The sequence below is a fragment of the Pseudoliparis swirei genome, chromosome 18 (assembly GCF_029220125.1).
Source record: "Pseudoliparis swirei isolate HS2019 ecotype Mariana Trench chromosome 18, NWPU_hadal_v1, whole genome shotgun sequence".
Classification (NCBI taxonomy): domain Eukaryota; kingdom Metazoa; phylum Chordata; class Actinopteri; order Perciformes; family Liparidae; genus Pseudoliparis; species Pseudoliparis swirei.
Window position 1 is genome coordinate 11,096,159 of NC_079405.1, and position 72,089 is coordinate 11,168,247.

Sequence of the window (72,089 nt, forward strand, 5' to 3'; positions counted from 1 at the left end):
GAGGCTGCCGGTGACCACCAGGACTGTGAGGAGGTGGTCTATGGAGGCTAACGACGCTCTACAGGACTGCTTCGAGTCAACGGACTGGGATGTGCTGTGTGGACCGCACGGGGAGGACATCAACAGTATGACCGACTGCATCACGGAATACATCAAGTTCTGTGAACACACCACCATCCCATCACGGACTGTGCGCTGCTTCCCAACAACAAGCCCTGGATCACCAGGGACCTGAAGGCGCTTCTTAACATGAAGAAAGCTGCTTTCAGGTCTGGAGACAGGGATGAGCTGAGGAAAGCCCAGCGCAACCTGAAGGTGAAGCTCAGGGAGGGCAAGGACTCCTACAGGAGGAAGCTGGAGGCCAAACTCCAGCTGAACAACACAAGGGAGGTGTGGTCTGGCATGAAGCAGATAACTGGCTTCAAGGTGGGAGGGAGACAGCCAGGGGGCTCCTTGGAGAGGGCCAACGAGCTGAACTGTTTTTTCAATAGGTTCAGTTCACAGCCCTCCCCCGTCTCCTCCACACATCACACCTCCCAAACACCTCCCCCTCTGTCCCCCCTGCTGAGCTGCACATCCACCGAGCCCTCAATAACAAAGGGCTCCTCCACCTCCCCTCTCTCTGTGACGACTGACCAGGTGAGAAGACAGCTGGAGAAACTACACCAGCGCAGAGCTGAAGGTCCTGATGGCATCAGCCCCAGGGTCCTAAAGACCTGCGCCACCCAGCTGTCTGGTGTCCTGCAGCGCCTCTTCAACCTCAGCCTGAGGCTGGGGAAGTCCCGTGCTGTGGAAGACGCGTGCCTGGTCCCTGTCCCAAAGAAGTCAGCACCATCTGGCCTCAACGACTATCGACCGTCGCCCTCACCTCCCATGTGATGAAGGTGCTGGAGAGGCTGGTCTTGGCCCACGTGCCGCCGCAGGTGAAATCATCGTTGGACCCTCTGCAATTTGCTTACCAGCCTCATGTGGGAGTGGACGACGCCATCATCTACCTGCTGCAACGAGCTCAGTCGCACCTGGATGGAACCGATGTCTCTGTGAGAGTCACTTTTTGACTTCTCCAGTGCATTTAACACCATCCAGCCACTGCTGCTGAGTGAGAAGCTGCGGTGGCGGTGTGGACGCGTCCACCATCTCCTGGATCACTGACTACCTCACAGGCAGACCACAGTTTGTCAGAATGGGCCGTGTGCTGTCTGGAACGGTGGTCAGTGATGTTGGAGCCCCACAGGAACTGTTCTGTCTCCTTCCTCTTCACCCTGTACACCAGTGACTTCCAGTACAACACGGAGTCATGCCATCTGCAGAAGTACTCTGATGATTCTGCAGTGGTCGGGTGTATTAGGGATGGACGGGAGGAGGAGTACAGGGCAGTGGTGAGTGACTTTGTAAAGTGGGCCGATGAGAACCACCTGCGGCTGAACGTGGCCAAGACCAGAGAGATGGTGGTGGACTTCAGGAGGAAGGCGACAGCTCCTACACCTCTGAGTGTCCTGGGAGTTGACGTGGACATGGTGGAGGAGTACAAGTACCTGGGCGTCTCCATCGACAGCCGACTGAACTGGAAGGCCAACATCAACGCTGTGTACAAGAAGGGGATGAGTCGTCTCTTTTTCCTGAGAAAGCTTCGATCCTTCAACGTGTGCAGCAAGATGCTGGAGTTATTCTACCAGTCGGTTGTGGCCAGTGTGCTGCACTTTGCCATTGTCTGCTGGGGGAGCAGCATCGGAGCCGGTGACACCAGCCGTCTTAACAAACTGGTTAGGAAGGCTGGCTCCATCATCGGCTGCCAGCTGGAGCACCTGGAACAGGTGGTGGAGAGGAGGTCGTTGAAGAAACTGGTGTCCATATTGGACAACCCGGACCACCCTCTCCACCACCTCCTACAGGGACAGAGGAGTACTTTCTCCAGACGTCTCCTCACGCTCCGCTGCCACAAGGAGAGATACAGGAGAACATTCCTGCCGACGGCTATGAGGCTCTACAACAGTTCACCTCTTGCCAGATCACCCTAACCCTTCTTATATTTTGTGTTTTTTTTTTTTTATTCTTGTGTGTTGCTGCTACTGACTCGACAAATTTCCCCTTGGGGATTAATAAAGTATATATCTATCTATCTATCTATCTATCTTTAGCTTTCGGTTCCCTTCTCTCCACCAACTCCTGGGGTAAAAAGCTGTTCTTTAACTGCTCAATGTGTCTGTCTGCTGTTGCAGAGGGTTTATCAGAGTGTTGTCGCTTAAAACAGAGATTATCTGTGAGTTCATTTGTTTTGATACATTGTTAATTTGGATATATTGCTTCTAACTTTTTATATCAGAAATGTGTGTACATCTTCTGTCAACGTGGCCCATGTGAGGCATTCATGTTACTGTAACAGATATGCGACTACATAGGAAGAATGTCATGAAACAACTGGTTAATGTTTGTTAAACTTATAATAAAGAGTATTGGCCTTAAAAGAGCTGATTTGATTAATCACAAGACAGCAACTATTAAGCAGTATGATTTGCCCCCTTTATTTACCCTAAATCAAGGCTATGTGTGAAGAAGACTTTACTGTTAACAATCTCATTCAAATATAATAACCATTGGTTTCTGGGCTTGTACAACTTCAACTTCTAAATCAAAGCCAAGGAAAGAACACTGTGGCTCTTCAAGTATTTAATATCCCGTTTTTTTCTTATATTCATTTGCACTTGTCTATGCGACACATAATGGATCTCCCATAGTGTTTGGTGGTGCCTCCCACGTCCAGAGACATGATGAGCAGCCTCTTTCATGTGTCGAGGGGAAGCGAGTCCCCGAGGGATCGACTCAAAGACAAGATGTGCTCTCCCAGATGAAAGGGGAATGAAAGTGAGTGTGTGTGTGTGTGGGGGGGGGGGGGGGGGGCAGTGCAAAAGAGAGAGGGAGCCGAGGGAGTTCAGGGGTACAACGGAGGGGAAAGGGCAAAATGAAAAAAGAGAACAAGAGTTGGAGTACAGAAAAAGACAGAGGCACCGAGAGGAAAAGGGGATTATGTGAATGCAAGTGAAGGAGAGAAGACGTCATAACAATAGGTCAAAAGAGATATTAGCGTTGGGAAAAGAAATAATACCAAAATGTTACGGCATGCATTTATAATTATATAGCTGTATCTAATAAAGTGATCCTGGACGTATTAAAATATAACGCAATCTGGAAAGTAACCATGTAGCTGTGGCTGTAAAATAAACTGCCATTTTTCCCAATTAAAGTACATTTAGTAGAGCAGAAGGATAAAATAGGATTTGGTGGAATTGTTAAATATGGGTATTTGTGAAACAAATAATAGATACAGAAACATATTCCCAGAGAGCCCAGCAGCATGTGATGTCTTCCATTACCTTAAAGAGAATCGATAAAGAACAGAGCAGTGCTGGTGGTCCCCTATGGACTTCATTATAGCTGGAGTTAAATAGGTGGGAGTTAAATAGGTGGGAGTTAATGCACGGCATCTCTAAAGATGCTGCTCATCCTGCAGAAGCATCATTCTACTGTTCATGATGTGACGTTGTTTATTAATGTTAGATGAGATCATCTTCCTGACATTAGATCTTTCTTTACAGGCCTTTGAAGCGTTCGACTGTGAGAGAAAAAGAGAATTACAACAAATATCAAATGAGGATACAAAAGTCATTGAACTTTTCTATAATATGAAATGTACACGGAAATATTAGGTAAGCAATATCGTAAAATGTTTGATAAACACAAACAATACTAGATGTGCAGTGATTCTTTTTCATCTGATAGAAAATATGTGACAATCAGAATTCCAAAGATACAATTGATACAATGTATTTTGAATTAGTTTTGGTGGTTGGTCTGGAAGAACTAGAAGTGTGTTCATGACAATCAAAGATGAATTATAAATATCCAGGAGCAATGTTTTGATGGGAAGATTTATATACTCTCACATCTGTCTATCACAGCTGGTAGATTTGGAGATGTATTAGCAGAAATTGAATATAATATTCATATATGGTTTTTTTTGGAGTATAATCCCCTAAAAGTAAAAACCGTTGTGTTTTCATCATGTTAGAATGTTTGATTTTGAGTTATGATAATTGAGAGTTTCAGTGAACAAAGTGAGATTATCTCACTTCATTAATAAAGATTTCACAGAGACGATAACACTGAGAGAATATTCACAGCGATGTGTTCATTTTGTGGTATAATCTCACACTCCCACACCTCCAAAAGTGCCATGTGTGAAGAATGTCGCCACAGGAATCGGAAACCTCTCTTTATCATGATATCAGATCAAGGAGAAAGTATGAAATAAAACATGTAGCCAAATCTGTAATTAGATTAGCAGAGCCGAGCGCTGCAGAGTGGAGCCGAGAGGTTTGTATGATCAAACAGGGATCTAAATATAGGAGGCCGCTGCATAATTTGTTCTGCTTGAGCAGGGATTCACCCAACCTCAGCTGAGAAGGAGAGGAGAGGAGAAAGGAAAGGAAAGAAAAAGGAAGAGGAAATGTCCTGAAAATCACTTCTGTTCTGTGAGTTATATGATCAAGTATGTGTGTGTGGGTGGGGCTGCTCTCCAATCTCTCCATCCCGCCCATGTTGCTTGAAATGTTGTGACTGGCACTTCATTACATCTTTCACAGGTGCACTAAAAATAAATTTCACATCATCTCCACCAGACTTAATTCAGGTTTTTAGCGACCCGAAATCTTCTTTGACTGTGGTTTTTCGTCATACCGCGGTTATATTTTTAGGAGGATGCTAATAAAACCCAGGTGTACAATTTGCACCTGCTATTTACACCCTGGAATGTTATACCCCAATGACATACACACGGAAATAAACTCACGATAAATCCTAATTATGAGCCACTAAGGACATTACAATCATGAATTGCAACTTAAAATGTTTTCGTTTTTAAAAATCTAAATAGTAATAAAATAGGTTAACACCTAGAGTTTACAGCTATTACAGTGGTTGTGTGAGGCTTTGCTTAGGCAAAGTGAGGCTTGGAGCAGCCTGCTAACAGGCTCACAATGATGAGTTTTTGTTATAGTTTTATGGCAAATTAATTTTTGAGACATTTCACTCAAAACAACTATGTAAACATAATTGTGGAGCGAAGCAAAAACTAAATACATCAACAAAGTATTCAGGATACTTTATCTGGGAACCATTAATACAAACAGACCAACATTGCCATCAATAGAGCCTTGATGCTAATGTGAATAAATACAATGAGAAAGTCTAAATCATGATAATAACTTAAAGAAATATCATTCAGACTCACCATTTAGATTCTTATTCTAATCACCCCTGACTTTTTTTTAATCCATTTTTTTCTTTTTTCAGAGAAGATATTTTTCCGCATAGTGACATTATCATTATCAAATTTTTAGAAGCTATTAACATATAGAGATTCAGGTAGTAAGCGCTCAATGATGGCCGACCTGGATTTAAGTGCAAACATTAGATCTTTTTTCTTCTATATGACGTTTTGCAATAGGTTGAAGAGAAACTCAAGCTCTGTCTAAGGCCAAAATATATTCTTCACAAATCAACAAGCTGTATGATTTCCTAACCACATGCAGTCAACTGAAGTCAAAAGAGCATAATGTTACACATCTGGTGAGATATTAAGACAAGTAATTTATGTAAGGGAACAACATATTAAAGCCTTTTAGGCATATGTGTATTCAATTGGGAATAATTAGCAGGGGCTGCTGCTGATACAGACACGCTCAAATAGATCATGGTTTTCTAGCAGATTTTTGTGTTACTAGTCCTGCCCTTAAAATCCTAAAGTCAAAGTGCAGAAGTATCAGCGACGAATTAAGAACCGTAAATTGCTTCATCTTATTCAAAGCATAACGTAGTTTTATTTAGTTGAAGACACATGAGTTAACGTTAGTTCACATGAAAGTGTGTGTGTGTGTGTGTGTGTGTGTGTGTGTGTGTGTGTGTGTGTGTGTGTGTGTGTTGTGTGCAGTCACACATTTCATTTCTTGTGGCTATCATAAATACACAGTGTCATATGAACAGAGGGGGACATCTTGTGGCCAGCTGTGGGCTCTCATCTGTCGTACCAGAAACCACCAACAGGCGGCAGTGTCATTAAAACAGAGCAGCCTGCTCTTCTTCTTCTTTTCGACCGGGTTAGATTTTCTTTCTCTTCCGGTTGTCGTCTGTTCGTGTGGCAGGTATACAGCTTTCCCATATATGTAAACTTTTAAAATCTTAATCAATCTGACCGGATTTTACGTTCATACACTAAAATAACAACCGATTCTGATCAATCAGTCTATTGTTCACATTTTCACCCCAATATGTTTGAAATATGTTCCTTATTAATGGTTGAATTTTACATTGTAAAAGTGCTAACGCTGCCTGAAGCAAAGCAGCTAACGACTGATTACATTTAGTGCTCCGTGTTCATTTTGTTCTAATATGTATTTGAACATCCATATTCGACTGCTATTGTTTAATTCTGAAGTTGTCTTCTCACAAATGCTACTCTGTTTACATTGTTCAAAGCTTTCTTGACTGCCGGCTAGCGATTTAAACGTTAGCTAGCAAGGAAGTGGATGATAACAGTATTGCTTTAAAATAAGATCAACATGTGATCTTATGTTTACGTTTCCTTTCTTCAGATTAACCAGTGTCGAAATGGCGAAGTCCAAAAATCACACAACCCACAACCAGTGTAAGTATGCTTGCAGTCATTGTCCTCATCAATAACTTGTACATGTGTAAGCTACTGATATTTCAATGTCACCTTTTATTTTCACATGCATGACTTGTAACAGTATATTAAGGAGTGTTGCAAGTTTTGAAACGCATTCATCTGTTGTCCTGTTAACTTTTTCTTCCCTCCTCTAAACAGCTCGTAAAGCCCACAGAAATGGCATCAAGAAGCCCAGATCTCAGCGCTACGAGTCGCTGAAGGGTGTAAGTACAGCTACAGTTCTGTGTGATGGATAGATGTTGTTCATGTGCATTGAAATACCAGTCGTGTACGACGATGTGATGCCACGCATTGTCGTATGGTGCTAGCATAGTCTCTGTTTACATGCAGCATGCCAGTAGTCAGACTTTTATTTTTAATCAATGGTTCACTGGTTTTTAAATATTTATTTTCACTCTGAGCACAAATGCACTCAAAAAAGACCAACAACTCAGGAATCAGATCAGAATTAGTTTTTAGTTTGATTTTAATGAACATGAATTATGCATCCCCGCTAGTAATATTTCGAGACATCATGTTGCTTTTCTTTTTTGTACAGTCCATTTCTTCCTCCATTACAGGAGTAGGTATACATTTGTTTAAAAAAAGAATCGGACTACTTGCACAAAGCCGTTAGTAACCCAGCTTAACCCTTGTGATGCCTTCGGGTCAATTTGACCCGATTCAATGTTTCACCCTCCTGTTACCTTTATATTTACTAACATATTTGACCCTTGAGGTCAATATGACCCCAGCTATTAAAATCTCCAGAAAATTATTAGAATTAATATTGTTTTCCAAGTTTAAGTGTGAGGTACTTTATGTTTGTTTGTTGACTCCCGAAAGAACACCGACATTAAACATTGAATCGGGTCAAAATGACCCGAAGGCAACACAACGGTTAAGATGTGGGTTAATGTTCTGATTAAGAGGAATATATTTAGTTCCATGTGTTCCAATTGTTTAATAAAAACTTCGATACTGCCTTATTTGGAGAATAATGCAAGTTGCTTTTTCTTTTTAGCCTAGTGGTTCCTTTTTTAGAGGCAATTGAGTATTTGTACATTATTTCAAGAAAATGCTGCTCACACTGCTGTTTAATCCAAAATTATCATCTTATCTGATATAAAAAGTTCAAGGCAAGCTTTCAGACTGAACTTTAAAAAAAGTCATGCTACTCGGGCAGCTGTGAAATTAACAAGACAATTAAAGTTGCTGAGAGCATTGTTGGAAGTAGTCTTCCTGTTGATTGTATTGTAACGTCGACTCGTGGTGTGGTTTAACAGTAAATGGTTGTAATAACTTTATGAAATGCAATTTTGCTCGGCTGACACTGCAGCATTTTTCACGAGTGTAAAACTAAGCATATCCTGTCAAAATTCTTCACTCCATCTTAACCACGTGCCTGGAAAACGGCACATTTCATTGTCTAAAGTTTCTTTTGAGACCAGTTTATATGTGTGTGTATGTATATTTATTTATTTATATCAAGTGTTTAATTGTGTTGGAATTTGGTTGATTGTGCAGCACTTCCACACTGCTCACTTCCCCTTTTGCTTTCTTTCTTTGCTGCAGGTGGACCCTAAGTTCCTGAAGAACATGCGCTTTGCTAAGAAGCACAACAAGAAGGGCTTGAAGGTGGTGCGGAAGGCGGCGGCGGCGGCAGCAGCAGTTCAAGCGAAATAGGCTGTACCCCGGTCACCTCGATGTCTGTCAGCGTTCCATAGACTGTTTCTACCATGACAATAAAGCCATCATGCTTTGTCAACAAACAAACATCAGTTTTTTTCTCCTTTTTATAGTGACTGCCTCAGTTTGATGTTACGGAATGAATCGTTTTATTGGGTGCCGTAATTCTTCCAAAGCATTGTTTGTAGTCTTAATTTATCATTCATCAATATCAAATATTTGGAATGGGGATTCATACCTGCATACGCGTCTCAAAGCCACACATAGCAAATACACATCTGTAAAATTATGTAACACTACAAAAGGCCACCTAGTGTATAATCAATGGGGGGACATGTAGTTTTCATTCATATCTTGCTGTATACTAATATAACTGCCATTTGTTAAGTGTTCAAAACGCTGTTTAGGTAGAAGCTGGTAAACGAAAAAAAGTTGTATTTATTAATATTGTATATTAATATACCAGTATCGGATTTGTGGTATTTTATCGATTTGTGGTATCGTGGTATGCTATTTATGGCAGGTATCGTATCAAAGATCGTGACAACCAGGTAGAGGCTGAACAGATTCAAGGAACAGGCTCTGAGACTACTGTTCATTGATTATAGTTCAGCTTTCAACACCATAGTCCCCTCCAGACTGGCCGGCAAGCTGATTGAGCTGGGACTGAACACCCCCCTGTGTGCTTGGATCCTGGACTTCCTGACCGCCAGGCCACAGGTGGTCAGGGTGGGCAGACACACCTCCAAATCCCTCACCCTGAACACAGGATCCCCCCAGGGTTGCGTCCTCAGCCCCCTGCTGTACTCCCTGTCCACACATGACTGTGTGGCCAGGTCCAGCTCCAGCACCATCATCAAGTTTGCGGATGACACAGTGGTGGTGGGCCTGATCTCCGACAACGACGAGAAGGCCTACCTGGAGGAAGTTGCTGATCTGTCACTCTGGTGCCAGGACAACAGCCTCATCATGAATGTCACCAAAACTAAGGAGCTGATTGTGGACTTTAGGAAGGTACAACAACAGAGGACGTACTCACCACTGGGGATTAACGGGACTACTGTGGAGAGGGTGAGCGGTATAAATACCTGGGAGTCCACATCACCGAGGATCTGACATGGTCAACAAACACAGACACTCTGGTGAGAAAGGCAAGGCAGCGCCTACCACCTCAGGCAGCTGAGGAAATTTAAAGTTTCCCAGAGGATCCTTCAGTCCTTCTACTCTGGAGCTGTAGAGAGCGTCCTGACAGGAAGCATCACAGCCTGGTTTGGCAACTGCTCCGCTCAGGACAGGAAGGCTCTGCAGAGAGTAGTGCGTTCGGCTGAGCGCACTATTGGAACTACACTACCCACCCTGCAGGACTTGTACACCAGGAGGTGCAGAACCAGAGCCGGCAGGATCATGAAGGATCCTCACCACCCCAACAACAGACTGTTTCAGCTGCTGCGGTCAGGCAGGCGCCTCCGTAGTCACGCTGCAAGAACAGAGAGACTGAGACGGAGTTTCTTTCCTCAGGCCATCAGGATTGTGAACTCCGACCTCACCAGGACCCCCACATAGACCCACACAACTGCCCCTCTTAGGCACACACACACACACACACACACACACACTTACTGTAAATATTGTGTTGTTTTTTATTTGTAAATAGTGTGTACTTGTTGCCCTTGCACATTCCTGCTGAGCATTGCCACTTTCATTTCACTGCACACCCTGTGTGTGTATGTGACAAATAAAACATCTTGAATCTTGAATGGCCGAGTAGAGCACACGAGTCCTTGAAGACTTGTTCAGGCCAAGAAAATGGAAGTTGTTTCATGAATCACTTTAGCCATATTATATATAGTGATATATATTGGTTATTATTATTAGAGCCTGAGCACTGACTTAGTCAGAGTGGCGGACTGAGTTTTCTTAAGATGTTAATTTGTATTATCGTACGTGTTTTCGGTGCAAGCTTTGATCTTAATCAGATCAGCTTAGAATTGTGGTCAGAACATTCAAAAGACCGTAGTTATATAAGCTTATGGTTTCATCAAACAACGTGGAGTGGTGTGGCGACAAAAAAAAAAAGGTCCGCTCCACTGGTTCATAAACGTTGAAATCCATTGGTCAGCATGTGTATGAACCCTGTCAAAAAAGGGGAGGGGAGGGTGCGTGGCTTATCTCTGTTGCTTTGCTCAGTGGAAACATATTTTCTGCCATCCGCCACGGAATAATTAACCACTATTTCAAAGTTATACTTCTTGAAAAAGAAAATTCCACACGTCTTAACATCTAACGCTCTGGTTTTCTGGGTTCTCATAACATCACCCGGAGAGCGCCACGAGAGTAGCAGCAGCCAGTTAGATTCACCAACGGAGGAATTTATTATATATAAATATATATATATGTATATATATATACACACACACGTGAATATATTTACACACATCTATATTACTGGAAGATTTTCTGGCTGTATAACCTTAAATTAGTTCCTCCTTTTTTTTATACCTTGTTCTTTTGTAATTTGGGGCTTTTGAACTATTCAGCTAAAATAAGTATCATGCATATTGCGCAACAGTTCACCCCATTCCTCCTGCTGATGGCTCAGTTTATTAATTCCTCTTCAAGCTGATCAGCCATTGGTCCTCCTTAAACTGCTCAGCCATTGGTCCTCTTTAACCTGCTCAGCCATTGGTCCTCTTTAAGCTGCCCAGCCATTGGTCCTCTTTAAGCTGATCAGCCATTGGTCCTCTTCAAGCTGCACAGCCATTGGTCCTCCTAAAGCTGCTCGGCCATTGGTCCTTTTCAAGCTGATCATCCATTGGTCCTCTTCCTGTTTTAAAGTCTTTATTCAAGAGGCACCATTTTTAAAGATGATCATGTCGGACAGCGATGAAAAATATTAAGGAACAATTAAAACACAAATATGCAAAATAGACTGCATATATATATATACAGCCTATTTTGTACTTATAAATATTAATTATTATTTAATTATTATCATTTAATAATTATAAATGAATTCTAATTATAAATATAATAAAAACACAAACATGCAAAATAGGCTGTATATATACACACAGCCTATTTACAATATTTGTGTTTATATTTTATTTATAATTTTGCTGATTTCTCTCTGCTTTTTCTCTGCTGAGAGGGTGAATGGCTGCAATCTGCCTTCACTCCATGACTTGTTCTCATGCAGGACCCTGAAGTGTGCAAGAAAGATTGTAGCCGACCCCTCTCAACCTGACCTGGACATAAACTATTTAAGTCCCTTTCCTCTGGCAGGAGGCTGGGTCCACCAGGACAAAGACCTCACGCCACAACAACGGTTTATTCCAAGCTGCAGTCCGGGACCTAATTGACTCTTATAATTAAACATGAGGAAAACATCAACTGTCCATCAACATTGACTGTGTTTGGCACCATTATGTTTATAATACTGGTTTAAAAATAGTTTTGCATTAATGTGTACATGGCTTTTATTTAGCTGCTGTTATAAACCATAGTATGTCCGTAGGGCTGATTTCAGTTACTTTCCACACTGACATGTAGCGCAATAATTAAATAAAATAACATTATTTTTTTTAGTGTTAATTATCTGAAAGGAAAATTAAATGTTCCTTTCTATTATGTTTACGACTGCACGTTTAAATGTTCGCGTTTTATTCTGAGTAAAAATAGAAAATCTGACTTTACGCTACAACGTCACTTCCGCTCACGCTGACTCCTGCTTGCATCATTTCTTGTCTCTCTGGGCAGCCAGCATGTGAGTATATACATTCAATTTCAATATCCAGGAGGAAATGTTCGATTACAGTCACACTTCGCTGAACATCTGTTCGTGATTGTTCACACGCGGCCTTTGACTAACTTTACTGTCGGTTAAGCTGCAAGCGAACTAACTAGTTAACTAACGCCCCCTTGCTAGCGTAGCCTGCTAGCTAACAACAAGCAGGCGTCATTCTTGTGAACGACGCGAACGACTGTGAGAAAGTGACGTATTGTATCTGATAAACTAGTTTGGGCAGAGTTTCTGTGACAACGTATTTCGACTTTGAAATAATGTATTAGATTGTATGAGTTTCGCACGTCACATTCAAAAGGAGTGAATATTCTGTTGACAAACTATCGAGCTCTTTCAGGTTTTGACAGTCAACTATGAGACACTAAGGGATTCGAGGAGCCTTTTATGTAGGTTTAGTGTTCTCACTTGTCCCGAACGATACGTGGTGGAATTGTGGGTCAATTCACGTGTGCTGACTCTAATAATTGATATTGTAATAGCTGATTATTATCATCAACACAGATGGAGGGTGGAAAACAAACTGATTCGTTGTGTGATCTTCTTGACACATGCTGTGGGGTTTATTTCCATGTCTTCCTGCTCCACAAGTCTATTGAGTAACATCTTTGTTGTTTGTTTTTTGGGTAGACGCCATGGTGGAACGAGTCCCCGAGTCCATCAACTTCCCTTCAGAGGAGGAGAATGTCCTGCAGTTCTGGCAAACAAAGGACTGCTTCCAGGAATGCCTTAAACAGTCCAAGAACAGGCCCAAGTAAATCAAACTGTTTCTTATTCATAATTATTGATTTACTAAGTAACATTATCTCACGAAAAACTGTTTAAGTGTAAGGTGAGTTTATTATATCGAAGAAATCTAATATGCAACAATAATCACTACGCTTTACATAAGAAAAGGTTTTTTAATATTTGTTGGTAACAAATACTTAATAAGTGGTTCACACCAGGAATCTGGTAATCTCATGTCTTGCTGTCTCTTTAATGTTAGCAGTGTTTTTAGAACGGTTCAAGGGATGGCCAACACAGCTGCAAAACTTGCATTTCCTGGCTAACCAGTGATTGTTTCACTTAATTATACTCTTTCAGAATTTGATCTTTATGAGTATTGGTACTTGTCCACCATATGACAAGATGTAGTAAGAAGCATTGCAGTCAGTTTAATATGCTAATAGAAATGTTGTTGTGTGTTCTGCACAAATATCAAATGTGAAGTAACAAGATATTGTCTTAATTATTATATAGTTAATACAACACAATAAATTGGAAACGGCTGTAAAAGGAATGAATTGATAGTGAAGAAAGCATTACATTTTAACATCTCGGCTCATATTGAAACAGCACGGTTTGTGCATTAAATACCTGCAAAATGATCTTTTTTAGCCTCCAAAAGATTGAATGTCATGATGACATTTGCTGAACAAATGCAAATTGCACGGAAATTGCTGTTTTGTGAACGATTAAACACTTTTATAAATGGATCAGTGTTAATGTTTGTCAGTTATCGTGAGGTGTTTCCAGACATCTTACTCATCCTGTCTTATCATCTCATATCCAACTTCTTCTGTCATCACAGAGAAAATACTGTCGACCTTTTTACAAATATGTTACTGACCATTTCAACCAGGTTCACCTTCTACGATGGCCCTCCTTTTGCCACGGGTCTCCCCCATTATGGGCACATCCTGGCCGGCACCATAAAGGACATTGTTACTCGCTTTGCTCACCAGAGTGGCTTCCACGTGGACCGGCGCTTTGGCTGGGACTGTCACGGCCTGCCCGTGGTAAGAATCTGTTTGAATTGTGGAGGCCTTTTTATTTTTATCCTTGTGGTATTCATTTGTCTAATTTTCTGTCTGCTTTTGTAGGAATATGAGATTGATAAAACTTTGGGGATCAAAGGGCCTGCAGATGTGGCCAAGATGGGCATCGCTGAGTACAACAAGCAGTGCAGAAACATTGTCATGAGATACTCCAGCGAGTGGAAGGTGAGCATCGATGAAAGCACAATATACGAGACAACTTTGTAGCCACACCAGATGGCTTTTTTGCATTCCATGTTCCAGTCAAAAAACATAACTGATTTGGAACAGTGTATTGAAGCTGCTCCTAAACATAGTTTAAGCATGAAACTACCAAAGTTAGATTTTTTTTGTGGAGGGTTTTGTTTGCGGATTGACTTAAAAATACAACTTTTTTTATAGTAAATTTCCTTGCAGTATTTTGGTGTGCGCTCATGTTCTCTTGATTTGCTATGTTAATGTGTATTTTATTCCTAGATTTTAGTGAATCGAATGGGAAGGTGGATTGACTTCGAGAACGACTACAAGACTCTCTACCCGTGGTTCATGGAGAGTGTCTGGTATGAATGTCACATTTACCATCTTATTTGTACAACTTATGGCTTAAATATTTGAATGCAAGTTATTAAATGTAGGCCATATTTGATAAACTAATAACACAGATTTATTTTGATTTAAAGTGTCTACTTAATATTCATCGAGTCTGTCCCCTGATGTGCAGTTTGTCACTCCTTCCCCTTTACATTTTTTTCATATGTCTTCGATTCATTCAGGTGGGTGTTCAAACAGCTGTACGACAAGGGTATGGTTTACCGAGGAGTCAAAGTCATGCCTTTCTCCACCGCCTGCAACACCCCCTTGTCCAACTTTGAGTCCAACCAGAACTACAAGGTGGGCACAAATCACAACCACCAGCACACCTCGAGTGGTCTAATGCAGCACGAGTAACACATTTGACGGTCTGGGTGTTTAATATATTGACTTAATCTCTGTTTCTCTTTTGTCTTCAGGACGTTCAGGACCCATCAGTGATCGTCAACTTCCCATTGGTTGGGAGTGAAGATGTGGCGTTAATCGCCTGGACGACGACACCTTGGACACTGCCAAGCAACCTGGCCCTCTGTGTTAACCCAGATTTCTTATACGTCAAGGTCAAAGGTGAGTGACGAAGCTGGACATGATTGTTCCAGTTCTATACTACATACTTATTATATTCAGAAAACCTGTTGTTAGAAAATTTAGACACATATCTTTAGGGGAAGATAGCAGCTTAGAATTCTGCTGCGCCGGTTAAAATATAAGCGTCAATATTCAATAATGATCAATTATCAATCAGTTATAGGTCCAGGGTCCGGATACAAAGGTGTCTGAGTCCAGATCCGGACCGCGGTTCCCCTGTTGGTGAACCCTGACCTAGAGGAACCCCACAGAAAAACCCATGCTGTTTAATATCTAAAGCTTTTGACGTGTCTCAGAGGGTTAATTACCTAGACAGTCTAAGTAGGCCTGCCACAGTTTCATAATGAACTGAAAATATTGAATTTACATCTTGCTGGGCTCATGTTCTCCAAGGCTAGAGGGAAGGCCCGTGGTGGACGTTTTTCAGAAATATGATGTTTTGACGTTGAAGATGTAAATATATGACAAAGGACTCATTTGCTAATGTTTCTACTGTTATATAAGTTGTTTTTGGGGATGACTTCTTAATGTCAAGTTGGCAAATTGATGTTTGTAACGGCACAATCTGTGATCCAAATCTGACTAGAAACCTGCTACCTTACTCAAATTGTTAGGTCTTTTAATTTCCAAAAGCAAGATGCCTTTTAATAAGTATTTGATTCAGGACCACCCACACTGCTGTCAGATACATGAAATATATAGCTACCAATTTATTAGGTACACTGAGATGAAATCTAGTCTACGTAAACAAGAATCCATAATGAATATGCTAACTATGACTATTTCACACAAATGTCTTAATAAAGTAAAATAATTACGGGATGACATTTTGGACAGATGTGGATGTAAACTGCAACTTGATTTGTGGAGACAAACAACAGCGGGGCCCTTATTCTAGTTTGTAAATATCCTCATGATCATATATTTAGTTTTTTGTCATTTTGCATTGTCAAAGTAGGAATAACACAGGTGTTACTATTACCATTAACAATTACTTTGATTTATTTCAATGTCACAGTAAGCCAGGACCTTGAAACTAAAACAGCTGAATAAACCAAATTGTACACATCATTTTATTATTTACACTTGTGATTTTTCAGCTGTGACATGTCAGTGTCTTTAAAAAAAAAAAAGACCTATCATTTTAACTTAAACCAATAGTTTTGTTCATGTGTTGTATGACTTCTACATTTGTTTGTAGGCCAGAGTCGGACCTGAGAAATGTGGGTGAACCTCAAATCAGGTCACTTAAAAAAAAAAAAAAAGTGTCGTCCTTGTTCAAATATATCAAGAAATTCTCCAGAGAAGTGCCTTGTGTTTTTCCTGTTACCCTCCTGCAGTAGTTTTGGTTCCCTGTGAAAGAAATGAGTGTTTAAAAAAAGAAGAATGGTGACCTAGATTTATACCAGTTGGTCATAGCCTCGTTGATCCTGCAGGGGGCACTGTTGCAGCACAGTCTGCCATCCTGACTGCACCGCCTGTGCTGCATGGGAGACCGCCTTAGAATACCAATGAATGTTTTTTTGTTTTTTTTATCGGCGCAGTCTCTCTTTTTATCTCTCTCGCTCCCCGTCTTTATCCAATTTTTCCCTCCCCTCATTTTCTTATCGCTGTCTTTGCCTCCACATGCACCTGTTTTGTCCTTTCGTTGTTCTTATTTTCTGTCTCTTTTGGAGTCTCTTTCCCTCGCTGCCTTTGTTGTTTGAATTGAGGGGCTGTCGGCAGCAGCAGGTCTGAGCTGTGCAGTCATTTGTCACACCACTGAGGGGAAGAAACATCTTTTATTAATGCTGCCCCCTTTTCTCTCTCTTGTTGTTCTCCAGCTCCCTTTTATTGTTGCTAAAAATCCCCATTTGGCCCGGAGCTTTCAGTTTCCTAGAATGTCAGGCAGGTATCTTACGTGAGGTTGCAACTTTTCAGTAAACCCAGTTGCTGGTTGATTGGTTGTAACCACATTTGTGGGTTCTTACCTGACCTTGACTTCATGCGTCGCTGTATTACTATCAAGCAGGACTTGACATTGACATATTGGATGCTTTGTTTGATAAGTTGCTGGTTATTGTACATGGAATTCGCTTCAATAAACATAAATCACTCAACGGGGGCTATGGAGATGGCAGATTTGAAAAAGTGCCGCCCTCATCATTTCAATTCCCGCCTAATGTTATCCACTATTAGGTGTCTACAGAAAATGAAATATACGAACGTCCGCTGAGATTTTTGAGTTAATGTTGTCACCTTCTCGGAAACATTTTTGTTTTGTTTGTCAATAGTCATGTGATGAAGTCCCACTTCCTTTTACCCACTTGGACCGCCAAGTCAACCATGTTGCAGTTGGATTGGGCTTTTGGTTGTTGTTGCCTTTCTGGTTATTGCCAGAGACATAACATCACAGGTCTGGTAAACCTCTCTGGGTTCCACTGTAGCTTTCCTTTACGCTATTCAGTACATATTTTCATCTTTCTGTTTCTCTCTTTGGCCTCATTTTCTTATCTTTATCTTTTTAATTCTTTATGGAATAATGACTATACAAATGACAAGGCCGTTAAAACATTCAAGAAGTGGAACATGAATTAAGAAGTCAAATACATATATTGAAAATTACAATAAATATCAAAACATGAAACCAAATCATATGAGATAATATCAAACATAAAACATTAAGTGATCTCCTTAATGTCATGTCAGCGCTCTTTAACTCTTGATGTGTTGTTCTTACTGTTTGTGCCCTGAAATGAGATGTGTTCTGGTTTAAACTGTGCCTCCATGTAACAGCAATACAGGTTTTAATATTAGCAGCCTTGGGATGAGTTTATTCAACTCATGCGCCTGGCAGCAAAGTGTGAAAACTCAACAAATGCATTAACATGTGTCTTTCTGTTCATCTCTCAGATAACGCCACAGAGAAGACCTACATCATGATGGAGGCCAGACTGGGAGCTCTGTTTAGGTCGGAGAGCGAGTACACTCTCCTCGACAAGTAAGTGCACAAGACTATCGCCACCTAAGAAAAACACTTCAAGAGTGCAAACGACTAATACTAATAAATACTGACTACAATTCTGGATTGTTCCAATCAAATTTCCAGGTTTTGATTCAAATCATTTTTGAAACGAAACCCAGACCACATATTCTGTTTCACTTAGAAATGCGTCACCGTAAAGAAGCTTAAGACTCTCCAACTTCTGTTCCTTTTATATGTAGTTAATTCAGCTGGCAGGTTTCAATTACAATGCCCCTTTGCTGACCACTGAAGAAATTATTTCCCCAAAATGACAGGAAAGTATTGAACAGCACAGTTTCAGTCCTATTCCATTACTGTCAACCCCAATTGTAATGTCTACTGTAGTTTCAACTCCAGACTACTGTTCAATTTTATCTGTACATTCATTTTTGACCGCTGCACTTGCAGGAGGTTTGACTCTTGTCATTTTAGAACACATCAAAGCACTGGTTGTCTCTCTATTATAGCTGACAATCGCTGCTAAGTGGCATTGAAGCCAATATGGCTGACCCCTGTAATAGTGTTAAGTGTTGATGTACCGAGCTCAGAGTTTATGTTTTTCCATTAGGCGTTTGCATCAGTTGTTACTCCCCCACTATCTTCTTAACCTTTAATACTCTTCTCTTCATGTGGGACACTGAAACTAAGCCAAGAGAATTCAAACCTAGCTATGGTCTTTCATTAAGCGTCAAACTTGTGTTTCACAGTCACTGTGAAAGGTTTACTCTTGCTTTATAACGGAATTAAAGGTGCAGTGTGTAGGATTTGGCGTCCTCTAGCGGTGAGCTTGTAGATCTCAAGCAACTGAAACTTCCAACGAAAACAATGCAAATAACCTTATTAGAGCCAGTGTTGTGTCCTTTATGTAAAAACATTGCGGCCCGCTCCATATGTCTATATAAACTGCTACGGTCACAAAATCACAACAAATCTGGGGATCAAGGGATTGTACACAAAAGAAAATATACATATTATTATGATATTGCACAACACACTTTTCCTTTTATGAGACACGGATGAAATGACAAAAGAATTAGCAATGTGCGTTTCACCAACTGTGTGTTTTTTATGTGCAGCACAAAGCACACAAAGCTCTGAGGAATTCTGGAGCAAAGGGTGAATTGTAGAATAGAGCAGGAAAGAAAACTCTGCAAAGGGGAATATAGAAAACACCCGAGCGAATACAGAATACACTGAAATCTAATGAAGCACATTTCCAGGCACGATTTATACCCACTCATCCCATTTGTTGGACAAATGAACTGGCAATGAAGAAGGCATGTTGATGCCTCAGCTGGCGGGAGCCTCTTCTTCAAAGTCTCCATATGCAGAAGCAGAGATTTATCTGTATGATAATTGAACTGCCAACACAAACTTAAACCTAAAATTAAGATTTTAGTTTCTGTCCTTAAAAAAAATCTAGCAATGGGAATGCTGAAGTAAGAATCATAACATATATCCTAAAAACTTCCTTTTAAATGTGTTTATTTTTATTTTTTAGATTTCCCGGCAAGACTCTGAAGGGGAAAAAATACAAGCCTCTCTTCCAGTACTTTGCCAAGGTCAGTGGTCTTGTTCTTGTTCCACAGGTTTATGTATTATTTTCCACAAACTGAAGACTTATGTCTGACTTTAATTATCTGTCTGACCACAAATTGGCAATTCCGTTTATGTTCTCTACATCTGTCTCTTAATTGCTCTCTTTCTATCAACATTTCTATCTGTGGCTCTATTTCTTTTGCTTCCTCACCACTCGCCCTCTTTCATCTGATTCTCCTCATCCTTGTTTCACTTTAGTGTGAGGAGACGGGCGCGTTCCAGGTGGTGTTGGATAACTACGTCAAGGAGGAAGAGGGCACAGGAGTGGTCCACCAGGCACCTTACTTTGGAGCTGTGAGTTTGGTCTTTTACTCATTTCCTTCATAGTGCATTAAGAGATAAGTCTTTTGATTTATAAAAGGATAGAAAACACTAACTGGCCACCACTATTCTCCAAAAGATATTGAAATTAACATTATTTCAGCACATTTCAAGTACAGACTAGTAATTGTTCAGCATTTTGACACAATAAATGACTCTTTATTAGTTTATTTAACTAATTGTTTCAGCACCACTTCTGGAGTTTACTAAAAGTACACAAGTGTATAATAGCATGATAGGAAAATTGCAAATAGAAGTGGGGAATTAGCAACTACTAACTAAGTGTTTTAAAATATATCTTGATAGATATATTTAGATCAGTCGGATAATGTCTTAGGCATTTTAGTCAACGCTCATTGAAGACTCAAAACCAACCACGGCTTTTATTGGGAGTGTTGGATCGACACACACTTTTGTGTACAGTGTATTTATTTCCCGTTTACAAAAAAAAGGCTTTACCTTGTGGTTATTTCATATAACTATTTATTTATTGAATAACCCCAAAAAGCACAGTATAGATACCACATTTAGGAGTGTATTGTGTGCAGCTTTTGTTAATCATCTGTCACTGGACGGGCCTCCACCTGCCTCTTGTCAGGCTCACCTCCTCCTTTATAAATGTAATGTACTTCATCTCCTTAAATAAGAGACTTAGAGTACAGTCTTGAAATGTACTTCTGAAACATTGTTTCTAGTAAGATTGTTAATCCAGTCCTGAAGATGCTCACATGGGGCTAAACAAGGTCCTCTGTTGGGTCGGCTGGCGCTCATGGGGGAGAGTGGTCGTCCCGTAACCACAAGGTACTCTGTTCAACCCCCGCTCTCCCCATAGTTGCATGTCAAAATGTCCTTGAGCAAGACACTGAACCCCCAGTTTCTCCCCGGGCGCTTCACTGCCTTAATAACTAAGCATGGGTCAAATGCGGAGAAGAATTTCCCCACTGGGATCAATAAAAGTGCACCTTTATTTTCTGTTGTTTCGATAGCTGCACTGCTTTGAGTGCCTTTCTCCTGCTCATGTGCAGACGTTGGTTGATGCATCACTTTACAAGAGTACTAAATTTCGCCCCAAACAATAATTGTTCTTGACGTCAACAAATTAAACGATTGTTATATTATATTTATATAATTATTTTCCATCAAGAATATTCAACACCCGCTGTTTATTTTCCCAGTTTGGGAAATATTTTCATTAACAGTTTTTTCTTTGAATACCCTCAACTATGTTACATTTTAATATATATATATATTATATATATAATATATATACACTACCGTTCAAAAGTTTGGGGTCATCCAGACAATTTCGTGTCTTCCATGAAAACTCACTTTTATTTATCAAATGAATTGAAAATTGAATAGAAAATATAGTCAAGACATTGACAAGGTTAGAAATAATGATTAATATTTGAAGTATTAATTTTGTTCTTCAAACTTCAAGCTCAAAGGAAGGCCAGTTGTATAGCTTATATCACCAGCATAACTGTTTTCAGCTGTGCTAACATAATTGCAGAAGGGTTTTCTAATCAGATATTAGTCTTCTAAGGCGATTAGCAAACACAATGTACCATTAGAACACTGGAGTGATAGTTGATGGAAATGGGCCTCAATACACCTATGGAGATATTTCATTAGAAACCAGACGTTTCCACCTAGAATAGTCATTTACCACATTAACAATGTATAGTGTGTATTTTTGATTAATGTTATCTTTATTGAAAAAACAGTGCTTTTCTTTGAAAAATAAAGACATTTCTAAGTGACCCCAAACTTTTGAACTTTAGTGTATATATATATATATAATTCAATTCAATTCAATTCAGTTTATTTGTATAGCCCAATTTCACAAATTACTAATTTGTCTCGGAGTGCTTTACAATTTGTACACATAGACATCCCTGCCCCAAAACCTCACATCGGATCAGGAAAAACTCCCAAATAACCCTTCAGGGGGAAAAAAAAGGGAAGAAACCTTCAGGAGAGCAACAGAGGAGGATCCCTCTCCAGGATGGACAGGTGCAATAGATGTCATGTGTACAGAAGGACAGATTTAGAGTTAAAATACATTCAATGAATATGACAGAGTGTATAAATAGTTCATAGTTGGCATATTCCACGATGGAGACCTCCACGATCCATCAGGCAGATGGCAGTAGAGAGGAGGAGTGGGCGGAGTCTCAACAGTGGGCGGAGTCTCAACAGGACAGTGGCGCAGTCGGTAGCAGGAATTCCACGACCCAGACCTCGATGATCCATCAGCAGATAGGATCTATGCCGTCTCATAGGGTCCGATGACCCCATGAGACATGAAATATATACACACTGACAAGAATGTTTTCAGAAATATCTGGATTGGAAGCTCCAGTATCAGGACCTACAGTGTAGAAGCCGATGCTGCAGTGCCAGTAGAGGTATTAAGTTATTTCTGATGCCCTTGTCAGGGGCAGATGGATGCCCTCATGGCTGTAGCTGTGGATACAAACTCTGAGCCTTCTCTTCTGCACTCATTTGCTTATTTCACTGCAGTCAGTCGCTATGTAAACCCTTCACATTCCATTTACATTTGCATTTAAATGGTCTTATGTATTATTATTTGGTAACACTTCTGTTATTTATTGATCACATTCACTTTGATTGGTTGCTGAAGATCCAAAATCAAAATGCTTTTCCTCTGGAGATGTACAGGAAGAAATGCTTTGCCAAAGAACATTCTTCACATTTTATGTTGTTATGACTGGATGTGATCCTGTGAGCCATCCGTCTTGGATCTTGACAGGGTGCTTGAATACAAAATGCATTTACAGCTGGACACTGCTCCGATCTTTCATGCATAGCTGTCACATGCTTCTTTCAACACTGCAAAAAGTATCCAGCTCAACAAGGAATTTGATATGGAGTCATAACATATCTTTGAACTGGTGAAACTGGCTGCAATAGGGGTTAGATGGTTATTTATTTTGATAAAAGGTTGGTTCATTTCAGAGTATATAATTGAAACAAATTACATTAGCTTGAAATAAATGGGTCACTGTATCAAGATAATCTAACCAAATTACTTCCAGACAAATTTTGTGTTCAAAATGTTGCAAAAGGCTCCAGTAAATAACCTTGTTAAAATTAGGGCTTCTAACAACTGTGTACATACATCTACTGAATAATTTAATAATTTGTATTATTAATTGTTTTGACTTTTGGAATTCATTGTTGATCATTAATAAAAATGCCAGAAAATAGGGAAAAATGCCTTTTATAATTTCCCTCGAACAAAAGCTGACGTATTCGGCTGCTTGTTTTGTCCCAACTCAAAGGAGTTACTATCACAGACGACTGAGACATCCTGATTCTTTGGGGCATGTTTGTAAAATATATTACTATGGATTAACAGATTTTCAAAGGTGTTGCCAATTAATTCATTGATTAATCAACCAATTCTTTCTGATGTAGTTATTTTGCAATGAATTAAATTAATAATGAATATAGAATTGGATGATACAAATAGCAATACTCACTAAACCCTCTGAACTGTGTATTATTCTCTCTGTAGGATGATTACAGGGTGTGCACCGAATACAAGATCATCCAGAGGGACCAGGCTCCGATCTGCCCTGTGGACGCCTCGGGCTGCTTCACTTCAGAGGTCACTGACTTTGCGGGACAGTATGTCAAAGTGAGTGACACATCAGACATTTACATGTCGACTAGGTTAACAGACATTTCAGGCTTCCACCCTTGATGAGAGCCACTGGTTTGAGACGTGATAAAACCCTCAATGATACTGAAAGCTGGTTTAATTCGATATTTAATTTACCGCTAACTGGTCACCCACTTTTCTATTCCTCTCCATTTCCTCTCTTTATATACAGGACTGTCTCAGAAAATTAGAATATTGTGATAAAGTTCTTTATTTTCTGTAATGCAAAAAAAAAAAAAAAAAACATGCATTCTTTTTCATTCAAATCAACTAAATATTGTAAGCCTTTTTTTTTTTTATTGCTATTTTATTACTTACAGCTAAGAAAACAAATATCATCTTCTCTAATTAGAATATCATGAAAAAAGTAATATACTAGTAGTATATTAAACAAACTATAATTGGATAACTAACTTTAAAAACACCCTGCAAGGGTTTCCTGGCCTTGAAACACTCAGCTGTTATAAATCTTTTTTACTTGGTCTGAGGAAATATTCAAATTTTATGAGATAGGATTTTAGAGTTTTCTTAAACTGTAAGCCATAATCAGCAATATAAAAAAAAAAAAAAACTTCATATATTTCGAAATTTTGTAATGAATCCAGAATGCATGACATTTTTGTTTTTTTAATTGCATTATCACAATATTCTAATTTTCTGAGACAGTCCTGTACATAAATACATCTTTCTATTAGGATTTGTTCACTCTTCCATTCTAAACAGTTGCACTAAAATGTGACTTTCTTTTTGGTCATAGATGTAATGCCGTTTCTAATAATGTTCGGTGGGAATTGAGATGAGAATATGAAATATTCATCATGTTTTCCAAATGTAATTTAAAATGATTCTTGAGGCGCATGACTTGTTTGTTGATGTGGAGAGTGTTATGGGAATTAGCGTCAAAGCAGATACACACACAGTTGTGTTGGAAAACCTGCTACCAAAGCACATTGTCACTGGGTGCCTTCTCTGTCGCACCCAACTTCATTACCATCCTAAGTGGATAGTGAGTGAAAAATAGCAGTCTTACATGATCTCTTCACTATTTCACATCCTGGTGTCAAGGCCAGGGAGTGGACTTGACCCGCTTGGCCAGTAACAGTACAGCGTTGGCTAATAAAGAGCATGACGCCACAGTTCACTGAAAGTGTGTCGTGATCCACTTTTGAAATATGTTAAAACCAAGCGCTAGTTTCATGGCTGTCCGACACATTCTTTATTGCGGCATAAAAACTCAGAGGTGATCTGAGGGAGCGTCATTCGCGACGTGAGCTACACAAAGAGAAGGCGAGCCGTTCCACTCTGGAAGAAATAACAACCCAGTGTTTTAGCGATCATGAGGGCTGCGTCGTACACCCAGAAGAACCTGCAGGTCAGCGGCTCCAGCGGCAGAGTAAGGGTTCAGAGCCCGTCACCTTCCCGGTGCCGTGGATCCTCGCACGACAACCGCGGACGCGCCGGTAATAATCGCAGCGCTGCCATCGAGTTGGGCACAGAGATACATCACCAGCATGCCAACGAGAAAGAGGAGATGCAGGAACTCAACGTCAAGTTTGCAGGATACATCGAGAAGGTCCAGGCACTAGAGCAGAGAAACGCGTCTCTTCAAGCCGAGCTGGCCGCACTGCAGAGCCGCTACAAGGGAGGCCCCACTGGCATCGGAGAGGAATATGAGCTCAGGTTTCAAGAGGTGCGGGAGCTGATTGAGGCCCTCACCAATGAGAAGGGAGTCGCCGATATCGAGCGAGGCTACGTTGAAGAAGAGGCTGAAGTGTGGAGACTAAAGCTCGAGGAGGAACTGGCACTGAAGGAAGAGGCAGAGATAATCCTGACGGAGTTTCGCCAGGATGTTGACAATGCCACGCTGCAGAAGGCTGAGCTGGAGAAGCGCATAGAGCAACTGGTAGCCGAGATAGAGTTCCTCAAAAAGCTCCATGATGAAGAAGTGGCTGACCTCATTAAGCAGATCGAGGACTCAAAGATCACAGTGGAGCTGGATGGCGATCGGCCTGACCTCGCCGCTTATCTGCGCAACATGCGCGCAGAGATAGAATCTGCGGCTGCCCGCAACGTCCAGGAAGCTGAGAAATGGTACAAGAGCAAGTTTGACACCCTCAAGGAGCATGCTGGCAAAAATGAGGTGCAAATGACGACCATGAAAGACGAGATCACAACCTTCCACACTCAAGTGTCAGAGCTGCAGAACCAGATTGACAGTGTGAAGGCTCGCAACGCAGCTCTGGAGCATCAGCTGGAGGACATGGAGTTGTCCCACATGGATAAGGTGGAGAGCCTCGAGAGTATCATTGCTCAGTTGGAGGCCCAGCTCTGCGAAACCAAACTAGAGATGACAAAGTATTTCCAAGACTACCAGGACCTGCTGCACATTAAGCTCAAGCTGGATACAGAGATCGCCACCTACAGGAAGCTGCTGGAAGGGGAGGAGCATCGGCTTGGAATTGACAAAATCGTCTAAAGCGGCGACCAGCAGAGCATTGTGGAGTGGAGAGATCAGCTCGTACTCGTGAAAGAGATTATTCCCAATCTTCCCATTTCCCCTCTACTTTACCATCCTTACTCCAAGGGCTGGGTATTGTTTGAAATGTTTCCATACGATGCCAATTTGTGTTTCAGTCCGGATGCCAAAATGACACTTTTTTTAAAACCTTATTTGGGGAAATGTTTTTTGTACAAAACATTTCTTTGGACAAGGACACTTATATCAAATGTAAAATGCTGTCCAATCACATGTTCTTTGTGTTCTTTGACAATAATTATGCCCAATTAGAATATTCTAAAATTGGCAACATATTGATTCAACAAACGGAGGAAAAACGTATACCTACTCTCAGTAGGTGTCCACCCTCCTTTAAAAAAAGAACATTTTAAGCAGTCAGTCTTATACAAAAAATGAGCTAAACAAGAATTATGTTTCTATTGAATCCAGCTTTCCGTACTTGATCCTTTTTTGGTGACACATTGAGATTTGATACCCAGCCCTTCTTACCATTTTACTATCCTTGCCGTACCCTGACCCCATTACCCTTACATCTTTGCTCTTTGAACTTCTCAAAACAACCCTCATGTCTTCCCCTCTTACCAAGTCTACCCTGCATCCCGCTGGATCCGGTTTATTGACCCTCTGGTGTCCTTGGTTAGCCTCTTTTCCTTTTCTTTAATCCTGTACTATGTGTCCTACAACACCCTTGTTTATGTCACCTTCCCCTTTTCCTGCCAAATCAACCCCACCGTTGTACTGCTCTCACCACTTCTGCCACTTCCCGTTGCTCCATCTGCTCACCTTTTGCTGACACTGCTATCTTGATAAACATGTTGGATCTCCCCTCCTTTTACAAAAAAAAAAACACTTTTTTTCTTGCTGAGAAGTTTCACATCTCAACCCAAACAAAGCACAGCTGATGCTGTCAGTGTTTCGACTTGTCTTTACAGTTCTACACTGAATGTTTTGTCAGGACTCAACTATTGGCTATTTACACTAATGTTGACCAACTGTTACATAATAAAGATTGAAGTGAGTGCATTCAAAATCATATTTCTTCCTGTGTCTGGTTTCACTCCTCTATTATTTGTCTTTAGTGACTGGTCTACTTCGTCTTTCTGTGTTAACTTTATTTCTCTGTCTCTTTGTCGTCTCATAACTTAATTTTAACCTACGAATTACAGTTAACGTTTTGGAAAGTCGGACTCAGTAAATATATTGAAAGCTTTTGCTTTATCCTGTAAATAATTCCTAAAAATGGAATAACCACTAAAGAATAAATTGTCCTATCACAAAGGTCTTCTAAAAGAGTCACACATATTTGAGAAATGTAGTCAATATGTCTAGTAACTCTAGTGTGTACCAAATTGGCCAGGTGGGGAAATTCTCTCAATTGGTTGCAGGCGAAGTTCCAATGAATGTCCACCTCACAGGTGCTCTTTCATGTTTTAATGAGCCCGGGTCAGGCCATAACAAAATGTACTCCTGGCTGAGAAAATTTGAAACCATTCTCGCTACAAAGAGGTCACGACCAACAGTCTGCCAACACCTTGCTGAGAAGTCCTATTTATGAGCTTGCTGTGAATTGCACTGTGAGCTTGGTTAGAGGGAGATGAAATGGTGCACGGTGAGGCACAAGGCTGATTGCATATTAGATTGTTGGCCATAAACAATGAGCTGGATGACAAAACAGACCATTTCTTCCTCCCTCTTTGGTGGTATTCATCAAACCTGAACGAGCAGACCTTGGCTGTGACTTTACCTTGGTTTTACTCAAAGGTAAACTTAAAGCTGTGGTGCATTAAATAATACAGAGCTTTCCTACCTGAATGAGAAAATGTAATATTCCAAGTAAAATATGTTAACCTAGTGATACATGCTTGTCCTTAACTCTAGCCGTAGCCTCAAACAGCCGGTGGTGCACAGCCGTGTTGCCATGCTATGGTTTTACTGTGAACCTCTCTTGTGTGCACGAGTAATAAAGTAAACATGTTCCGATAGCTACAATACAAGATTTATGATATAATACATAATTGTAGTAGTGCAACTGCAGTTTATGATTACACAAGCATTTCTGAGCTTTGTGCAATATTATGTAAAGAACACACGTTTAAGACGATAATTATTTAAGAAGAGTGTTTTTATTATTATTCTGAGATTCATTAAATGGTGTGCTGGTTTTAAATACTGCTCGAGCGTTAATTATGTGAACAATATTTTTGAGCAATGCACATAAAAGAAAATAGACAAATTATAGATTTGCCTCATGAGAAACTGCAGGTTCCAGTAATTGTGCTTGACAGCGCCTTCATTAAGAGAAAAAGAGGAGAAAAATAGCGAGATGCTTCATTTAAAAAGCTTTGGTAGCAAATGTCATAACTTCCTAATATAGCTTTCACTTGGACTTTTATTATCATCCTTCAGTCATCACCTACTTTTTTCATGTTTAAACTAATTAACACCAGGTGAATATCTTGTTTTTCCTGACGTCCAGTTCCTTAACTTCTCACCTTTCAGCAATGATGCACAGGTGTACTCAAGTGTGTTTCAGTGCACTGATGTCACAGTTGGGGTGTAAGTCCAGGTGCAACGCTGCACCTTCTGACCACACCAAACCACATGGGCACCACAGGGAAACACTGCTTTTCCGCCTGGTATTGTGTTACTCTTTAACGTTGTACGTTTTACAATTGTTTTCTATTTTCTTTATTTTGATTTTTTAGGAAGCCGACAAAAATATCATCAAGTGGCTGAAGGAGAAGGGTCGCCTCGTCAATTCCAGCAGTGTCAAACATAGTTACCCCTTCTGCTGGAGGTGAGACTAACAGTCAGAGTGTAAAACTATTACCTCTGTGCCACGTTAGGGTGGCAGCTTCCAACTCACTTGAACTAGAAGCATCACTCGTCCACTGGCGACCATTAAAAACAACGGTTATAAAAATATCCCCACCTGCTGCAAATGTTAGGCCTCTACACGTTTTATTCTATTTTCTACTTTAATACACTCAGCCTTATTTAGTGTTAGACAACATAATGTACAGTTCAGCATTCAGTACAGTGTTAAAAAAGTTTGTGGTTCTTCTCCAATCATGACTCCCTCAGGACCATTAGAGGTTTTGTGGTCTGCACAGAATCAATTCACAAAGCCAATGTCAGCATGGTCACACACACACACACACACACACACAAGCACAAGCACAAGCACACAACCTCACATTATCGCATCGTAACAATTACATGCAGATCTACAAATACATATTCTATTGTTTTAAGCAAACTAAATCCCTGTCTCACTCGGAGCAGCTGCAGGCTGTGACCGGAGCAGGATTAATTAACCCAGTAAATGGCAGAGATGTGCTCTTTATGCCTCAAGGGGACACAGGCTCGTGGAGATGAAACAGTTATGTGAACCACTTGGCACCTGCAAGGTAGAACTCGGCAAAGTGAAGGGAGCTCTGCTTTTGACAACCTCAAAATAATATATCTGAAACCACAAATTGATTAGAGATGAAAAAGTAGAATGCTATCGAAACATATTGTAGTTGAATTAGAAGAAGTAGAACAATGAAATAGAATTATGATACTAAATAGTGTGATTTTGATTTTCCATTTATTTGTACTTATTTAAACTTAGTTTGACATATTTTCCACTGTTTCTGTAGTTGAGAGAGCAGCGTTTCTCAAGTTTTTCTTGAGATGGAGTCCACAGCCGTGCTCGTGGCTCTGTTAGGTTGACTGTGACTGTGAATGATGTTTTTTCTTGAGATATTTGGTGACAAAATCAAACTATAGAACCAATTTATATTTTGACCTGACCCCAGATAAAGAGAAGAGATCCCCAAAGTAATTCGGATTGGTTCTCTCTATTCCTCTGAATTACCAACAGTTGTTCATATATTTCAGTCTGACTCACCGACTGAGCAACAGTGCCACTCTTACAGCAATGCTGCGAGCGTGGCTAAAAAAACACAGCCACCTATTATTCACTGAACCAGGCCAGTTTCTATTCAGTGGTAAATACAGCGAATCAACAGCAGAACAACATATAACTTACTCTGCAAAACAACAAAAATCATCAAAATCCTTTCCCAACCTGAAAGAAAATGGCTTGCTTCATGAATTATGATTTGTCTTATGAGTGCATTTTATTTTGCAGACCCATGTTTTATGTAATGTGTTGATGCGCTTTCAGGTCTGACACTCCTCTGATCTACAAAGCCGTCCCCAGCTGGTTTGTTCGAGTGGAGCACATGGTGGACAAACTACTGGAGAACAACAGCAAATGTTACTGGTAAGCTGTTTTCGGAGACAGCCGATGGCTAGCTTGGTGCTAAGTGACAGGGAATTGGCAGCTATGAGCCTCAAGCGGACAGATGGCTGTTGCGACCCCAAAAGAATTACAGCCCTGATTCTGCATGACCACGTCAAGTTCTTTGCCTCTGCATGACAGCTACGCATTACTGTGCTTATATTTATCTTTATCTTTCACTAATTATGGATAACATCCTTCTCAAAGCATTTTATTATGATGCACACAGGACGGATGTTTTCACAGAAAACATTAGCATGATGCTAATTTTTAAAGGCAGAGCAAAGTAAGCGACGGCACGCTGGCTTTGCGAAGTGGTATTACCCCCGGTGCGCCCAGTGCTCCCAGTGCTCTTTTCTGAGCCACAGTAGCTGCCTCTGGTAATGGGACTGTCAAACTGAGATGAATGGGTAGCTGCTAGTAAGGTGAACACACGTTCACACAGACCGGCACAAACGCACACACTACTTTAGAGGCTATATTTCTTATATGAGGGGTACACGTGTCATATTGAATACAAGACAACTATGTCAAAGTAATTTACAGTATGTTATGGGGTATTTTCGCAGAAGAATCGGGCAACTCATTATCTATGGATCTGTCTTTTATCATTTCAATTCATCACATGGTTTAGAAAATGGCCGGTAAAGGTGCTAAAAACACTAACAGTGCGGAATAAGCAAACAGTGTTTACCTCGGGGGGAACCGGAAGGCGGAGTTATCAGCTATAACTGCTTATAACTGGTGTATGACAGCGGTGCAGAGCGGCCAGCACAGCGATGTGAACCAAACAAGCAGAACATCTGATTACAGCACACACACAGGGAGAGTGATTTATTTCTCTGCTCAGCTATAAATTACACCACTATATATCTTTACATAGCTAATAGACGTTTGCTGCTATAATAATAGTATCGAATAGAGGACCTTTTGAAAATTACTTAAAACAACCACTCGATTATCCACATTTTTGCTGATCACATTTCAGAATCGATTGGGTGTTTCAGCTCAAAAGTTAAATGCAAAGAAATGTAACATATTTGTCGACATAATGAAATGTTTACAATGAATGTGTTGAAAACATCTCTGTAAATTCATAATTATTTCAGGAGACATTATGGCCATCCACACATTTCCTCCTGTGGTTGCAGGGTGAAGCTCTTTTGCAGCTTTCTAATTAAGCTTATACTCAATCCTTAATTATTAGGGTCCGGGCCGCAGACGAAGTCTGTCCGAGAGGACACTTTTGAAATTGTTAGCGGTATTATTATTATTATTCCGCTTTTTATTTTTGAACATTGGGGGCATATTGGGGGTATGTATCATATCCCAAAACTCACCAAATTTGGCAAGCTTGTCAGGCTTGGTGAAAATAGACGGATGACATGGACCTCGAAATTCGTCTTTCAAAAATTGCTCTCGAGTGAGTATTATTTTTCCTGTTTTACACTCCAATTTATACTTGAGTTGTAACCTCAGGACGATTCTCTGTCTGTCTGTCGCTCTGTCTCGATGGATGTTTGTGAGGGTTGCCAACTCATCTGCATTTAGACATTTTTTTTAGAAAGTCCAATATTTCCTGTTCTCAGTTCCTCTACATTAAATTCATGTTAGCTGATGAAGACTTAAACGAATCCTTCAGACAGCAAAGTGTTATTACCATATTCTCTACAGGATTTCTTCAATGTATCTCTCCTTCCTCCAGTGTGCAGCGGTTCTAAGTATATTGAGAAAGTTCAGGCTGATTTCTCCAGATGTCTGTCTGTCTGAATAAATTAAGGACTAAATTAATGAGTGCTCGCAAGGAGAGCTGCTCTCTTTGCAGGAAGCGCGGTCACTGCCTGATTTCAGAACATAGTTTCTTGAAATGTGGTGTTGAGTGACTGGTGACAAAAGAATCACACATGATTGGACGTTCACCATTCAGGAGGAGTGGTTTAGCGTACAGTGTATTTCCTGATTAATTACAAATTGTCAGTCATCAGTTTCTATTTTTCTTCCCTCTGTTTTTTTCTTCATGTTTTCATGCACATGCCCAATGGGTCCTGACCACAACTTCTGTCCCTCTGCCTCGCTCTTGTATCCATCCCTAGCGTCTCTGACTGATAATAGAAGCCTGTACATGTTAAATGGCTCCTCCTGTGTGTCTTGAGCACAAGACAGCACATTTTAAATTCTACATTTAGAAGAGTGGGAGGACGAGGTGGTGGGTGAGTGTTCACGGGGGGCTGGTGAGCAGCAGCAGCAGCAAAGAAGAAAAATCATTAAATTGATATATTAGGGGCCTGAATAGAAATGCCTCCTCCAAATGAGAATTGATGAACTCGTTGCTTAGCACGTGGATCCTGACGACAATTTATCCCCCCCGTGCTCTGTTCTATGCCTAGCAAACAAGAGAGGGGGACAGAAGAAAATGAGAGGAAAAGGAAGAGATTGTGAGATAATGGATTAAAGCTTGAAATCGGTTGAGGCCAAATAGGAAAACAGGAGAGCAGGAAAGGGGTACGTAGGAGGAAGATGCCTTGGAGGGAACGTTAACCTTTCCGGTTGAGCTTCATAAATACAGCAACACAGTTTATCTTTAGGGCTAAAATGAGGAAGAAGGAATAATGGACATTTTGACCATGCTTGCTCTTGTTGGAAGTAAATGTATTGCACATTACAGAAGCAGGGTATTAATAGGTTTTAAAAATCAGAAAAGGCATAATTTTTTTTCCGAAAAGTCTTCAGTATTTTGTCTTTCATACAGTGGCAGTAACGTTAGTTCCTAAATGGTTTTGTATCCATCATCTCCCACTTTAAACTTGATGAATCCTACAGAAAACCTGATTAAATGGTTTCTCGAAGTGTTTGTAAACGGCTTTTAAATGATGTTTAAACACAAGTGTGACTGCAATATTCTTGGTGTGTGGCATTCAGAGTTGAATCTCATTGTGTTGAAAATAATCATCTTCATCATCTCTCTGTTTCGGTAGGGTTCCAGAGTTTGTGCGGGAGAAGCGTTTCGGGAACTGGCTGAGAGATGCACGAGACTGGGCGATTTCCAGGAGCCGTTACTGGGGCACTCCGATCCCTCTCTGGGTCAGCGACGACTTTGAGGAGGTCAGGAAAACACACGGATACACACTTGTTTTAATAGAGCACCCAATGCTTGTAATGTGTGTTTGTAATCTGCAGATATCACACAATTTGTCTGTGTCACGGCCAAATACCAAGACAGTTACTCTTTTCTAACGGTTGGCAACACTCATAAATCAATCTGGGCTTAGAACGAGAAGGCTTAATTGAAAAGTTGAACTCTCCATAAGTCAGACTTTTATTTATTTATTATTATTGTTAATATATATTTTTTAAATTAGTTTGGGGAACAAATGTCCTCATGTCTCTCTCCGAATAACAGACTGGTCTGCTGCGAGGGCTCAGAAATCTTCTCATAAATGTGCAGTGTGAAAATGTTTCTCACTGACCTCCTTTTGACACATAATTTAGAATATATGGACCGTGTGTGTGTGTCTGTGTGTGTGTGTGAGCCTTTCTGGCATGACAGAGTGAGGTGACCATGGTGTCAAACCAGGGAGTGTAGCGTGACTCCGTCCTGCAGTCTGAGTCAGCTCCCCTCAGGCACCATTACGAGTGCCTCCATAAACAACACATGAATGATTCATTTACGTAAACAGCAAATATACCAGAACCAAAGTGTTTGCTTTCTCTTCATGTCGTTAAGTCGCCTTAACCGGACCGCAAGGAGGAAAAACGGACGATCGAGGGGAGGAAAGGAAGGATGACACGGAAAATAAGGGGAGGAGTAAGAGGGGATGGAATACATTATCGTGTGAAGAAAATGAGGAAGTGAAATACATGCGAAAAGGGGGGGGGGGGGAGTACGGGTTAAAAAGAGGGGGAGGAAAATAAATGGATGGAAGAAAAAGAAACGGACAGCCGAACCGTATGAATGTTCGGCTGGTTATGGATGTTCATTGCCAAACCCGGCCAACTGTGTGAAGTAGACTGAACTGAAAAGAGACGTCACAATTGGGTTGTTTGAGCGTTTTAAAAATGGAAGTCTTACTCCCTCGGCTGAAAGAGGCACACGGCGACCTGCTTGCTGGAAATAGCATTGTGACTGTTTCCAGAACACTTGTGCTCCCTGGTGCCTCTTTCAAACGCCCCTCAGCGGCTACGCACTCACCCAAAACTAAAGCTGTAAGTGAGTCCAGTCCGTCACTCTGTCTGTGTGTGGCAGCGTCATTTCTATCTGTCTGGTTTGAGTTTTCTCTCTCTCTCTCTGTTTTTTCCAGATGCGTTTCTTTGATTCTTCTGTTGTATGTGAAGGTGGTTTTGTATCGGGCTGAATATGTGCCACATTACCTGGCATGAGGTAAAACTAGAGCAGAGCCTAACGGGTTAACTCTCTGAGGGGACCAGATAACACACTTTACCATACTTTATAATGTCAAATTACTCAGGAAGTGTGAAGTGTAGGCCTCCTTTTAATTTGTGTTGTATTTTGATAGATTCATTAGAATTATTTCTATGGTTTACAGTCCTTTGCCGGTTTTTAAACGGACCCTTAACCCTTGTGTTGCCTTAGGGTCATTTTGACCCGAATCAATATTACACCCTCCCCCCGCCTTTGGGTCATTTTGACCCGATTCAATGTTTCACCCTCCTGTTACCTTTATATTTACTAACATATTTTACCCTTTGGGTTCAATTTGACGCCAGCAATTAAAACCTCCAGAAAATTATTAGAATTAATATTGTTTTCCAAGTTTAAGTGTGAGGCACTTTATGTTTGTTTGTTGACTACCGAAAGAACACCGACATTAAACATTGAATGGGGTCAAATTAATCCTAAAGTGGGGGGAGGGTGTAATATTGATTCGGGTCAAAATGACCCGAAGGCAACACAAGGGTTAAACTCACATGTAGCACACACACTATCTCATTTGTCTCATCTGCACAGCAATGGTATACATTTTCTCATCATTACCGTAATACAATAAATAAATGGGAATATTTATGTTCAATATTGTACATGGTCCCTTACAAATTTATTTTGTTTTAAAAAATCTTACACAACAAGAAAGTGGAAAAGCACGTATCCCAAAATGTCAAACAATTCCTATCCGTAAAATGAACCGTGAGAAAGAAAGACAAATAACACAATATTGCATTTGACAACAACATTGTAAAGGTTGGTAATAATTCATTGTACAAACTAACTCATTTCATGTGCTTATTGTAAAGTGTGGCTCTACCAATAATAGATTTTTGGAGGCCAAATAATGATTTTTTAAAAATCAGATCATTACTTATTCATCGAAATATAATGTAAAGGCCTAATGTGATGTCTGACAATAAATGTTTTGCTTGATGATTTAAAGTTAATTGCTGAATTCAATTGTTGGTTAATTATCTTTGCATCAACTCATCGATTACCTTAATAATAATAATTATAACAATAATCGTTCATTTCCATCTTCAGGAAACTTGTTACTGACAGCTGTTCTGTGATATTGCTCACTCAACCGTTACTTTGCGCTTGTACTTCAGGTGGTGTGTGTCGGGTCCATAGCTGAACTGGAGGAACTGACCGGTGTCAAAGTTACTGATCTGCATCGGGAGAGGTGAGTCACCGATCAAACGCCGAGATTATCAGCTAACCACCTGAGCTGTACTCGGTGGTGTGTGTCTGCTGTGGTCGTGCGATAGCCTCAGATTCAAAGGCTGTATGTGTGTAGATGGGTGGGCATGAGATGATAAGTTTATAATATGTTGTGTGTGTGCTGGCCCACATTAAATCTGCTCTCTGTCTCTCTAATGTGACCTGTCTGCCTCAAGCACAAGTGTGCTTTGGAACACAGACCACACTAATCACCCTTGTCTTTCTTTAATTGATTGGAGAGGGGAAAGGGACCTTTGTGCGGCTCCTGGATTTTGGATTGTTTGTTTATAAGGTGCCTGTGGAAGATGTAGAAAGGTTGTGAAAATTATTTTAGTAATCCCTCAAGAATAAATGAAGATAAACTCCTCTAATTTAATGAAGTGTATCTTATGTTTGAAAGTTGTGTGGTGGTTTGAACTTTCGAAAGTACGAAAGATGTATGCATCTCTAACAACTAAATGGACAAACTGTTGCATCATATAATAAGATATGAAGTGGCCAAATCCTAGAGATAATGGCTCTGCCTGCATTGCGAACTTTTTACTAAATGCTTAGTAACACACAACAAAGATTACATAATAAACTCCTCTAAATGTACTCTGCAGTGCATTTCTTTTTGTAATATTCCTGCTTAACAGGCTCTCTTTCCGCAATAAGCTTTCAGAAGCAGCAGAGTACTGCAGCGGAGAGGGCTTTGTGATTACTAAAGGTGTAATCTGCAGTAAAAAGGCCTGAGTGCTAATAGTTCTAGTAATGTGTAGTAGGCTGTTGCTTAAGGGTAAAATAAAGTAAATGTGCATTTAATCAACTTATTTGTATATGCGATGTAAATGTTCTGTTTTTGGTGTTTTTTATATACCTACAACTGAGGAAACTTTACATACACACGCATTTGATCTAGATTTAGTTTGCACAGGCCGACACTTTGTGACTTCTACACCCAGGTTCATCTAACGTTACTGAAGAAAAACAATTATGTTTTTCATAGCCTGAATCTGAGTGAGTTGAATTGATATATGGAGTAAATTAATCCATATCCTTGTGTCTGAAGCTAGTGACCCAAAGCAAAAAGAAAGCCTATTCTAATGGTGCCAGCACATCGTTAGCAACATTGTTTTTTTCTTCTTAAACCATTTTCCAAGAGGTACCAGATTATAAAACCCTTGTTTTGGACTATAGCCAAAAGGCCTGTATAAAATTGCCCCATGGCAATAATAAAACCCTGAAATAAAACAGGACTTTTCATTTTGTTGTTGTTGTTGTTATTTGTCTTAACAATCGTTCCTCCTTTCTTTGTCTTTCCCTCCTCCTCGCACCACTTGCTCTGCCCAGCATTGACAGCCTGACAATCCCGTCGCGGTGTGGGAAGGGCGTGCTGCGGAGGATCACAGAGGTGTTCGACTGCTGGTTTGAGAGCGGCAGCATGCCTTACGCCCAGGCCCACTACCCCTTTGAAAACAAGAAGGAGTTTGAGGACTCTTTCCCAGCCGACTTCATCGCCGAAGGCATTGACCAGACGAGGGGATGGTAAGCTGTTGATGAATGGTAGATGGAAAGAGGTCGACAGATGAGGAATAGTGACACTGAGTCCCATTGAGGGAAATAACCAATGCACAGCGTGGATGCTGTGTTTCTAAAACACTCATTTTTAGTTTTGAATGAAACCAAATAAAAGTTATTAGAAAATCAATGATTTATTTAGGAGATGAGTCTTACCTCTGAAATAAAATTCATTATAATGTTTCAATCCTTGTCACGCTGACCTTGTGTACGATCTTTTGCATCCTGCTGTAGGTTCTACACCTTGCTGGTGCTCTCCACGGCGCTGTTTGGCAGACCGCCCTTCAAGAACGTCATTGTTAACGGATTGGTACTCGCTAGGTGAGTTCATTGACTTATGAACAAATCCCCTCTTCCTCATCTTCCTTTCAATTGCAAATACAATGAATCTACGTTAAAGATTAAGGCTGTTCTCGGTTTTTCTTGTCAACAAATGCTGTGAACATATCAAAACCAACAATGTGTCTCTCAATACTTATATTTCTAGTTCTTCCAATTCCCCAATCAGGCTTTGATTGCACAGGCAATACTCAATAGCAGGGCTGGTTTTCATCTTTAATGACATTTGTTGACAATAAAAACCAATACAGGTTTTTGCCAACCTAATGCTTTCCAGTCGAGCACATTTCTGAGACGTTATTGTTTTCTTGTTGGCCTCTAATCCATTAATCCACTGGCTGCCCTCCTCTTTACTACCACGTTTATGTTCCTCTTCATCTCCTCTCTCCGCCCATTTGTTCTGCCGTTTTCTCCTTATCAGTCAGTGCGTTTACATGATGGTATAATTCGAATCTTGCTTTAGTCGGACTATGCTATCTTTTGGGGGATCTGCTATTATCCCAATATACATGGCAGTGAGTAATTCGAATCATTGGCCGAAACGATAGGTGGCGCTGTTTTCATTACAACTCGTGGTGATACAGCCATTTCCGCTTGACCTCTTCACCACTACCAACAACAACAACAACAACATCAACATTTCGAGAAGGATGGCGAACAGAGAGCAAGGCGAAGCTACATCCCTCTACTATTCTTGCATGATGTTAATAGGAGTACAGCGAATGCAAATGGCGCTATTGGCGTTGTTTGTTTGTTTTCTGCCGGCCAGGCTCCCGGCAGTGACAACTTATCGTCTCTTTCGACTTCCGGGTCACGACATGGGAGGGAGGGGGGAGGAGGGCGGCGGGATCTCAAGCATGCGCAAAGACGCAAAGTCCAGTTCCTAATCCAATTCACCGTTACATGCCGCGATAGTCGAATTATCAACCGGATCGGATCGAGTTATCCAGGGGTGTTAATCGGATCGCAGTCGGACCGCACATAGTCGAACAAAGGTGTTTCCATGAAACGGATAATTCGATTTCAGTCCGACTAAGCCAGTTATTCGAATGCATGTAAACACGGTCAGTGTGGTATGTGTGCTGCAGCATTTAGCCCATTCATAGCTGCTCTACAATAGGGCCACTTAGCCCCGGGGTCTGAAGGCAGTGCTGTGGCCTGCTGACCTGGAAGGACTGGACTCATTTGAATACCAAGTACTTGGTTTCTAACATGCACTTTTGTGCATACATGCATGTGTATTAATGGCTTTGCTTGTCTCACTCCTGCAGCGATGGACAGAAGATGAGCAAGCGCAAGAAGAACTACCCAGATCCAGGACTGATCGTGCAGCAATATGGAGCTGATGCCCTCAGGTCAGCTCTGTGCCTGAATGTGAATGAGTGTGTGTTTCTGAAGCATAAATGCCTTTGTGCCGGTGGCAGGGTTCTGTGTGTGACTGGTAACCTACCTTTATGTCATTAGCAGGCATGGTTTTAAAGCCTTTGAATTGCTATTCATGCTTAATTAAGCTCGTTCTGTGTCCTACTAACAGTATAGACATGCTCACGCATCCAGTACATACACATTCATACACACATTTCTCCTACATACGTTTTCTCCTTTGCCCTGAGCAGTGAGAGTGCCTTGGCCATATGGCCTAATGAATAAAGCACTATGCAGTTGCGCCATATGCTCGCAAACCGTATATACCGATGAAGAGTGAGTTGCAGAGATAAAGAAAGAAAGGCGCACATGCATCTGATAGAAACTTAAGCGGTGGGAGGATCAAGTATTTACTGTCGGGGGGCTTTGTTGGTATTTTCAGTGACAGCTCATTTTTAGGTATTTAACCATCTTGTGAGGGTTCGGTTTTGGCTGGACTCAAGCGCAAACAACAAGGTTGGGTGAAGGTTTTGCATTTATTTAGGAGGACACGGATGAGATGGTACGAAAGGAGGGGAATAGAGACCGAATGATGAGGTGGCGTGAGCTGCGGCGGCCGGGCAGGCGTGCAGGAACGAGAATCCTGGGCACAAGGAACAGAAGTTATTAGGATGTCAAAAACACAACAAGAGAGCAATCTAAACACCAGAGAGGCAGAGATTCTAAATACCACTGGAAATGGTGAAATAATCTGACATCTGGTGAGAGGGAAGCCGAGGTGTTTTACACACACATAACAGGGGACACAAGAGAGACAGGGAGAAACGAAAAAGGATCTGTCTATTCTGTATTTCATATTTCAAGTGCATCTTTAATAGTTGATGCTATTAAATTCGCTCACGGCCTATTGCATGAAGTTGCATCATTTAGCTCGCTTCCAGAGTCGCCCTTTTCTTCCCACTTAACACAGTGCGCTGATGTCTGCCACATTATATATGTGTGTGTGTGTGGGGAAAGTCTTGAAAGGTCGCTTGGGACATCCATATCATTCTAAGATTAATTGTTATTTGTTACATTGCAAAGTTAACAGTTGGGTAAACTTGCCAACATCTCCTGTGTAGTTGTTCAGTGGGTAAACCACCGCTTTCCATCCAGCCTGATTACGTCACTGGTACCATGTTGTGAATGTATAGACTTATGATATATCATTCCAAATGATGACATTGCTGGGGACCCAATGGGCTTGAGTCAGACCCATTTAACTGAGTTTTTGCATCTATCAAAGAGAGCGTTGTCCTTTGATGAGGCCTATACTGCAGCGTTGTTGCACGCATCAGTGAGGACGTGCATTAGGGAGCTCAAATGGGTCGGTCTTAGACCAAGTCGGGCTGAAGGACTGCAGACTGTGCCGCGCTGGGGTTGGTGCGCAGGGTTCTACTCACTGTATGCTCTCACTCACTCCATATTAATGCGTCCACACTGACCAACTCTGTCTCTCCTGGTAGAATGTACCTCATCAACTCCCCAGTCGTGAGAGCAGAGAACCTGCGTTTCAAGGAGGACGGAGTCCGAGACGTGTTGAAGGATGTCTTATTGCCGTGGTATAATGCCTATCGCTTCCTGGTACAGAACGTACAAAGGTTACAGAAGGTAATGAACAGAATAAAAAGCTCGTACCTTGCATAACTCCTACTGTGTTGCTTTAGCTGTTCCTGTTCTAAAAAGCACAGCAAGGCTTAGTAGCACAGGAGATTGTTACTGATGTTAATTATTGAAAAGGCAATCAAGGGAACAAAAGGGAAATGACCTGTTGGTGGCTTTGTATCAACTACATTGTGTGTCTTTGTAAAACAAATTAAAGATTAAATGGTGATGGATGTTTTGTTTGTGCCAGGAGGATGATATTCAGTTCATTTACAATGAAAACACAGCGAAGCAGAGTGACAACATCATGGACAAATGGATTCAGTCTTTTACACAGTCCCTCATCCAGTTCGTCAAGGCTGAGATGGATGGTGAGACACACACACACACACACACACAGATTGGCTAAGAAGATGAGTGGCTCATGTCTTACAATTCATCCAATCCTGTAAAATTCATGCCGTTTCTAAGTTCAACCTAATGAAGCTAGAACAGACCAACTAGACTGTAGTTTCTTGTTGCAGTTTACCACCTGTACACCGTCGTGCCTCGCCTGGTCAAGTTTGTGGACATGCTCACCAACTGGTACGTGAGGACCAACAGACGCCGACTGAAGGTGAGAACCGCTCTGATCAGTGCTTGTATTGATTTGATGTTATTATGTAAGGCAGATGCAAGGGGCCGCTTATGACTATAATCACAAGCAGTAGTAGGATCTGATGAGTCAAAGTATAATTATACATTAGTGCATAAATACACAGATGATGCTACTCTACAGCTTATGTGCTGTAGCTTTCTTTTTGCTGCTGTTTGGTGGAGCATTTAAATTATCCCTTTGGCTTAATGGAAACAGGGATTTAAGCTACAACTAAGTGTGTTCATCGTCGCCACCATCTGTGGACATTTTGGAGCAATCAGTTTGTGGCCCTTCAAGTCAACATTCGGTTGAAGTGAATTGGGGGTACATGTGCTGATGTGTGTACGGGCTCTTTTCGCGCGTGTGTGTGTGTGTGTGTGTGTGTGTGTGTGTGTGTGTGTGTGTGTGTGTGTGTGTGTGTGTGTGTGTGTGTGTGTGTGTGTGTGTGTGTGTGTGTGTGTGTGTGTGTGTGTGTGTGTCTGTGTGTGTGTGTGTGTGTGTGTGTGTGTGAACTTTGTAGGGCGAGAGTGGCACTGAGGACTGCCTGTGTGCGCTGGAAACCCTCTTCAGTGTTCTGTTCTCCATGTGCAAGCTGATGGTGAGTCATACCGTTTCTCTCTCTCTCTCTCTGTGTGTGTGTTGAAAAAAAGATTTCTTGTGGTGAGGTTTTGCTTTTGTGTATGCAAGACACAAAGAAATAACGCTGGTATGGAAGAGATGTGCGTGTATATGTGTTTGCGTGGCTATGAATTATGCATAAGCAGTAGGAGGTTTTATTTATAACACATCGCAGATGTTTGCACGCTAAGCACCAGTTTGCCTAACCCAGATCAATAAAGATCAGCTGTGAGCTTCAGAAATGAATTAACCATGGCTGAAATGGCAAAAAGTTACACTTTAAGTGACCTCACTCTGGCACCATTCTGTTTGAACTTGAAATTGCAAATTAGCTACAGTACAGAGCATCTAATCTTTTCTTCCTTTTCCTTATGTCCACCGTTTCCTTCCTTCTCTCAGGCTCCTTTCACACCCTTCATCACAGAGATGATGTACCAAAATCTGCGTCACCTCATCGATCCCGCCTCTGTCGAAGAGAAGGACAGCAGCAGCATCCACTACCTCATGCTGCCCCAAGTCAGGTAGATAGATAGAGGAAGGAGACAGAACAGTTCCATTCTGACAAACTGTGGTCTGCCTGTGAGGTAGTCAGTGATCCAGGAGATGGTGGGCAGCAGTGGCTGGATGGGGATGGTGGTGTGTTCACAGAACTTGATGTATTCCGTGATGCAGTCGGTCATCCTGTTGATGTCCTCAGAGACCACCTCCTCACAGTCCTGGTGGTCACCGCAGCCTCTTCACCAGAGGAACATTTTATTGTTCCTTGTTGGGCAGTCTATGTATTGATGGAAGGTTTTATCCAATGTGGTGTGGTTAAAGTCACCAGTGATAGCCATGAATGCTCCAGGCTGATGATTCAGCAGAGCAGGTAGGACAACGCCTTCAAGAAAGCTCAACTTTTACGAACATCGACTGATTCATTTAAAGCTTAAATTAAAGAGGAAAAATGTCAAAAAGGCCCTGACGGTTGTCGATATCCAAATGAGCTAAAAGTGTCTCTTGCGATGGTCAATGTGTTACCCGTTTCCCCCGATCACTATCCAAATGAGCTAAAAGGGGCTATTAAATATTCTACTTGGAGGAGCAAGGCAGAAATTGAGACTGTAAGTACTCTTCTTATGGAGTTTGTGTGGAGGCCTGCTTTGCCTGAAATGCATAAAAGAGGGAATTATCACACTTTTATTCTAGAAGCGATATTAATCATGGAATGCAATGCATCAGGATCTGATTCGCTCACAAGGTGACAGCGATGCAGATCAAATGTGAAGGAAAACGTCCTTTTCTCGCAAGATATCCACTGTTGGTGCAGTGCTCCATTAGTCTCAGCCAGAGTGCGTGGCCTCGCTTTACTCCAATCGTATCAAACTTTGAACTCCTCAAAGCTTTTGAAGCTCAAACATCTACAGGAGTTTCTAAATGAAGTTTCAGGCTCCACAGCAGCTGTTCTCTTTGGGTCTTAACCATTTCTTCTCTTCATTCCTGCTGTTCGCTGCTTCCTCTGTGTTGTTAGTTGATACTTTGATAACATTTTCCATTTAAACATGTGTTAATATACAAGGCAATGAATAGTTCTGTTGATAAAGATCTGCTTTTGAGTCTTTTCTGAGCAGATTCCCTGTTCATGTGTCAAATGCAAGGCTCAAGTTGATTATAAGCAACAACCAGGTCATCCGATACGGAGAAAGAGATTGAAATCCTTGTGCACAGCTTCTATCAAGTTCACTGCTATCTGCTCGAAAAGCACCCTAGCCCTGCTTTTATTTTCAGAGTTAAACTGTTGACGCCTTATTTAGAAAGCGATAAGAGATTTAAGCGTTTGTGCTCTTTTAGCAGAGAATTACTGACACGGAACTACAAAGTCTTTGATTGTCAGCGCCGCAGATGGACATTGCTCACGAAATATGACCATTTCATTCACTTTACTTCAATTACTTCTGTAACATGTGCATTTGGCTGATCAATTTTCCAGAAAGGAATGTCTAATTGCCCAAACTTGATTGCATCATCTTCAACAACGAAAAAGTTCTGACGTGACTAAATATCCATTTGATTCAGCGCAAGGAAAATAGTTTGTTTACGGGTTCATATAATCACTGCTGTCACTTTGGCAGCACTCAGTGCTGCTGCTTTATTAGCCGCTTGTGCTTCCTGCTGTCGAATGGGACCACTTCACCCCCCTCCCAAAGGTCAGCCACCAATCAGGCGGTGGGAAGAGCTCCTCCTCAATCAGCTCATTACATGATTGGCTGTCCCTGGAGTCCTCTCCTCTCTCATTTGACTCCACTGTTGTGTGTACACATGGAGAAGCAGACTGTAGGATTAAATGAACACACTTTGTGCATGCACACACACACACACACAGACATACGTGTGTGTTCCTCCAGACAGTTAGGGCTAATATTGCTATTATGCGTGATTATTAGTGGCTGTGCAGCTCTAATTTGAATTCAGCGGTGGAAGTCACAGTGCACCTTATTAGTGGAATTAAACTCTGGCGTTTGTGGTTCTAAACTCTCTTTGTTAAGCTATATGGTACTAACCTTGTCACGCTCTATTATTCATTTTCCTCAGTATATTAGTCATTTAAAATTTCCCTGAAATGGAACCGAATTTCACAGAATACAGAGCGCCTCCTAAGAAGATGGGTTGTTTTGAAAGATATCCCTCTCATCTTCCCAGATCCACTTATTCTAAGGAGGTAGCTCGGTCAGGTGGCACCCATTGCAATTGCAAAAGTCTCACCAGGTTAAGAGTTTTGTAAAAAAACGTTCTCTCCCGTATAACCCAAACTGTTAAGACGATACTCAAACATTCATGCCACGGCATTGTAACGCTACTTATGATGTGGTGAGGCTTATATTTTCTTTTATGTATTTCAGGGAGAGTGTGATTGACAAGCGCATCGAGAGCGCCGTCTGTCAGATGCAGTCTGTGATTGAGCTGGGCCGAGTGATCCGAGACAGGAAGACTCTGCCTGTTAAGGTGAACCATCAACTTTACTCATTCAATTCATACACTCATATAAGGGGTACAGTGAATTACGACTCTGAAGCATACGATAGATCAGCTGATATCGGTAGCGATGTTAGCCAATTAAGTGACAAGAAATTGCAGCACAGCAATGCTAAAGACATGTTTGTGTTTTGTTTATTAGACATTGTTTATCCTCCAAAAAGCACTGGCAAGTTTATTTCACAACTGTCCAATATTAAGTATATTACTTGTTTACAGTTCTTTACGGGAGCTCTATCTAGAAAGTGGATTTTTTCTTTACGCTGGAACAATTGACCCACTGTAATGTTGGTGTGTATTTCAGTACCCATTAAAGGAGGTGGTCGTTATTCACCAGGACCAAGAAGCCCTGAAAGACATTCAGTCCCTGCAGAAATACATCCTGGAAGTAAGTCGAACACGCCGTTTGTTTCGTGGGATCATTTGTGCAGTCTGTCTGAGAGTCGTTGTAGTCCCGTACCAGTTCAATGCTTCAAGGGAAGAGGTGCATCTTCTTCTCCTTTTTGCTATACGTTTTAGTTTTTTTACTCTGCTTTGATCAGTGTTTGATTTCTAAGTGAAAGAGATATCTCTCCTAGAACCTCTTTGATACTCCAGAGCCGGTGCGTTGATTTGATAGAGAGGAGGCACCACATGTTTACACACCATCTGTATCTTCAGCTTTAATGTGAAATGTCTGCAGTTGGTGCATCTCAAAAGGGGGAGGAGCAGATGTCTTGGAAAGTTATTTTACAGTTGATCTACTCCAATTGCCACATGCAAACCCTTCATCAACTACAGAATGCCGACTCCATCACATTACTGTTAATGTGTGTACTTCATACGTCACAGTAATGTGTGTTATTATAGTTCACGCAGCTCTTCTAGCTCTTGTTTTACATAAAGAGTCTGCAACAGCTGGCTCTGTAAATTTGACTTTTCAGGTGAGATCAGGGTTTTTTAGCCATTTAGACATCCTGTATGTTTAACTCTATAAAAGTCAAATCATATCTTCCCAATGTCAGTGTCTTCTTTATAACATTCATCATCACTGTATGCTTATGCACCGGAAAATGCAGATTAATTACAAGTTTGTCTGGTTCATTCAGGTGCTGCCCAAAATACTGGGGGGTGGGGGGTGGAGGAAATGTTAATTATGTTGTTCCACTGGAGCCATGTGAAGTCTTTCCATTCTTACTGATGCATCTTTAAATTGATGGTGTCTCTTGTTGCCATATGCTGCTGACCATGAACATTGACAAAACATATAGAGTTGGGGATTACCTGGGAAAGGGCTGCTGGTGCAACCTTTTGTTGGAACCTTCAAGCCTAATCTTAGTTCGGGCCACTTCTTATCTCTCACTCGGTTTGATTTCTGGTAAGGAAAACATTTAACCTTGCCAGCATCTAGCTTCCCTCCAGTAAACAAGGTTTATTTGATCAGAACTGAGAGAAGTTTAAGGTCCTGCAGCCCAGGGAAGAACCTTCAAACTCCATACTATTGATGTAGTTTCAGTTGAGATGAGATTTTGATTAAATCTTGATTCACCTTTTTACTGGGGCTTTAATTTAGATTTTTTCATTATTATTTCATTTTTATTACTATTTAACTGGTCCTTCTCTGTGATTCATTTCAATTAATTATATCACTACTTAAATGTGCAGTGATAGGGCGCCTATTGTTGTTATCGACTGGCTCACCCGTTGATTTCATGGCTGACTTGCTCTCTGAGTGAATTACATTTTCTGCTCGTCTATTTAAAGCATATGTTTGGAGCAAAACCATTTTTTAAATTTGGACTCCTACATGATATAACACAGTATCTAGTTTAACGTGAGATCTTTCAGAATTGCCTTTCCAATCCATAGGGTAGTGGATACTATTGGCATTGATACGATCACTGGCCTATTTCATGGGTCGCTTTACGTGGCAGGTGCGTGCTGCTCCAGGTTGTTAGCTGCTCGCTCTCTGCTCCGCTGGGTCACTCGAGCCGCCACAGCTCAAGCCTATTTTTCAAGTTTTTAGTGTTGTGAAAATGGCGACGCCAGAGCCACTCCCCTTTGGCTTCAAACCGGCCTTATAGAAACCAATGGCTGATGTGATGGAGATTACTACTTTATTTTGTACAGTCTGCAGTCTTATGGACGAAAATAAGCACAAAATGGCTTATTTATCACTGTTGTGATTGACTGAAAGAAGATGTGCATAGCTGGATACACTTCGTATCCATTGATATGGCTGTTGATGGTTGTAGCTTTTAACTGCTTTTCTTCGCTGACAAGCTTGTTGCCGAGCTTAAGATATACAATTAATATATTGTAATGCCCCCACATCACACACAAACAAAGCCATATATGTCCTCAAGATAAGAGAGGTGATTTTTCTGTTTTCACAAACTAAGCTAAGCTCAAAACAGAAGTTCCAGGAGCTATTTTCAGCCCCACACCACTAGAGCAGCCTATTTGTGCTCAGATATGTTCGAGCGAAGTCCAACTTTCTTGTGTGCTTGACTGAAAGAAGCTGTGCATAGCTACACTTAGTATCTCTTTTGCTACACCAGATATAACCGGATCACAGATTCCTATCTCATTTAGATTCAAGATTGAAATGTAGAAGTATTGAGTGTATAGGAGGAATGGTGTACTGACTGACTTACTGGCTGATTATATGGCTGACTTACTCTTTAAGTGCATGACTCTACAGTAATCAATTATTGATTTGCTCTTTACAGTACATGCCTGAGGTATTTTAAATTATTAAATAATTATTTAAAATTGAGTTTTCTATTAAGTTGAGTTTTAGTACATTTTTAATGTGCATTGGCAGTTTAATGAATGCAGTCCTTGTAACTTCATCAATGAGATTTATTTTTAATATTCCAATGCTTTTGGATTGATTGGACAAATATTGGGTGCATGATGAGATTTAAAGGTTAAACTAAAAAAATGCAGCCGGGTTATTTCACATTTGCGTTGTTGCCTGGAGCGCTTTCTTCATTTTCTCTTTTCATGATTTACCAGCATTTAATGAAAACACAACGGGTTTTGTTATTTTTGCAGTCCACATTACCCGTCAATTTTAGTTTATTTGTTTCAATATTTTTATTCATCTCCATGTTTGTTTTTATCGACAGTAATAACCCTAGTAACTAGTATTTGGGAAGCGACAAGGCAGTAACATTACCTTCATAAGTGTCTTGTTTTGTTGTTGTTATCTTGCAGGAGCTCAATGTGCGGCAGTTGACACTATCAACAGACAAGGACAAGTATGGTATCCGCCTGAGAGCCGAGCCAGACCACATGGTGCTGGGCAAGAGACTGAAGGGGGCCTTCAAAGCCATCACTGCTTCTATCAAGGAGCTCACCAGCGAACAGCTCGAGGCCTTCCGGAAGAAAGGTATTGCTCTGTGTGTGCGCGGCTGTCTGTTTGTGGACTTATGAATCACACTCAAAGGAAAATCTCTAAATGAATGAAGTTTTCATGTTTGCATTCACGTGTGAATGGATTTCTTTGACAAAGTGTTTCCTCTGCCAATGACACACACCACAGATTACATCAGTATTCAATTGTTTGTTTACCCAATCATAATTAGTGATGAACAGCAGGTTAGTGTTAATATTTTACACAATTGTACAAATTGTGTTGAAGTCATATATATTTATCTATTTATTTGTTTTCCTCTAAATACTCAACTGTGAATCCTCGCAGTGAAGTCAAATACAGACAGACGGGCAGTTTATCCTCAGAATGTAAACCCTTACCCTTCTAAAACTATAATCAGAGCTGGAGTACGGATCAAAGCAGTGCAAGGTATCTTGTCTCTCCAATTATAGAGAGACGAGGAGAGCCCCCAGAGTCTCCGGGGAAGGAAGCAGTGGAGGTCAGCTGGGCTGTGGGAACTTAACATTTCCAATCACTTGGATGTTTGAAGTGAAGCCAATTGGAAGGAAAGAAGGAGGATGGGCGATGGAAGGAAAGAGTTAGATGTTAGAGAGGATGGTGGAAAAATGATGGAGAGGAAACACACAGATGATTGTGTGCAAAGGAGCCAAGTAACGTTTCACTGACTTGTGATTAAAGGCAAGATGGGACGTTTTTAAGATTACAAAACCTGCTTTTACACTGCTAAACTCTATAATGTTTCAACTATTTCTGTTAAAAGGAATAGTTCAGTTAGCAGACGTGTGGTACGTCATATAAATAATCTACAGGACTGTCTCAGAAAATTAGAATATTGTGATAAAGTTCTTTATTTTCTGTAATGCAATTAAAAAAACAAAAATGTCATGCATTCTGGATTCATTACAAATCAACTGAAATATTGCAAGCCTTTTATTCTTTTAATATTGCTGATTATGGCTTACAGCTTAAGAAAACTCTAAAATCCTATCTCATAAAATTTTAATATTTCCTCAGACCAAGTTAAAAAAGATTTATAACAGCTGAGTGTTTGTCAAGGCTCAGGAAACCCTTGCAGGTGTTTCGAGTTAATTAGACAATTCAAGTGATTTGTTTAATACCCTACTAGTATACTTTTTCATGATATTCTAATATTTAGAGATAGGATATTTGAGTTTTCTTAAGCTGTAAGCCATAATCAGCAATATTAAAAGAATAAAAGGCTTGCAATATTTCAGTTGATTTGTAATGAATCCAGAATGCATGACATTTTTGTTTTTTTAATTGCATTACAGAAAATAAAGAACTTCATCACAATATTCTAATTTTCTGAGAGAGTCCTGTATATATGAAGAAGCTAACACTAAGTTGAAAGTCCTCTTGAGCTAATTCTACTTGAGAATCCGTGACTCAGAAAAACCTTTTTAGACTAGAACGGTAGCAATTTGGCGAGAAACTGATGTGCGTTCATGACCTTTGCTTGTGTTACTCAATATTCCTTACCTGCAGCTTTTGATCCCATTATTTTTGATGGGGTAGAGACGGTGGAAAAGAGTGGAGAAGGAGGGAGGGATGCCAGAAATCAAAGCATTGAAATCTAGGATTAGAGAGAAAGGGAGTGACTGTTTCACCCAGCCTCTGGGTTTGGAGAAGTGAAGAGGAGAGGACAACCCTGTCACGGTATTTAGTCAGAACAGACGGGGATAATTGCTGCCACGAGCAAAATGGAGAGATAAACCTGACTAGAATGGGTTTGTTGTATTGTTTAATAGCTCAGATCTTGTGTGGATTTGGCCAGGAAGACTTCAATGTATTGAATCTGAAAATGCTCGCAAATACTGGTCCAGACCCATGCTAATAAAAAACAAAGCCCCGGCGTGCATGCAGGTTGGGAGAGCACTTTACTCAGTCTGATTAAGTGCAGTTGAAACCATTTCTAGACCCCTCTATATGAGACGGAACACCGAAATAAATACTAATTTCACACAATCAGTTGGCACCGTATTCAAATTTAATTAGGAGAATAGCCCGGACCTAATTGTTGATCATCTGATTTGCATTAAAGTATGTTGTCAGTATCAATTTAATTTAACCCTTGTGTTGCCTTAGGGTCATTTTGACCCGAATCAATATTACACCCTCCTGTTACCTTTATATTTACTAACATATTTTACCCTTTGGGTTCAATTTGACACCAGCAATTAAAACCTCCAGAAAATTATTAGAATTAATATTGTTTTCCAAGTTTAAGTGTGAGGCACTTTATGTTTGTTTGTTGACTACCGAAAGAACACCGACATTAAACATTGAATGGGGTCAAATTAATCCTAAGGCGGGGGGAGGGTGTAATATTGATTCGGGTCAAAATGACCCTAAGGCAACACAAGGGTTAATGGGCATCAATATAGATCATTTTCAAATGCAGAAACAGATTTTTATCTGCTTAAATTATCCATTTTCCATTATTTAAAGTGGTGGCATTTTAGATTTTTATAGGAAACCATCTGAAAATCAGTACGTTTTACTTGTCCAGTTGAGTTTTTATGTTACTATTATTATTATATAGTTTAATTATTATGTCGTAAAACTGTTTTATTGTCTTCATTTCATGTCACTTGACATCCAACTGACAATGTACCAGAACATTTTTCATGATTGTCTCTGCGGTCTCAAACCGTTTTGTCCGAGATGATCGTTGCCAAAAATATCCCAACACAAGAGGAACATCGTATTGTTTGTGGTCGCAAATAGTTTTAATGAATGTATTTTAAGTATGGTTTGACAAATTTTCTCTCAGCACCTGGTGAGTTTTGTGTGGGCTGTATAATTTCTGGTCGTTGAGATTTGTGGTCCGACGATGCTGAGAAACAGTCGGGTTCCACTGGTGTTGAGTTCCGCATGAACGGTATAATAACGTGTACGTACAATTCATACGCTGTTCTGTGACTTAATGGATGTTTTTTGCCATTTAACAGAGTTTATTTTTCGGTTCAATGCCATAACTGGCTCTAAACATCTCCCTATTGTTGTTGTTAATGTTTAGGATCCATCGAGGTGGACGGCCATGAGCTTCACGAGGAGGACCTCAGACTCATATACACCTTCGACCAGAGCTCTGGCTCAGCAGCACAGTACGAAGCACACTCTGATTCACAGGTAGGTTTTGAAATTAACAAATTGAAGAAGAAAGTAGAGGAACATGGCTTCCCTGCTTCAATCCCAAAATCAAACATAAATATGCATATTAATATTTCCTCTTGATTTATCAATCTGGTGCTAGTTTTAAAGATATATGTAAGTCAGTATATTGAGACTTTATTGCACTTGGCTTGTGGTTCACATTTGAAATACTCACCAGCAATGTCTTTTTCCATAAATCATTACCTGATTACTCACGATAATCCACAGTCCTTGTTGTGATCAGTTTCATGTCGGAAGGATTTGTCTTTCAGCCATAGTTGGCCAAAAAAGAGAATCATTTTGACCCCAAATAATGTGAGGCTGTTCTCTTTTTTTTGTTGGAATGAATATAGATATAGATGTGTATAGTTCTTAGTTACTTTAGTTGGTTTAATATTGTGAATGAACGTCAATCTCTTAAACATTTTCCAAAGTTGATAAATCATTCATGTCCTTGTAGCACACAAATGGTTATAAATAATTTGAGTCACTTTTTAACACACACGATAATGTATAGAAATACACACACACATACAGTATTACCCCCCCCCCCCCTCCTTACTACCACATTACTATTAGATTGAGCTGAACAGTGTCATGTAACCTGACACAAAAAGAAGCCTCTGCGTGGCTGCTCATGCACCGAGCTCCCATATACTGTAAATGCATTTATTCGTCCTCACTGCGAGTGTGATATATGAAATAATTTCACGGCTAAGTGGAACCCGGCATGTCTGCGTTTCCCACAGGCCCTCTCTAATCAGTGCTCCTCCAACCGTATACACACCACACGGCTGCACCTTAATACCAGTTTACTGAGCTGGCTTTTAGTTCTCTCTGTTACTCTCGCTCGCTCGCTCTGACTCTGCACCTCTCGTCTGTTTCTCTGTTCTTTCTCTCATATTCGTTTTCTGTTTGCTTTTGTTGAGTCACTCACCTGTTATTTTAAATAAAATTGGCCACATTGCTTAAAACACCTCCTGTTGTCCTTTAGGTTCTAGTGCTGTTGGACGTCAGCCCGGACCAGTCCATGATGGATGAAGGCGTTGCCCGAGAGGTCATCAACCGCATTCAGAAACTACGCAAGAAGGTGGGACAATTATTTCAGGAGTTCTGCTAGCTCTGGAAACTAGAATGACACATAACACACTACAAGTGAATTTTACAATCCAGTGTCTAATGAATAGAATACAACATATTAAAAACAATTTGCCAACACATGTAAACAGTTCTGTGCCAGGGGGAGCACGACATGCTCCTGAGGCGATTTGAGCAGTTGTCCTGGAAGACAAAATGCATACCAATGACACGTGATGATTCATGAGGCTTGAGCAGGAGAAAGAAAATGTACTGGATACAAGAGGCATTTAGGAGCATGCACGTTGGGAGTATCAACATATCACAACGATCTGTGTGGTATTTTCAAAGGATGATGACAACCGAGTAAAATTCCTGGCATATGTTCTCATGCCTGGCCAATCAAGCGGTTTCTGATCCTCTCCTTAAAAAAAATTATGCAACACAATATGCTCTCTAGAATTGGAAAACAAAACTGGTCTATACTACTTTGACTTTTTCTTAATTTTTCTTTCAGCATCTGTTGTTGTCAGTGATCTTTAGTTGTCCTAATGCTGACCTTATCCTAAGCACACACTCCTTCCTTCCTGTGTATATACAGTCGAGGTAAAGGTCTTCTAGCTGAAAAGTTATCAGCAACAATTTCAATTTATCGTTTAAGGGATTTCTTTCTCAAAAATACTTAACGATCTTGGTTTACCAATTCTCAACTGCGACACGTCTATATCATTATTATAAATGTTTTTTTGGTTTAATGTGATGACAACATTGAAAACAAGATGAATCATATGTGTACGAAGTTGAAATTAATTAATTATTAATTTGACCAAGAATTCTAGTCGTTTAATTTTTTCTTTTTCTTTTTTTAACTCCCTTTAAATTCCTATTATGCTATTGAATTGATGTTTTATATTTATTATATTTGTGATCCATAAAAAATGGACTAATGTACCCCATGCTGAAGGAAATAATAAAGGAAGCATTGAATCACTTTTCCTTAGCGTTTAGAGAATTTGACCCGCTCTTCTCACGGATACCACGTAATACTTCAGGGTCATTTTCCTCAGTGTGAAACCTTCCTAGGCAAGCCTCAGCAGTGGCTGTTTGTCACTCTTTTCTGATATTTTATTAACTGAATTGATTGAAGAATTGAAAATAATCGGTGGTTGCAGCCCGTCAACGTAGACCAAGCATTGACACATTTGCTGTATTATATTATATTTCCCTCCTGATCAACCAGTGCGACCTCGTTCCTCTGTATGTGCAATGCTGATTGTGTCAGGGCCGTTTTTAAATCTTTCCACTGTAGCGTCACAGTTAGAAGTTTCTCCATCATAAGGCAGGCTTAATGGAAGCTTAATTACAGTCTGGCCCCTTTCAGATTCTAATGTTTGAGCTTTGAAGTGGTCTGGGGAGGAAAGACGGATTAGCCAACAACCCCTTGTTTTCACAAGCAACAAACAGTTTTTCCGTCCCCCTATAGCGGTGGTGTGCACTGGCTCCCGGCCAGGCTAAATTCCTCCAGTTATTTCAAACTGAGATCTGTTAGGAATTTTCCACCCCTGCAATGGGAATTAATTTTGAACAATTCTTTGACATGTTTGGTTGTAGTCTGTTGGTGTGCATGCATGTCTTAATCAGTGATTGCGTGGGTATTTGTGTGTTAACATACGCAGGGTTGAGAAACAGGTCATTGTTTCCTTTTATTGTTGGACTATTACTTTAGATCGCTGACAAAGTTGCATTAAATGTTGCTCTACGACTTGACACACACACACACACACACACACACACTTTCTCACACTGTAGAGTCAGAGTAGAGTCAGTACCTTGACTTGGCAGGAAAAGCCTATAAACCTTCCTCCATTGATTGACTGCCTTTTTGTATCTAGCTAACGCTATTCCTCTGCCCTTGAGCCACATACTTGTGTGTGTGTGTGTGTGTGTGTACTATACAGTCAATATACTGCATGTGTGTAGGGCTGTGCACACAGGTGTAGGGGCTGTACACTGAAGATTAGAATGAGATCAATGCGTTTGACTGTCAAGGTTAGAGGAAGCTGTCGGCACACAATGCCAAAAGAGACAGGTTTTCATCTAATAAAAAAGCTCCTCTTGTCCCCCCCTCTCTTTATTTGGTTCTCCACCGTCTGTTTTTTGCTTATTTAAAAAAAATCCACCGCCTCTTCATTTGGCCGCCTTCCCATTGTGTTTATTCCCCCCTCCACCCATCCCCCTTATTACGTCCTTCTTTCTGGTAATTGTTTCTTCCGGATTTCATTTACTTATAGATGAGAAAAAGCTTTGAAGATAATTACTAATTCAATTGTTGTTATTTGCATTTGGCAATCATTTTTAATAGCTTTTTCTATTATTATGCATCATTGTTATTCAAGCAGTACTCACTAATGGTTCCTGTGGTCTTTTGATTTGTATTTACGAAAACAAACATACTTTCTTAGTTTCTAATAAAAACTGTACTTTGTATTTGTTTACTTATTGAAATTAACGTACCTGTCGCAGGGTCATTTGGTGCCATCAGATGAGATAACTGTGTACTACCGCTGCCAGCCAGAGGGGCAGTACTTGGGCTCTGTGATCCAGGCTCACACCGACTTTATCCTGGCCACCACCAAGGCTCCACTGTTGCCCTTCCCCATCCCCAAGACTGCCAGCGTCATCATAGAAGAAAAGACTCAGGTATGAAATTACCTCAGGGCAAGCAGGAATATTGTTCAAACATGCTCTCATGATTCCCATATCACCACTGTGAATGTATTTGTGGTATAAGTCGTAATTAGATTTTTAGTTTCGAGAACACCAAAAGTCAGTATTTTTTTGCCATGCTCTTTTTTTTCTTCCCCTGCAGCTGAAGGGTTCAGACTTGGAGTTGACCATAGTAAAGGGATCTTCGGCCCCTCAAGCTCTTTTAAATGGACCAGCGTGCACCTATGTGAACATCAGGGTGACGGTCAACAACAAGGAACAAGGTAGACCATTGGAAGTCTGTTCTTCCAGTCAGACAAGATTGAACAAGAATTTGTGTAACAATTAAACTCTCGATGGAAGTTTCTCCTGACTCGGTTATTTTTGCATTTTTACTCCGTCAACTGTTTGTCTATGTTGATAATCCTGTATCCCTTGCTGTTGTTTAGAGGGCGTGGTGCTGTTGGAGAACCCGAAAGGCGACAACAGACTCAACCTGGACACGCTGAAGAAAGTGTGCAGCAGCATCTTTCGAACCAAGGACTCCCAACTCAGAGTATTCAATGGTGGAACTGGTGAGAACTGGTTTTGGAACCTGAGAAAAATATAAATACAGCGAATCATTGACACGGTTGAGACATGTATAGCTTCTTTCTTTAAACTTGTGTGTGTTCTTTCCAGAGTTGACCAGTAAAATGGACCTCCAGGCTTTGAGCGGCTCCACGGTGTCGGTGACTTCAGGCTCTTCCTCTCCTGGTTTAGCTCAGACCACAGACGGCCTCCTGTGCCCTTATGTTAACCTGGTGCTCTGCAACGCACAACCAGCTGGTGAGAAACACACACACACACACACACACACACACACACACACACACTCGCATACTGTGCATATAGCCATGCACAACTGATAATTCAGTCCTTCTCACTGTTATAAGGCTGCCATTCATCTTTTTAATTATAACCAATAAATCCCCTGGGCAGAAGAAAAACAACAATTTACAATTTATCCTGCTGACATTTTTAGCCTGGCTATTGCTGAAAAGAGCATGTCCAACACACCATCCCCAATTAAACCAAAATTGTTATTTTAACACTTAGTTTCATGAAGAAAAAAAAGTGATTAAGCAAGTTGATAAATGAGTTTTAGAAGGGTGCTGGTAGCCAGACTATTTTCCTTTTGTGCAGAGCTAGCTTATGTTTTCATGCTGTCGTTATATAGAGCTGAAACACAACCAACTTCTGGGTGTTGCTTCATATTTACCATACAGTCAAGAATACAAAGCGTACATGTTTTTCCCAAAATGTCAAACCATTCTTTTAACTACTTTTTATAGTTTTGTGCGTTTTAAACTATTCTAAAACATCATATTTGAAATGTTGATGATATGTTTTGTGTATAAAATACACATTTGTACAGTAAATAGAAACTGTGCTTTGTTATTTTGCACCACTGGAATCAACTCCACTCATTGTGTGTTCACTGTATGGAAGTGTATCATAATTTAAGGCTTTACGTAATTCACACTTAAACATGTTCACCTTGCCCCTCTGACTCTACATCTACCGATTGATCTGTCTGTCTCTCTCTTCGCCTCTTGTTGATCTATCATTACCCCTCTCTGTGTCCTGTCTCAGGCTTGTTGCCTTTACAGGACTTCAAAGCAATCATGTCTTCTTTGCAAAGGAAGTGAAGTCTGTCTGCATGGTTTACTCCTCTTCAACACTCATCCTTTCTCCCCCAGAATGCCAGACAGGAGAGGTGGGCACCCTCCTGCTGGTGAACCCAGTGGGTCAGAATGGGCTCCACTACTCAGGCCTGCTGTCTGAGGCGGCCAAGGTGTTTGGGCTCCGCAGCAGACGGGTTAAACTCTACCTGGACCAGGACCTCTCCCAGGGTAAGATGACAAGATGGTGCATACTATAGCATCCACTTAGAGGACGAATACACAGATTTAAGATATACAGCAAGAGGAACATCTGATTGATGGTTTTTACTAGATTCTAACAGGATAATGAGAGGAAAAGTAGTTTTGAGACAAGGTCTTTTATTACTGTTTGCATTTTTGGGTCAGAAAAAATTAACTCGGTTCATTAAAATCAGCTAAAGCAAATAAAGCCGTGAGTGTTGAAGTTGCTCAAGCATGTTATCCATGACCTAAACAAAAGAAATACATGAATAAAATATATCTTTACAAATTGGTGCCCACATGCAAAACAACCAAGTGACAGTAACTGTTTGGCTGTGTATGCTGTCAGGTCATTTATATATCCCCTTCACTTAATTTAGACAACATGGGCTTCAGTTCTTTGGCCTGCAACATATGCAACATTTAACATGAAATAAATGCTGGAGTTGTCATCTTATCCATAAATGAACAGGTCAGTAAGTTAGTGGATATGATATAATGGCACAATTTGGATGTGATGACGAAATGTATTATGGATGGACACTTTTTCAGCACATTCCTTAGTAGCTTTCCAAATTGTTCTCTTGGATCCTCTTTTTTTTAATCATCTCATTTGAATAAACTAAACTAACCTCCCAATGTGAGCAGCTTGAGAACTTTATAGGTTTAAAAAAAAAAAAGACTGTGATCTTTTGTGATTGCTTAAATGTCTTTCCACACCTACTTTTAGCTGACAAAATAGAGATAAACATACTTTGTGACTGTTTGTCTCTTTGTGTTTTTCAGAGCTGCCAGCAGATTCATCTGTAAAATCTCTAGACACCAAAACCCTGTTTGTGCGAGTTCTTCCAACAACTGCCGAGGCCTAAATCCAGAAATGACGTCTTTGGGAACATTTGTCTCGGATGCCTCGTGGGGTCCTTGAATTAGGTTTTTTTACCAGTTAAATTCCACCAGTATTTCCTTTTGTTGTATTTTATTTGTTTTGGAAATCCTTAATTAAGCAGAGCAGGTTTGTCTGTTAAGTTCACACATTTTAATTCATTGAGTCACTATCACCCATGTCTTGAAATGTCTTGAGACGACTTAAGGCACAAAATGAGTATCTAGGTATTTTGATTTGTATCAATGGCTTTAACTAACCATCATATTTAGACAAGACTTACATAACTGTTCTTTCCCTTATTATGTCTTTCAAATTTCTCACAAATTATAAGTGACAGTTTCTATGAAAGAACATTGTGTTGCTATTCCTTATAACTCTGGATAGTGAAGAGATACACATCATGTTTACACTAGAAAGTGGACACACACGAAGGATTGTTAATTCATAACAGCTTAATAGACCCACTGGATAGATGTGTAAGTGTGTGGTCATGGAAAGGGGCAATTGCCTTTATAAAAGGAAAACCTCACCGACACAGAAAGAAATGCCAAAGTCATTTATTTTACAGCAGATTTCTTTTCAGTCATGTTTCAGTTTTTCTGCGTGGTCATAAATATTCCAGGGAACTGTCTAAACTGTCAAGATGTCAATATTATACCCATATATGTTTTTCTCTTTATTATGCTTTTGATCAAAATTCTGCAAACTACTTCTTTTCAATGCTTATTTAAGGTGAGCTTTGTCCAGAATAATTATTGCTCTTGCTCATCATCTGGAAATCAATTTGGCCGGCTGTGCTTTCACATAATTTAGAATTTAACAGATACATCTGCTCTTCATTGAATTGGGATTCTTTTCACAATTATTAAAGTTAAATGGTTTGTGGGTTGCTGTACCTCGAGGACAAAAGGGTTTTCTATTAAAAAGAGCAACAAATGGACAATGTACTATTTTAAGTGGCAAATTAAATAAATCAAAGGTGTGTTTTTTTCCTTCTGCTCACTATTCCTCTGCATGACGAGAAAGGACGGATCATATATGGGACTTGGTATAATTATTAAGTACAATTATTCACCTTGAGAGTTCGATAAGAAGATTGATGGACTCACATCTGTCCTTTTATTTGTTTGAACACTGTCACTAGCATACAGTTAGCTTAGCTTAGCAATGTGTTGAAACTGAAATGGTTATAGGGTTCTGTTCAAAGATAATGATATCCACAGGGAGCTATTAATCTTCCCTTCTAATGCCCGGCTAGAACATGCCTAAAATGTCAAACTAATCCTTTAATAAAATGTCTGCCGTACAGGAGAGGAAAGTGGCATGCTGTTTTTTCTTTTTTAAAGAATCGAGAGTCTCTTTCTCAAAATGAATGTTGCGAAAGAAGCCATCGTGAAAACAAGAGTTGTGTATCCAATTTTTTGATTTGTTACAGTTTTCTGATAAAATTGGCCTTAGCAACCAACCAAATGTGAAATATAAGGCTCCTGTGGCTAAAAAATACTACCACCTGATGATGCCATCTTCCCGAACTAAAGGCGATTACGATTTCTTTTCATGGTTGCTATTTATCTTATAAGTGACCTGAGGATACTTCCTGTCAACTGATGGTGTCATAATCATGCACGCTCCGCTGTCTAGTTTCAGGTGAAAGGGAACGGGAAAGGTACCGTTTCTTACCCAGTAATTAGCTGGCGACAAAAGGAGCAATTCATAATCCACGGGGTCATTCTGCGAGCGTCATTTTTATAAAGATGCCTTCGTCCTAGTTTTTCAATTCTAGCAGCCAGTTCTAAGGAGAGATTCACATTATTTAAATTGAGTCACTTATATCTTTAGAACTGTCAAAAAAAAATCTTTTGAGATGTGGTCCTATGGAGGCTTTAGATAGTACATTTAATAATGTCACAGATTCCATGTTCTGAATATAACATAATTCTCTCCCAGTGTGGGTGACCTTGAGGTTTAACAGTTGAGGATTAAACGTAGCGTGAGGCCGACTGGAATTTCCAGGGGATGTTCATAGGGTGCTGACGTCCACAAGCATAATGGTAATCTGTGTCTGAAACCAGGTTCACATTGGTCTGCAGCCAATATAGTGACATGGCGTGTGTGTGTCTGTGTGTGTGTGTGTGTGTTAACGAAGGGGTCGGGAGGGAGCACTGCCTGTTGGCAGTTCAGGGAACTCTCAATTGGGGGCGCTGCTGCAAAACCTCTCGTCTCCATCCTTTTCAAGAACGATGAAAGTGTTTACGTATAACATAGCCAGACAGGAAGTTTGTTTTAGGTTGATCAAGTGACTAATAACAGCCAAATTAAAGGACTTGATGACAAAATTGTATCATTCTATTTTTATAATGGAGTCGTGCTTTGCAACATTGTCCACACTGATCTTATACATCCATGAATATTAAAGGCATACCTACCGTATCAAGGTATAAACAAACTAGGCTATTTGGGATATTTTCACCCAAGTACAGTATTTTTTTGGGAAACATTGTCCAATGAAAGTGTAAAGTCTCTTCAACACTTGAAGGGCCACTTGGAAAATGTGGGTAGTATAGTGGAGTACTTTACTTTGCACCTGTGAATTCCAGCATCTCTATAATCAGTGTCACTTCACTGATGATTTTATCCTCCCCCCTTCTGGGCGGAGCAGCATGCTGCTTCACTGGTTAAATATTAAGCACACAGCTCGTCTCATCCTCTCAGCCGTCTCGCTCCCATCTGCTCCTGCTGCTCCATTTGTGCCTCTGCACACTTTCGGCCTTGGTAAGAGAGCAGGTCAGCGACCCATCTGGTGAAAGACTTCACAGAAATACAGAATGCAGTATGGGTGAAGTGAACATGACCCCTGTCATCCAACTATAATAATGCACAGCAAAACTAATTACAGTGTGCTGCAGTGACAGTCGTCAAAGAACAAAAGTTGTGACACGGTGCCGGATAAAGACAGGTGTATTTTCAGGAACACATCCTCCGAGTGGAACTGTTTCCGACCAACTCACCCTGGTAACACGTGCGCTGCGTAATGGAAAACATCTAAATCTCTGCCAGTAAATCAATTTTCAGCGCTCTGCATGTTGCCCACTGCACAATGACAGCAGCAAATACAACCTCAAACCAGCCAGGAGGAAAAGGGTGGGAAACAAAATGAAGTGTCTTTGTTATTATCATCTCAACGAAATTAACCTTATACCCATTGTTGTGTAAGTATAGCCAATTGTGGCATCTTGACTTTACAAAACATTTATATTTCAGTTCAAACACCTAGGCTCCGATTTCTCAATTATTGTTGTATTTCCTTAAAAACTATACACTATATCCTATTTTGTCTTTGAAAGTTCAGTATTGACATTAACATTTTAACAACTAGTTTGGCCAGTATGTCAACATTGCCCAGAATATATGTTTGAGCAGAGACCCACATAAAGTGACCTCTGTGCCACATGTTACCATGATTTCATAAATGAAAGAAAATACTGAATGCAACACATGCCAAAGATGACTTCCCTACTTGGTTTCTTGCAATATACATTAGAAGCTGGTCAATTAATTAGGCAGACCAATATTAGAAGAAGAAATGACACTATGAAATGCCATACATACTGTTTAGTGATGTCTTTCCCCAACATGAAGGTCTTAATGCTGCTTCAAATACCTCTTCACACTTCCAGGAATACAATGTGTGTGGACAAATATAGGAACATTTCTTTTTTGTTTTGTTTCCTTTACAATTGTCAAAATTAAATAAATTGAGGTTAAAAATGCATACATTATCCTTTGAATTGACAACATGTTTTAACTATTTGTTTATGTTTTATTGTAGAGTATTTCTTAATGTAAATGAACTACCCTAGTTTGATACATTCCTTAAAGTTTGACCCGTATGTGGCCTGAATATCTGTCCGCTTCAACAATAATTTGGGTTTTCTTATCAGGTTCATTGATATTCATGAAAATGTTAGTGTTTTTTTTCTTCCCTTCACAGCTTTCCAATTAACCTGCACAAAAATGCATCTTTTCTTCTTCTGATGTTTTATGGCCGTTGGCGTGACATATTACTTCCGGCAGCCATCTTTATTGCTTTAGTGATACTCATTTAAGCAGATTAATATTTGAATATTTTAAATTAGAATGTAAAATACTAATTTATGCAGGATAATATTCGAATATTTTAAATTAGAATGAAAAATGAGAATCTGGAAATGTCTTCAAAACTGCCATAGTTGTTGTTTGGCCTAGAGTTTATTGTTGAGAACCCCATGAACAGCTCTGAAACGCACGTTGATTTGACACTGTTAGCTAGCTAAGTTTCTAAAACGACGCACACGCCGGGTCGAGCTGCAGGTGAGGGGGCTTTATTTGTTCGTTATCGTGGCTGACATTAAAAGTCACAATTGAAAGGTTAAAGTAAACAGTTGGGATTCAGCAGAGGTCCTAGTTTGTTATGTGAACACACTCGTTAGCAAGCCTCAACCGCTGGAAGCATCTTGGCAGGAGATTATGAAAAAACCAGAACGGTCAAATGTAAAACTGGGAGATAGTTAAGCTAACTAGTAGATTGTAAATATGCTAATTGAACTCCCCTCAGTTGAATTAGCGCTAGTCTACTGTTTATAAACAGTTTATGGAAATGGAGTTCACTTTAGCTTTAATATTGTTCGACTCCATTTATAACTTTAGGGTGTACCCTAGCATGACACCACTGGTGAGAAGCTTCTCGGGTGGAAAAAAAAGAAAGAAAGAGGATTCAATCGCTATTATGTTGCGCAACAATTGTGCCCTTCACCTGCACGTAGAAGCTGTGCGCCACCAGTAGCGGAGCGCAAAGTGTCGGGACAGCCGCGTCCTGACTGACCGAGGGAGCGCCACCACGTCCCCGCTACTGCGCTCTTTCCACCTGATCTCCCAAATGCGGCATCTATCTTCATCCTGATGCGCCCGCTCTTCCTCCTCCTCCTCCCTTTGCTCCTCGACCTCTCCCTCCTGGAACAGCAGAAGCAGGTAGGACACGCTTCCGATTTGGGAAATATCTCCCACACATCCAGTTCGTGGGGGTGGAGGTGGGAGATGGTCCCTCACGTTCTGGTGTTCGCGGTCCCCCCCTTGCTGTAGTTCGTCCGTGTCGTGGTGGCATCGGAGCCCGCAGTCGGATGATGGGTGATGCCCTGCATGGCATCCGGAGTGAGATATGCGTCGGCAGGAATGACACACCGTTGCTACCCGTTCTGTCTGCGGTAGAGTTGCCACAGAGACTGTATTCTGCCGCAGGTATGCAGTGGAACAGAGGGGATGGATCGTGGATGGTGCAGCCAATGACTTTCTTATTACCTTCGCATTGAAAATGCCTGAAGGTTATGTTTTGATCGCCGTGTATTTATTTATTTATTTATTTATTTGTTTGTATGCGTGTTATTCGCAAAACTCAAAAAGTATTGAACCGAATCGCATGAAATTTGGTGGGATGATTGTTTATTATCCGGGGACCAGTTGATTAGATTTTGGGATCGATCGGGTCAAAGGTCAAGGTCAAAGGTCATGAACAGGTCAAATCTTCTTGAATCACATGGAATTTGGTGGGATGATTGGTTATTATCCGGGGACCATTTGATTAGATTTTGGGATCAATCGGGTCAAAGGTCAAGGTCAAGGTCATGGAAAGGTCAACATCTTTTTTTTACCATAGCACGATACATTTTTGTCCAATTGGCATGCAACTAATGCCAAAATGTTCATAATTCAATGCCCAATCTTGTGATATGCGAAGGTATGCGCTCTACCGAGTGCCCGTTCTAGTTCTCCACTTGTGTTTGTGTGCTGCACATACAACATGGGCCATCTTTTTTCGTCATGTCACACGGTTTGAAGACATAACGATCGGTTGATGATATAACAAGGCAACCTATTTTCAGTTACTTTCCACCAAGAGCCGTAGGACTCAGAGTCGCCCAAACGTGTGCCTCTTGTTGCAGTCGAATCACATAACTGAGCATCAGATGCTCAATTTGTAGAACGTTAACCACGTTATTATAAGTTATGTTGATGTTTCTTTTCAAAGTTTTATATATGAAAAAAACACATTAGCATTCTCCTGTGACCAAGGACATCATGTCATTTATAGCGAACAGTATTCCGATAAACTGTAAGTTCGCAATTTCAGAACATCTTTCTTTTTGTGCAACTGATTCTGTTGTTAAACAACCTTTTGGGGTTTTCAATTATGCAAGGTAAATAGTTTGCAGTTCATGAAATACACAGTTGTGTGACTTGAATTTAATAGTCATACATGAGAGTTGGGGTTCATTACTCCAACTGATGATATAATCAAAATGGAAGATTGTCAAATTTGGCTTATATTTACTTTATTTACTGTAAATCACAAGTGATACGTTATTTAGTTTATATAAACTGTATACCTACAGTATTGTGACTGTTGTAGACCCACTGATGATAGCCAACCTCACACCACTGGGATTAAAGAGCCTCTGGCATTATTATTAATTGTAGTATTATATTTTATTCGTAATCATTGACAACAGGTTTGGCTCAGTGCTTTTGTTTGTTGCTGTGTGCAAGGTTAATCGAGATTTTAGCACTCCCAGTGTCCAAGGTGAAGCAATGCAAATCAAGGATATGCTCTCCACATTAATATTACCGACTGTAAGAAGAGCCTAAAAATATAAACATATAACTAAAGGCATTTCCTATTAGAAACAGCCTTTTCTTCTACTTTACACTTTGTTAAGATTAAGGATGTTGCAGTTACACTCAAGGCCCCTTTACAAATACGCCTTTATTTTTTGCTTCCCATCTTTAGAAGCAAATGCCCTTGTTTCCTTACAGTTGTTGTTGAGATGACCACCGGATGTAAATGTGGTTCTAGAAAAGTCATGAGTGGTGATGCCCCGTAACTACGCTACTGTAGAGAAACGAGTATGTCATGTTTTCAGAATTTTGGCAAGGTCTTGAGACTGAAATATTGGTCCTTGTGACATCCCTATTGTGAGCAAGGTTTTAAAACACACCTCAGTTTCCTCCAGACGAGAAATAGAAAAAACCCTTTCACGGGGTAAAAAGGGGAAGAAACCTTCAGGAGAGCAACAGAGGAGGATCCCTCTCCCCGGATGGACAGAAGCAATAGATGTCAATGTGTACAGAAGGAATCATTACAGAGTTACAACACATTCAATAAGTATGACAGAGTGTATGAATAGTTGGTAGTAGCCATGGACCTCGATCCAGACCTCCACAATCCATCAGGCAGATGGAGGTAGAGAGGAGGAGTGGCCGTGGCATCAGACCCAGTCAGGTCCAATGGACCCGATGAGATGTGAAGTCACAACTCTGAAAATCCTTTGTCAATGCTGAGGCGTTTCCCCGAGAGGGTAAAGGGCAAAGCCCAATTTATAAGACAGTATTGCTGTTTTAGATCGCCGCTCAATGGTTTATTTCATTTTTATTTCAATTTAATTAACCTGGAAAAGCCTCATTGAGATTAAACATCTCCTTTACAAGAGTGTCCTGGCCAAGATAGCAGTAGCACATTAAAACAAGTTGACATACAAAATAAAACAGTGACAGACAATTAAAAAAAAGAAAACCAAAACTAAGACTCAAGTCATCATAACCCAGTTCCCACAGGTGAACATAACTCAGTCAAAGAAAACATGGTGAAGCTGTGGCCACCAGTGTTGCCATGTTCCCAAATCCCAGCATTGAAACTAGTGATTCAAATCTTGTAATACCCAGCAGGAGTTTGGCCCAAACTACAAGACCTTGTGTCCCGTGTGCCCCTTTGGGAGACAGCCGAGGCAAAAGAGTTTTTTATTCACTGGTCGATCTGGAGATTTTGTATTCGATCTTCTTTCAGACTATTGGAAAGAAAACCTCCCAAATACACATTTAGGTCTATACGTTACTGCACTTTGCTTATTAGCGTCTGTAGATGTATGTTCACAAAAAGTAAGCATTGTATGATATCAAATTTACATATTTAAACAACATTTCAGAAAACCTTTTGTTTAACCTGTTCTCCTGTAGGGTTGCAAAATATGTGGAATTTTACAATACATAAAATGTTATGCTTTTTTTGCTTTTGGGCCAAAGGACCAAAAGTGTAGATTAACGTGTGCGGATATCTATTTTCCACCAGTTTAAGATTTTTTGATACTTCCGACACCTTCTTTAAGATAAAGCCGGATGAAACGAGGATTTACAATCCATATCTTTGAAAGGCTGTTCTCTCAAAATGACTTCAGCAGTGCTTCGTTTTTTATTCATATATCTTCGATAGGCTTTTTAAATTTAGATAATTAAAATAATTGTTTGATGGCTGATGACAGTATTTTCTGATTTATGGAGTTAAAAAAAGAGATATTCCCATGGCAAAACCTTTGACTTGAATATGTCAACAAAATGAAACGATGTTCAGATTTCTGATCTGGAAAGTGATGCAAATCAGCACTTATTTGATAAGCTAATGCATTCTTTGCATATTTAAACATACATTTTTAGAAAACCTGTAATACATTACTTAGTGTAAATAATCAAATGGGGAGGTTTAACCCTCCTGTTACCTGAGGGTCAATTTGACCCCATTCAATGTTAACCCTCCTGTTACCTTTATATTTACTGATATATTTTACCCTTGGGGTCAATTTGACCCCAGCAATTAAAACCTCCAGAAAATTATTAGAATTAATATTGTTTTCCAAGTTTAAGTGTGAGGTACTTTATGTTTGTTTGTTGACTACCCAAATAGCCCATTAAATATATAAAAAAGTTGATATTTCTTATACAGGACTGTCTCAGAAAATTAGAATATTTTTAAAGTTCTTTATTTTTTCTGTAACGATTAAAAAAAAAAAATTCATTATTTCTGATTCATTACAATCAACTTGATATATTTATTTTTATTCTTTTTTTGGCTATGCTGATTAAAAAACCAAATATCCTAAAAAGTAAATATTAGGGGTATTAAAAAATCAATATAAAGAAGTAAATTATAATCATAAATTAAACAATTCACTTGAATTCTGACCTTCACTCGTTTCAGTTAGTTGAGCCTTTTTTAACACTCAGCTGTTATTTTTTTTTTTTTTTTTACTGAGGAAATATTAAAATTTTTTTTAAGAGGATTTTAGAGTTTCTTGGCTGTAAAAGAATCATATTTAAAGAATAAAATAAAAAGGCTTGCAATATTGATTTGTAATTGAAATTTAATTGCAATGCATTTTATTTTTAATTTTAATACAAAATATAAAGAATCTGAATTTCTAATTTTCTTATATGTTTGACACAGTGGAAAACAGCCTGGGGTAAAATTGACCTGAAAGAACACCGACATTAAACATTGAATGGGGTCAAATTGACCCTAAGGTAACAGGAGGGTTAAGGAGATACCTTGTTTCATATTTTAGATCCTATTCACTTGGTGTTTCTCCCTCTGAGGAAATAAGATACTGTATCAACATTGTTTGAAAAGCAGACTCCCATCCTCATTCATCTTTTTCCCAAACAGTAGCTCCATTACTACTGCTCCTGTGACTGCTGATTCAGAGTGTTTACCTCATTAATGTGTTTGTTTGGGTTTGCAACGTAGTAAGAAGTGACAACTTATTGTGGGCTTAAGTTCCTAAATTAAGGTTGATTAAGCAATTGATCCAGCTGTAGAAATCTGGCCAAAAATAGACACTCCAGTCAATTTAGCATTTAGGTAAATCAGATTTTTTTTCTCTTCACTTTGATTAATTTTATACAAGCATCCCCAAATTAAACACTTGATTAGCTAATAAAATCATGAATTCTAATGAGCCATTTAGGACATTTAATTACTGCAGCATATTTAGTGTTCCTTCTGTCTGTCATTTGCATATCATGGCACAGTGTTAGAATCGATTTACCCATGACCAATCCTCACTGCAACAATCAAAAACACTATTGCAGGCATGATGGCCATTACAAAGTCTCGTGAGAGACGTATGATTATGTTTCTTCTTTTCACAACCGAAGACTGGATGTCTTCTATGGTGTAATCGCACAGTGATAAATGGCATCTTTGGCTGTCCACATGTGCCAATTAATACCTTAAGATCACAGTTATTACATATCTTTTTGTTAATCATTTCAGTGTTCGGTTTTTACTATTGGGTATAACATATTTCTTATAGCACTGGATACGCAGTGTGAGGTTGAATTGAATTTGTGTCAATAGTGTGGCCAGGATTTGATCATAGACAGTGAGACACAGTGTTATATGAACAAAAACACGTATTCTTCTGTGAAGGACACATTTTTTAAATTAACAACACGCATAAACCAAGCAATTGTTATGTGTTTGTTTCACTAAGTTGATGTTGGCAGGACTACCTCAAAAGTATTTGGTTGTTTGGCCTGTAAATTGCTGTTATGCTGATAGGCATCGAGAAAGACTGACAGCCCCACTTGTCAACAGTTCCCTTCACGTACTAAGGTGCATTGTGTTTAACAGTTCCAATTGTAGTTTGTCAGATCGCATCACCTTTAATAGGTAGCCACACTTTTACATTAGTTTTAATTACCCAATTGAGCTTTGTGCGAATGGTTTCCTTATTATCTGGAATGTCTACAGTTATGCTTTTGCTTGCCCGGCTAGGTCAACTTGGGAGCTATCTAAGTCTAGGCGAAAGTGGACCTTCAGCACTTGCAGTTAAATAATCTAGACTCACACATTAAAGAGCTTAAAGTAAGCAGTTTGTATTGGGTGCATTCAGGTCAAACCTTTGCTCAACAAAGCTTTCCGTGAGACTAAAGGACCTTGCAGAGTTTCATTTTCGAGGAATTGCACATTTCAATAATGTAAGTGACACATTTGTCCATAACTAACTTGTAATAGAAGAGATATCAGTCTATTTATCACTTTCAAAGGCTCTTAGTTTCATTTGTTTGTGTGTATGTTTTATGCATGCATTGTTTTTAGGATCTTTCATACTCTTACCCCCGAGGCTTAAAATTCCTGCCACGTATGAGGCACAGCAGGTGCCTCTTGAGTGGTCACTGAAGTTCCTTCCTGCTGACTTGCTGTTCTTTCTTACACTCCCCCCGAATTCACTGTGCATATCTGTGTGGCATTCAAAATAAGTGGGAGATTTTAATGTTGCATTACATGGTGGGAGTAGACATTTTCTTTGTCGAAGGAATAGCTAATTGCTAATTGCTCAGTCTTAGGAACAAATTGAATCATTTTAAATAGAGCATGTCTACCGGAAATGTTAAGTTTGGTTGTTATTTTAGAGTATGATAGTTAATTAGGCCTGGAGAAAAAGAGAGAACCCAGTTCCTCTGAGATGCTATTGGAGGATGGATCCTCTGGATTCGCGACTGATTGCGTTCTGAAACAGAGTTTTGTTTATTTTGTGGAAACAATCTGTGTGGGGTACCATTTCTCTTGCTACGTTAGTTTTAACTCAACACAACTATAGAAGTCATAGAAGTAATTGTGGGAACTGAAGTAAGACAATTTAAGATGTATTGATAAACTATTGTATTGATCTAAAAGTGTTAGGATTTGAGTGTTTCCTGTTTTATGTTGAAGTCCCTGTCTCGTTTCCTGTTTCCCTGCTCTTCCCTCCCTGTGCTTGTCTGTTTCTTTCCTGATTGTTTCCAGCCACGCCCTGATTGTTTCCACCTGTGTCTCGTTCCCCTGTGTATTTAATCTGTGTCCTTCTGTTTGTCTGGTGTCGGATCGTCTTTTTTTGTTCCTGTGTGGTGTTGTCCGTGTTCCTGTACTGAGAATAAACTCAGTTTTTCGTGAAACTCCTACTGCGTTTGGGTCCTCCGCACCACAGACCCTATCAAAAAGGACCCTGTTTTACCAGTGATTCTGTATAATCTTCTTAGTGACTGATTCAAGAATAATATGACTCCCTATGTTTGGTACAAATTCATTATAATGGCAATTTACAAGTCCCAAATATCATTAAAAAAACAAACTCCACTCAATGAACTCATATTAGTACTATTATTTTTTAACTTAAAGGTGTGTTTTGTCCGTCAGACTGGACGTACTGGGACTGAAATGACCCAGGCCCATCCTCGTTCACTGCAGGTAACGTTAGCAGCCATACAGGGTTTGATCATGAGAACAGGCTAATAAATGAAATATGTCAGTCGTACATCGAGTTGTTTAATACATAGTTATTAATAAGGGGAGCAGCGCCTTGACACTGTCACGTTGGTAATAAAGACATGAAATGGGTTTGGCTCGGTGTTGTCCTCCAGGTCATGGGGTTGAGATATTAAAGGCTCTTTAGTGGGACTCGAGGTGTGAAAGACATTGATCTCTAACTAAAACATCAGCAGTCCAGAATGAAACAACACTGTACTCTTCGGGGTGTGCATTCATGTTCACAGTTATATACTGTACACAGTAAGGTCATGAAATAATTTGTGATTGTGTGGAATTGTTGTGACATTGAAGTTGTCCTTGAGTTGTACAACTGGTCACTCTGAGCTGTTCTTACACACACATCGTGGCAGTACCACTCAAAAAATGTTATACATTGCTACTGTGTTGCTTGTAAATATATAACACTTGTGTGTAACATGTAGTTTCTTAAATGACATTATTTTTTTGGGTCCGATAGCCGACTCTTGATCATTAGCGTTATATTGACCAGATTAGTGCCTTGCATGCAGGGAGGGGTGCTGCGGTTAGAGTGCCGAGCAATCATCCCCGCTGCAGCGATAACCTGCTCGACATGTAACATCCATCATTTATCACCAGCAGGCCACTGTCTCTGGTTAACCCGTCACACCGCAACACAGCAAGCATCACCCTCTGGTGCACATGCTGTGATAGTCATATTTGTTATTTATTTTGTGAGTCGCATACTCAGAATTAATTTTGATAACTACTAACTTCTTAGATTTTTTTTTCATTTTGTGCTCATATTCTAGAATTGTATTTCAATTTCAACTGTCTCATTTACATTCATTTCAATAGTCTTCTATTCTGTTTTAAGCACTGTTTACATATAGCCGCGTCTGCGACTAGTACAACACGTTGCAGCTCCTGTCAGGTATGCGGCAGAGGGACCATATTTCCCCTGTTCTGGCCTCTCTGCCGGCTGCCAGTTGGGTTCAGACGTTGTAAGGTTCTCCTGTGTCTCTCTAAAGTCCTAAATGGACTGGGACCCTCCTATATTACAGAACTCCTAACCCCTTAGAGGCCTAGGCATTAAAACAAAATAGACATGTTTCCCTCGCAATATGATTGATACATTTCTGAGACTTATTTTTAATCACTTTTCCTCTATTACCTAAAAAAACACCAAGAACGGCCAATGAGTTGTAACCTACTCTGTTTCTACGGTTACGGCTGTAAAATGGTGGCTAAATTGTTTTGAGCATCACTTCAACTTATGTAAGGTGCTCTCTGAAATTTTTTTTTTTTGCGGACAACACACAAAGATATTGTCAAATATTCAATTCAGACTTACAGAGTAATTATTGTCGTTC

At 40.2% G+C, this 72,089-nt stretch overlaps 3 protein-coding genes across 3 annotated transcripts; all 3 read left to right on the top strand.

Annotated features, from left to right (window-relative positions):
* Positions 1 to 6,595: 6,595 nt before the first annotated feature.
* rpl29 (ribosomal protein L29) lies at positions 6,596 to 8,497 on the top strand. Its single transcript, XM_056438106.1, has 3 exons — positions 6,596 to 6,700; positions 6,881 to 6,945; positions 8,297 to 8,497. Exons 1-3 carry the CDS (start codon positions 6,625 to 6,627, stop codon positions 8,405 to 8,407), a joined length of 252 nt encoding a protein of 83 aa, XP_056294081.1. The 5' UTR covers positions 6,596 to 6,624; the 3' UTR covers positions 8,408 to 8,497.
* A 3,636-nt stretch (positions 8,498 to 12,133) lies between these two features.
* Positions 12,134 to 59,910, top strand: iars1 (isoleucyl-tRNA synthetase 1). Its single transcript, XM_056438101.1, has 34 exons — positions 12,134 to 12,173; positions 12,840 to 12,963; positions 13,834 to 13,990; positions 14,075 to 14,194; positions 14,486 to 14,568; positions 14,782 to 14,899; positions 15,019 to 15,166; positions 18,080 to 18,167; positions 19,693 to 19,753; positions 19,989 to 20,084; positions 23,656 to 23,778; positions 29,026 to 29,117; positions 30,495 to 30,593; positions 33,587 to 33,713; positions 36,168 to 36,241; positions 37,612 to 37,806; positions 38,074 to 38,160; positions 39,450 to 39,533; positions 41,049 to 41,193; positions 41,438 to 41,558; positions 41,712 to 41,803; positions 42,345 to 42,422; positions 42,842 to 42,963; positions 45,322 to 45,424; positions 45,759 to 45,842; positions 48,656 to 48,830; positions 51,877 to 51,989; positions 53,008 to 53,103; positions 55,614 to 55,790; positions 55,960 to 56,080; positions 56,246 to 56,371; positions 56,478 to 56,624; positions 57,539 to 57,691; positions 58,490 to 59,910. Exons 2-34 carry the CDS (start codon positions 12,845 to 12,847, stop codon positions 58,570 to 58,572), a joined length of 3,807 nt encoding a protein of 1,268 aa, XP_056294076.1. The 5' UTR covers positions 12,134 to 12,173; positions 12,840 to 12,844; the 3' UTR covers positions 58,573 to 59,910.
* On the top strand, positions 24,976 to 27,345 carry LOC130208782 (vimentin-like). The gene has a single exon (XM_056438104.1). The coding sequence runs from the start codon at positions 25,139 to 25,141 to the stop codon at positions 26,276 to 26,278; it is 1,140 nt and encodes a 379-aa protein (XP_056294079.1). The 5' UTR covers positions 24,976 to 25,138; the 3' UTR covers positions 26,279 to 27,345.
* Positions 59,911 to 72,089: the final 12,179 nt, after the last annotated feature.

Coding starts and splice junctions, on each gene's coding strand:
- rpl29 (XM_056438106.1), top strand. CDS start 6,625: ATGTTTACGTTTCCTTTCTTCAGATTAACCAGTGTCGAAATGGCGAAG. Junction 6,701..6,880: donor TCACACAACCCACAACCAGT/GTAAGTATGCTT, acceptor TCCTCTAAACAG/CTCGTAAAGCCCACAGAAAT. Junction 6,946..8,296: donor GCTACGAGTCGCTGAAGGGT/GTAAGTACAGCT, acceptor TCTTTGCTGCAG/GTGGACCCTAAGTTCCTGAA.
- iars1 (XM_056438101.1), top strand. CDS start 12,845: ATGGTGGAACGAGTCCCCGAGTCCATCAACTTCCCTTCAGAGGAGGAG. Junction 18,168..19,692: donor GAGTACACTCTCCTCGACAA/GTAAGTGCACAA, acceptor TTTATTTTTTAG/ATTTCCCGGCAAGACTCTGA. Junction 19,754..19,988: donor TCTTCCAGTACTTTGCCAAG/GTCAGTGGTCTT, acceptor GTTTCACTTTAG/TGTGAGGAGACGGGCGCGTT.
- LOC130208782 (XM_056438104.1), top strand. CDS start 25,139: ATGAGGGCTGCGTCGTACACCCAGAAGAACCTGCAGGTCAGCGGCTCC.